We start from the raw sequence: 72089 nt of genomic DNA, 5'->3' as shown, positions 1-72089 counted from the left end.
CCTGTACATGACTCCTCCCCCTCCCTGTACATGTCTCCTCCTCACCCCTCCCTGGACATGTCTCCTCCCCCTCCCTGTACATGTCTCCTCCCCCTCTGTCACCTATCACTCTCCCTGATCTGTATATCTTCTCCTCTGTCACATAATAATCTCCATCCCAGTGCCTGTGCTTTATAAACAACAATCAGACATTTCTCCTTGTATTACAATGTATCCATCTTGGTCTCTGTTTAATCTCCAACTGTCATAATGCTGCCCATGTGATCCGTAATGACAGTTGGGTTGAGAGCACAGCCAGTGTGACAGTTGGCTCTCCCAGCATGCCGGGAATAGAAATGATTTTTGTTCAATCGATGGATTTCCTTCCTCTTTATTCCGCTAGAAACCGTTTCTTTATAAATAACCCACAGACAGTGGGAGGAGCTTTGTATGTGACAGAGGGGAGGGTATAAAGATCACATAGAGGCTTAACTCCTCCCCCTCCCTGTACATGTCTCCTACTCCCTGTACATGACTCCTCCCCCTCCCTGTACATGACTCCTCCCCCTCCTCCTCCCTGTACATGTCTCCTCCCCCTCCCTGTACATGTCTCCTCCCCCTCCCTGTACATGTCTCCTCCTCCCTGTACATGACCCCTCCCCCTCCCTGTACATGTCTCCTCCCCCTCCTCCTCCTCCTCCTTGTACATGTCTCCTCCCCCTCCTCTTCCCTGTACATGTCTCCTCCCCCTCCCTGTACATGATTCATCCCCCTCCCCTCCCTGTACATGACTCCTCCCCCTCCCTGTACATGACTCCTCCCCCTCCTTGTACATGTCTCCTCCTCCCTGTACATGACTCCTCCCCCTCCCTGTACATGACTCCTCCTCCCTGTACATGACTCCTCCCCCTCCCTGTACATGACTCCTCCCCTCCTTGTACATGACTCCTCCCCCTCCTTGTATATGACTCCTCCCCCTCCCCGTACATGACCCCTCCTCCTCCCTGTACATGACTCCTCCCCCTCCCCCTCCCTGTACATGTCTCCTCCCTGTACAGTACATTTTGTATCGATCACTATCCATAGTACTTACCAATCTCGGTGTCGGTATCCCGGTGATGTCTTTTGGCTTTACAGCCGAGACCGAGACATCCAACGACGGCTCTGATACAGCCGCGTACAAGCGCCCGGCTCCTCTTCATTTTGGGGGGCTTTTTGGGGGTATCTGCAGGCTGGTCACTGATACCTCCTCCTTCCACAGCCGCCCTTCCTTCGCTGGGCTTCTCTTTGGTGTTTTTCAGAGAAAAAATCTTTTTACATTTAAATTGTCTCATTATTAAGAATAAAGAAACGCGCTTTAAATGTATAAGAACTAGAAATCGCAATGAAATCGAATCGAATGAAATCGCAAGAAAAATCTCAGGAGAGATTAGAAACACGTCTTCACTGGTCAGTGATCAGTCGGCTTCTGCCGCCTCCCCTCCGCACCACCTTAATATTGGCTCAGCTGATGACATCAATGGTAACCATGGCAACAGACGCACTCTCTGCACCGCATTATATGACATCACAGCACAGAGTCATGTGACCTCCTTCTTTTTTTTTTATCTCATGATGAAAATAACTGCCGATATTTCTTAAAGGGGCCACGTCCTTATTTGTGAACTTTGTGAATTCAGGCTGTAGGATCAGTATACGGATCTAATAGGGACGCGGCTCCTTTAAGAAGCGGTTCTTGTGGATGAGATTTAACCCTTACAGTCCCAGATCTCTATTCTTTTGAGAAATCCTCCCGGGACATCAAATCTTTTCATTATTATTATTATTACACCCCAATTATTTCTACATTTATAACCCTTTCACCGCCAAATCACAATGTTTTTCTTTTCGTTTTTAACACTTTCAGCGCCAAACCAAATTTTTTAACCCTCCTCGTTTTTTTTAAACCTTTCATTGCCAGGTGGAATGTTTTCCCTTTCATATATGAACCCTTTCTTTGCCAAACCAAGATTTATTTTTATCCGTTCATTTCTTTTAACCCTTTCATTGCCAAAACCAATTTTTTTTTATAACCCCTCCCCCATTTTTAACCCTTTAACTGCCAAACCAGTCATTTCCATCTTTCATCTTTTTTAACCCTTTCAGCAACAAACCATTTTTTTTAACCCTTTCACTGCCAAATCCTATTCCACCCACACACTTTTAACCCTTTAATTTCCAGGTGGAATGTTTTCCCTTTCATTTATGAACCCTTTCTTTGCCAAACCAAGATTTATTTTTAATCCTTTCATTTTTTTAACCTTTTCATTACCAAAGCCAAATTATTATTATTTTTTATAACCCTCCACCTCCCCGTTTTTAACCCTTTCACTGCCAAACCAATAATTTGTATTTTATTTTAATCCTTTCATCTTTTTTTATGTAAATTTCGAGCAAGATAAAAAGATTTTAACTTGTAAACAGCAAATCTCAGGAAGAGGCTCGGGGGGGGGGGGGGTGAGGGGGTTAGAGGAGCCGCGTCCTTCTGTGTGAACTTTGTGAATTCAGGCTGTAGGATCAGAATACGGATCTAATAGGGGTACGGCTCCAGGAAGAACATGTTATTGTCAATGAGATTTAACCCTTTCACTACCAAACTATATTCTTCATTTATTCCAAATGGAAAGTGTAGCAAACCCTGCGCTGCCAATGTAGAATGCAGCTGCTAACACGGCTGTTTTGAAAAAAGCAAAGTGGAAAATATGTGTAGCGCTTGTGCAATGTACATATAACAATAAACACTGAATATATAATGTGATAATTAAATATAACATATGGTTGTGAAAAATTTAATGTGCAACAACTAGAAATGAAATGGCAAGAAATGCAAATAACGTCCATAGAAATTGAAATTCCACCAAGTGAATGAGGGAAGAATTGTCAAAACATATCGCTGACTTCTTCCGTGTATGGTGATCACCCGCCAACAGGAGAAATGAAGACTTACCGGAGCAAATAGACTTAGGGGGACATATGCCACCAAAAGTCAAAACGAGCTTGTAAAATATGATTCCCAACCGTGGATGGAAGGATCATACTAATATATACATCGCCTTGAGGCGATTAAGTTCGCATTTGTTTGCGCTATATAAGTTTCTCACTCACTCACATCGTGACCTCTGATGAATGATGGTTCAAAAGCAACAAGGCAGTGGAGTCGACCCTACGCGTTTTGTGTCACAACACCTTGTCTGGGATGACACGAAACGCGTCGGGTCGACTCCACTGCCTCCTCACTTGTATATACAAACACATGTGATACTTCAGCCTACATGTAAGTGTAATAGCTGTAATAAATCTTTTTATTGGTTTAAACAAGATTACGCTATGTGGCCACTCTTCTCTCCCATCTCTTTACATTATTGACACCATTTGAGAGACAAGTTCCGGGATTCCATCTTTCATCTCATGCCTTGTTGCTTTTGAACCATCACGAGGTCACGATGTGTATATTAGATGTAACGGAATGGCCCGTGACACCCAGAGACTTTTGAAGGATGTGGGGTACTCCTGTTCCAGCTTCACCAATGACTCTTGGGTCTAGGGTCATCCTATGTCCGATAGGGGCATAGGATGACTGAGAACTGATATCTCGGATTACATGAGATGGGACATTAATGATAATTCATGTATTGCAGGAGATCTTGGAATATTACAGGTTGTTTATTCTGACCTCAACAGGTCAATAGAGTGTCTACTTCAATGTGTAACATAGACTGTTGAGATGCTAATTAAGTCCACCTGGCTGTAGTGATGGGGCTTGCTGTGATTGCATTCTGTTGTCCATTGTGCTAATTATGTCTGCTCCTAAGATCTTTCATTGTGTGATGCTAATGACACTGTTTTGTGTGAAAATACTATTGATAATAGATGTGGAATGTGACTTGTCAGCTGTAGTAATTAACTCCTCTAGATTCGGTGCCAGGATGTCTGTCTAAGATGCGGATTGAGGAAAACTCGTTAAGCACGCATTGTGTGATGTTTTGGGTGGAGTATTTAATTGTCCCTGTGGTTACTGCAGCATGCTTTGTAACTGTATACAAATCTGAGAGTTTGCCATTAAAGCATTCTTTCGTTTGACTCAGAGAACAGAGCTGTGTGTCTCGTTTATTCTGGGGAATGGAATGGGTCCTGTCTGCTGGATTGTCGGAGAAGCTGTCTGGGGTTGGTGGAATGGGAATATCGTAAACGGTGTTAACCCCTGACCGTTACAGTATGATCCTTCCATCCACGGTTGGGAATCATATTTTACAAGCTCGTTTTGACTTTTGGTGGCATATGTCCCCCTAAGTCTATTTGCTCCGGTAAGTCTTAATTTCTACTGTTGGCGGGTGATCACCATACACGGAAGAAGTCAGCGATATGTTTTGACAATCCTTCACTCATTCACTTGGTGGAATTCCAATTTCTATGGACTCTATTTGCATTTCTTGCCATTTAATTTCTAGTTGTTGCACATTTAATTTTTCACAACCATATGTTATATTTAATTATCACATTATATAGTCAGTGTCAGGGATGGACTGGCCATTGGGACTACAGGAAGTTTCCCGGTGGGCCGATGGCTCAGTGGGCCGACTTCTGTGACAGCGGCCTGGGAGTTTCTCACTTCTGCCTAATCTTGTCCCATAAGGGGGGGCACCAAACTGATTCTTTGCCCCGGGTGAAATAATGTCTAGCTTCCCCACTGGTACTGCCTATAAGAGTACCAGTACCAGCCGTTCTACTCTAATAAAGAGTGGCTAGTGAAGGGGGAGAGGGGGCTTGGGTGGCCGGGGGGGGGAGTTGTCCGGCCGCCATAGGAGAGACATGTGAAAGTGGGCCAGTCTGAATGAAGTCCAGGGCCAGATTTTTGTCCCAGTCCAGCCCTGGTCAGTGTTTATTGTTATGATATACATTGCACAAATGCTACACATATTTTTCCACTTCATTTATTCCAACCCTTTACCTGACAAACCAAGTAAAACCCCTCCCCTTCCCCGCCCCCTCCCCCACACATATTAACCCTTTCACAGCAAATCATTTTCTCCCCACTTCTCCCCCAAATGTTACATTATAAATAAAGGTAAATGTTTTTATTGTTAGTGTTGGATGTAGTGTAGAGGGATTAGAACCCCGGTCAGGTTTTTATTGCTGTCTCCGCCCCCGTTAGGGAAATTTATTCTCTCTATTTACCAGCAAAAGTGAAAGAATATCCCAGATTTTGTGTTGTCACCAGAACAGGAATTAGAGGGGAAATCTTCCAATGGGGACACTAATTCTGGTGACACCCAGGGATGATGTCACTTTGGGAGGATTTCTCTCACTTCCTGTTTTGTCTATGGGACAGGAAGTGAAGGGAAATCCCCCCAATGGGGACACAGATGACAAATAAAACCTGACAGGGGTTATAGTCCCCCCCCTTACTCTATTGTAAATGAAAATAAATGTTTGTCTTTAATTTTCTTGTATCTGGTATGCGGGGGATGGGGGGACCCTGTATAAAAGAGGGTGCAGCACATTACACAAGGGGCTGTGGGGGAGGGGTGATTTCTGATCTCCCAGCATTCCATAGTTTGTGAAATGATGAAGGCCCCAGTCACTCCTCTGACATCCACCTGGATGGGAAATACCCGACAAGCACAGCGCCCCCCCCCCCCCAATGATTTCAGTGCGGTGCCCCACAAGTGTGACAAAGTAGCTCATGACGCGTTTCGCTTTGTTTTATTTCCACACATTGGTGTCTCTACAAGCCCAGAGGACCGCCACCAACAACCTGTCCAGGGGATTGTCAGAAAACCTGCAGGTATCGGGGGAGGGGAGGAGTCTTCAAAGCCAATCCAACAGGTAGGCCATGTGATAATGATCTATGTGTAATCTATGCGCAAGTAGAGCCCCTTTTAATGCACACCTTGATATTTACCAAGGACATGTGCAAGCAACTTACCTTATGGAATAACAATATATATAAATTCTTTTCTTTGTTTTTTTCTACCTTCTTTTCTGTTCCCCAGAATAGATAGATCTGAATATGGCTTAAGCCAGAGAGGTAGCGCCCCCTATGCGCTTGAACACAATCTATGCTATCAAAATAAGGCAGCAGAGACAAATACATCAAAGTGAACATCATTTAAAAATAAACAAAAAAACATTGGCAAAATAAACATGCTCCAACCCACATTTCTGTTTAGCAACAGCATTCCTGCCTGCCCCTATGAGGGCAGCTGAGGACTGATCGATCCACGCTTTTTATAACATGTGCTAGTGATGAAGCAATTGAAATCACATGAACAAATTTCAGTCTTTAGTTTGGGTGAGCTTGTAAGTGCTTACACCTGGTAATAACCCAACCAAGCTCTATGAGCATCCAAGTGATTTTCACCTTTTAAAAAGAAATGACATTTTTTTCTAAGTGTCTGAGCAGACTCAGTTCATCACACATGTAGGAACAAAGCTGCAATGGCATGAGAGCTTTTTTTTTTTCCCCTGAACTCATGCTTTCCAGCCTGAAGGGGAGGTCTTAGTGAATTATTACGTAACAAAACAAAATAATAATAATTAAAATGCCCCTGTACTCCCAGTCAGAAGTGAACACGCACATTTAATAATCTATTTGTGGGAAAAAAAAGGACAACAATTTTGATTGGGAACCACGTCGCACGACCACGCAATTGTCAGTTAAAACGACGCAGTGCCGAATCACAAAAACTGGCCCGGTCATTGACCAGTAATATGGTCTGGGGCTCAAGTGGTTAAAAATTAACAAAACACTAAAGTTAGCCTAATTTTTGGTGATAATGTGAAAGATGATGTTACACATCACACACGAGTAAATAGATACCTAACATGTCACGCTTTAATATTGCAAACACTCATGGAATGGCGCCAAACTTCAGTACTTTAAAATCCCCATAGGCGACCTTTTTTTTTTTTCCAAACCACACATGTGAGGTATTGACGCGTGCGTTAGAGCGACCTTCTCTGTAGCTATAAACTGGTAACCTGAAAAAAAAAAAAAGGTTGCCTATGGGGATTTTAAAGTACTGTCATTTTTAACACTTTTGACATTTTTCTTTTGGTGAAATGGTAGAGGTACAATGTACCCCATTACCATTTCACATAGGGGGGGGGGCAGGATCTGGGGGTCCCCTTTGTTAAAGGGGTCTTCCAGATTCTGATAAGCCCCCCGCCCGCAGACCCCCACAACCACCGGGCAAGGGTTGTGGGTATGAGGCCCTTGTCCCCATCAACATGGGGACATCCTCCCCATGTTGAGGGCATGTGGCCTGGTGCGGTTCAGGAGAGGGGGGGCCGCACTCTGTCCCCCCCTCTTTTCTGCGGCCGGCCAGGTTAACGTGCTCGGATAAGGGTCTGGTGTGGATTTTTAGGGGTACTCCACGCCATTTTTTTTTAAATTAGGGGTGGAGTTCCCCTTAAAATCCACACCAGACCTGAAGGGCCTGGTATGGATATTTGCGGGGAACCCACGCCATTTTTTTTTTTTTACGGCGGGGTTCCCCTTAATATCCATTCCAGACCTGAAGGGCCTGGTAATTTAATTTGGGGGAACCCCTACACATTTTTTGTTTTTGTAAATGAATCATCTCTGTAATTGCCAGAGCCGACAATTCATTATTGCCGCGTGTGAATTTCAAATGACTTTTTTCCTTCAGAATGTCATTTTGTGCAGGGACAGTTCTAAGTGCGGGAAAAATGCGCTATTTCACATGCTGACATTACACCCCCCCAGGTACGAAATTTAAAGGAATATTTCACTTTTATTGTTTCACTTTAAGCATTATTAATTTCACTGCTCCCGAAAAACGGCCGTTTTAAAAAATAAAAAAGCATTGATACATGTCCCCTGGGGCAGGACTGAGGTCCCCAAACACTTTTTAGGACAAAACTTGCAGATTAGCCTTTAAAATGAACACTTTTGATTTCTCCCATAGACTTCTATAGGGAGTTTGGCGCTGCTTTACATATCACTTGCAATGCGCCGGCTGCTACGCTGGTTCATGCGCCTAATTAAGGCTTCACCCGGAGTACTAATTAAGGCATGAACCAGCGCAGCGCACAGAGGATAGTAAATCAGCCCCTTTGTGTCTCTCACATAAAATCCCAATAAAATACATTTATGTTTTTGGGTGTAACATGAGAAGATGTGGGGAATTTCAAGGGGTATGAATACTTTTTCCAGGCACTGTAGTTTATTTAGAAACATTACACAAAGTAACAAGATTATAGAAGAAAAACAATTGATACAATGTCAGGATCCCGAGTCTTCCCCTTAGAGGCACTGGGCCAATGACAGAATGATTTATTTATATAGCGCCGTAAATTTTCATCTAATATCATCTATACGGATGCACTTCATACGTGAGTACTACTTGTTTTTTTACAGCAGGTGAACTGGAGATCGGCTTCCAGTGCTTAAATACGGCGACCTTCGTATTTTCATCTTTCAGAAAGCGGGCAAGCTTTTCCCTGGAGGGCAAGCTCCACCCCCGGCTATAATCCAGCAATTTTCTCATCTTCTGCTGGGTGGTCGGTTGCGATAGTATATTGGAGTACTGCTCCATGGTCAGCATCCTCTTCTCCAGCAATATATCCAATGTTGATGCCACTTCACTGATGTCTCGTACTAAGGTGGCCCTCTGTGCGTCCAGAAAATGGGACTTTCCTGCTGTAAGATGATGTATGTCAGATGTGTGTTCTGTCTTGGTGGAATAAAGTTTATACAAAGAGCCCCCATCCCATGTAATGGACTCTTCAACCATTCCTTATACCTCTATATCCCTCAACCACCTTCTACATATCCCATCCCCATCCTCCTCACCCATACTACTCCCCATCCCCATCCTCTACACCCATACTACTTCCCATCCTCATCCTCTACACCCATAGTACTCCCCATCCCCAACTTCTACACCCATACTACTCCCCATCCCCAACTTCTACACCCATACTACTCCCCATCCCCATCTGCACCCATACTACTCCCCATCCCCATCCTCTACACCCATACTACTCCCCATCTACACTCATGCTACTCCCCATCCTCATCCTCTACACCCATACTACTCTCAATCCTCATCTTCTACACCCATACTACTCCCCATCCCCATCTACACCCATACTACTCCTCATCCACATCCTCTACACCCATACTACTTCCCATCCTCATCCTCTACACCCATAGTACTCCCCATCCCCAACTTCTACACCCATACTACTCCCTATCCCCAACTTCTACACCCATACTACTCCCCATCCCCATCTGCACCCATACTACTCCCCATCCCCATCCTCTACACCCATACTACTTCCCATCCTCTACACCCATACTACTTCCCATCCTCATCCTCTACACCCATACTTCTCCCCATCCTCATCCTCTACACCCATAGTTCTCCCCATCCTCTACACCCATACTACTCCCCACCCCCAACTTCTATACCCATACTACTCCCCATCTACACTCATACTACTCCCCATCCTCATCCTCTACACCCATACTACTCCCCATCTACACTCATACTACTCCCCATCCTCATCGTCTACACCCATAGTACTCCCCATCCCCAACTTCTACACCCATACTACTCCCCATCCCCAACTTCTACACCCATACTACTCCCCATTCCCATCTGCACCCATACTACTCCCCATCCCCATCCTCTACACCCATACTACTCCCCATCTACACTCATGCTACTCCCCATCCTCATCCTCTACACCCATACTACTCTCCATCCTCATCTTCTACACCCATACTACTCCCCATCCCCATCTACACCCATACTACTCCCCATCCCCATCCTCTACACCTATACTACTTTCCATCCTCTACACCCATACTACTTCCCATCCTCATCCTCTACACCCATACTTCTCCCCATCCTCATCCTCTACACCCATACTTCTCCTCTAGACCCATACTTCTCCCCATCCTCATCCTCTACACACATACTACTCCCCATCCTCTACACCCATACTACTCCCCATCCTCTACACCCATACTACTTCCCATCCTCATCCTCTACACCCATACTACTCCCCATCCCCATCTACACCCATACTACTCCCCATCCCCATCTTCTACACCCATACTACTCCCCATTCTCATCCTCTACACCCATACTACTTCCCATCCTCTACACCCAAACTACTCCCCATCCCCATCCTCTACACCCATACTTCTTCCCATCCTCATCCTCTACACCCATACTTCTTCCCATCCTCTACACCCATACTTCTTCCCATCCTCATCCTCTACACCCATACTTCTTCCCATCCTCATCCTCTACACCCATACTTCTCCCCATCCTCTACACCCATACTAAATCCCCATCCTCTACACCCATACTACTCCCCATCCTCTACACCCATACTTCTTCTCATCCTCATCCTCTACACCCATACTTCTTCCCATCCTCATCCTCTACACCCATACTTCTCCCCATCCTCATCCTCTACACCTATTCTATGCCCCATCCTCTACACCCATACTACTCCCCATCCTCTACAACCCTACTTCTCCCCATCCTCATCCTCTACACCCATACTACTTCTTATCCCCATCCTCTACACCCATACTTATCCCTATCCTCTACACCCATACTTATCCCCATCCTCACCTTCAGCCATCAGGAATCAGAGTCCCGCAATCCCTGGAAGAGAAGGAATAGAGATTACACACAATGTGAGTCACTCCAACATCTGCATTTCACATAATGTTTTCCCAAGTGATCCAACCATGGAGAGCCTTGTTCCGACACTTCCTGTTATAGAGTGACAACACTCCGCCCCCGTCTCTCAGCTGTGCTCCTGTGTTGTCACATTGCCTTCCCATGGAGACTACAAGAGGCCGTTCCATTCAGTGTCCTCCACCCCTCTCTGCCAATCCCTCCACTGGCCTCCATTCAGTGTCCTCCATCCCTCTCTGCCAATCCCTCTACTGGTCTTCATTCAGTGTTCTCCTCCCCTCTCTACCAATCCCTCCACTGTCCTCCATTCAGTGTCCTCCATCCCTCTCTGCCAATCCCACTACTGGTCTTCATTCAGTGTCCTCCACCCCTCTCTACCAATCCCTCCACTGTCCTCCATTCAGTGTCCTCCACCCCTCTCTACCAATCCATCCACTGGTCTCCATTCAGTGTCCTCCACTCCTCTCTACCAATCCCTCCACTGGTCTCCATTCAGTGTCCTCCACCCCTCTCTACCAATCCCTCCACTGACCTCCATTCAGTGTCCTTCACCCCTCTCTACCAATCCCTCCACTGGTTTTCATTCAGTATCCTCCACCCCGCTCTACCAATCCCTCCACTGGCCTCCATTCAGTGTCCTCCACCCCTCTCTGGGAGCAATGCCGGGACAAAGTCACCTAGAGCCCAGGGCGGACAAGCCAATCCCCCCCCCCCCAAGATGTATGAGCATTAAGTGTCAGCAAAAATCCCCCCCGAAAAAAATAGAAATTGGGCACTAATCTGGATGGTTACCTCCTAAGCATAAATTCCCCTCCCAGCACAAATGCCTCCCCCCAAAAAAATATCACTACTACCACAACCCCCCCTCCCACCCCACCAAAAAAACACAAAACCTCCTGAATCCCCACTCCCAGCACTTGCCCCCCCAACAAATTTTCCCTCCTAGAACAATTATTTTACCCCCACATTCCCCCTCCCAAAACAAATCCCCTCCCCCTTCAATCTCCTGGCGGTGCCCCCCAACTCACATGATACCACAGCACCCACAGCAGCTGCTTCTCCTACCCACCCCTTGTCCCGGCCTTGGTTGGGAAGTAGAGCACTGTACTAGGGGAGTTGGCATTTTGCACTCCTGAACTCTGCACTCTGTATTCAGCACACCCCTGAACAATTCACTCTGTATGCAGCGCACTCCTGAACTCTGCACTCTGTATTCAGCACACCCCTGAAAAATTCACTCTGTATGCAGCGCACTCCTGAACTCTGCACTCTGTATTCAGCACACCCCTGAACAATTCACTCTGTATGCAGCGCACCCTTGAACCCTGCATTCTGTACATAGTGCACCTTTGAACCCCACACTCTGTATGCAGAACACCTCTGAACACTGCACTCTGTACATAGCACACACCTGTTTTTTAACCACCTAATCACCCCCAATAGATGTCCTCCCAGAATCGCGCTCCCAGGGAGTGTCCGTGACCACCGGGTCCAGAGAACCCGGCGCGTCACGGATCGCGGTAAATTGCCGCTGATAGGGGCCGTTTACCACGTGATCGCTCCGTACAATGACGGAGCGATCACATGTAAACAAACCGGCGTTAACAAATAACGCCGGTTCCTCCCTCCCCTCTCTGTACCGATCGGTACAGTGTGAGAGGAGAGAGCAGGTGTCAGCAGCGCTGTGGGCTGGATCTGTAACTTCTGCAGTCACAAACCCAGCCATCCCTGCTCAGCCATCCCTGAAATACCCTGTGCAATACTCTGCAATACCCCTGTACAGTACTCTGCAATACCCCCTGCGCAATACTCTGCAATACCCCCTGCGCAGTTCTCTGCAATACCCCCTGCACAATACTCTGCAATACCCCTGCACAATACTCTGCAATACCCCCTGCACAATACTCTGCAATACCTCCTGCGCAGTACTCTGCAATACCCCCTGCACAATACTCTGCAATACCCCCTGCGCAGTTCTCTGCAATACCCCCTGCACAATACTCTGCAATACCCCCTGCGCAGTTCTCTGCAATATCGCCTGCACAATACTCTGCAATATCGCCTGCACAATACTCTGCAATACCCCTGCGCAATACTCTTCAATACCCCCTGCGCAGTACTATGCAATACCCCCTGCGCAGTACTCTGCAATACCCCCTGCACAATACTCTGCAATACCCCCTGCGCAGTTCTCTGCAATACCCCCTGCACAATACTCTGCAATACCCCCTGCGCAGTTCTCTGCAATACCGCCTGCACAATACTCTGCAATACCCCTGCTCAATACTCTGCAATACCCCCTGCGCAGTTCTCTGCAATACCCCCTGCACAATACTCTGCAATACCCCCTGCGCAGTTCTCTGCAATACCCCCTGCACAATACTCTGCAATACCCCCTGCACAATACTCTGCAATACCCCCTGCTCAATACTCTGCAATACCCCCTGCGCAGTACTCTGCAATACCCCCTGCACAATACTCTGCAATACCCCCTACGCAGTACTCTGCAATACCCCCTGCACAGTACTCTGCAATACCCCCTGCGCAATACTCTGCAATACCCCCTGCACAATACTCTGCAATACCCCCTGCGCAGTTCTCTGCAATACCCCCTGCACAATACTCTGCAATACCCCCTGCACAATACTCTGCAATACCCCCTGCGCAGTTCTCTGCAATACCCCCTGCACAATACTCTGCAATACCCCCTGCGCAGTACTCTGCAATACCCCCTGCGCAGTACTCTGCAATACCCCCTGCGCAGTACTCTGCAATACCCCCTGCGCAATACTCTGCAATACCCCTGAACAATTTTCAGATATTGGCTCCATAGCTTGTGGACGCTACACTTTCACAAAGACCAAATAATACCCACCAATTTGTACTTATTTTTACCAAAGATATGTAGCAGTATAAATTTTGGCCAAAATGTATGAAGAAAAATTACAAATTTGCTACATTTTATAACAGAAACAAAGAAAAACATATTTTTTTACAGAATTTTCAGTCTTTTTTCTTTTATAGCGCAAAAAATAAAAAACCCAACAGTGATTAAATACCACCGATAGAAAGCTCCATTTGTGGGAAAAAGAAGGACAAAAATTAAATTTGGGTACAGTGTTGTATGACTGAGTAATTGTCATTCAAAATGTGAGAGCACCGAAAGCTGAAAATCGGTCTGGTTATTAAGGGGGTTTAAGTGCCCAGTGGTCAAGTGGTTAATGCTCCTTTCTGATCCTCCCACTGTTAGTACAGGAGGTGATAATGCTTCCTCCTGAATGTTTTTTCCCAGCCGAATGGGAATTTTGCATTGAAATTCTGGGTCACAACTGCAAGCCAAAAAATTGTGGCAAAACTGACAAATCTGATAGAAGATGCCACCTGTGAAACTTGGCACGTCGAGGTAAAATTTCTGCACTATGAATCTAAGCATGGAGGCCATGCCAATGTGTACTCACCTGAGCAGATGCTATCTTCGTTTAGAGGTAGGTGGTCAGGGATCCGTTCTGTTTAAGTATCCTCTTTTAGGCCACTCCCACTATTAGATGCAATCTGGTCATGCCCATTGCTCTCTATGGCTAGTAATAGCAGAACTTGTTTTTCAACTCTATGCCAGGAAGGTGGCAGATAATTTCCCCGTGTGGTGACAGGCTGATTACCGGTTCTGGGTTTTGTCCGTGTTCACAGATTGTGCTTTATATGGTTTCTATTGATATTAAAGGCTTTCTTCTTCAAAAAAAAAAATTTTTTTTTTATACTTTTCTGCTCTGTAATGGGTTTGTACTGCAAAGTATATTCCCATGGGCAGCAAGTTAAAAAAGCTAAAAATAAAAACTACTGTATGTGGCTCCCAGCCACTGTTAAACAAAAGCTAGAAATAGAAAGAAAAGGCGCTTTTAAAACATATAAAAATGAAGGAACACTATCATCGTTTAAATGTTACAAAGAATATAACAGAATATGTAAAAAGGAAATCAAGGACGCAAAAACTCAAAACAAAGGACAAACCCAAAAAAATCTACCAATATATTAAGACCCCATTCACACCTGAGCATTTTGTAGCTTGAAGCTACAAAACACTGGAGGGGAAAAAATCAATTATTCTCTATGGAGACGGTTCACATCTCCACTCCAAAACGCCTGGAGCTCAAACAAGTTCTGGGACTTTTTTTTTAGGCAGATTTGGGTATTTTTCTGCTTTTTACATTAGTGACCCTTTGACCTGTACAAAATCGCGGTAAAATTGTGCGACTTTCTGCCTAAAAACGCCTATGCTCAGGTGTGAATGGGGCCTTATAGTAAAAAGTTGTGAGCATGTTTTCACAATAATCCGGGGGGGGGGGGGGTGACTGGGGACAAAGAGAAAGCAAAATATTAAATCCTTTCTTCAGCTCTGTGTATACAATGGAGCATTGAGGGGCTCATGTCCATAATGGGGGTGGGAGTGACACAGCCCCAAATGATACACAATGGCTCAAAAGTGATCTGGTCCAGAAATATTTAGACAGAATAAAGGTGGATAAAGCACCTTTACCAGATGGCTCCACCCACGGACCCTAAAAGAATTGAGCTCTAATTTCAAAGTCATTGGCCCGGATTCACATACCTTGGCGCATTGTTATGCCGGCGTAGCGTATCGAATATACGCTATGCCGGCGTAGCGGCGAGCACAGTATTCACAAAGCACTTGCCCCCAAATCTACGCTGGGTTCGTAACTCGTCGTAAGTGGCAGTGGGCGTGAGCCATGCTAATGAGGCGTGACCCCATGTAAATGATGGGCCGAGCGCCATCAAGATACGAATAACGAACAGCGCATGTGCCGGCCCATGGACGTATGCCAGTGCGCATGCTCAGAATCACGTCGGATCGAACGCCTAAGATACGTCGAATCACTGCCTACGACGTGAACGTAACCTATGCCCAACCCTATTCACGTACTACGTAAACAACGTAAATAACGACGGCTGTGTTCCCTGGTGCAGCCATTTGCATTGATGCTGCTGACTTACACATGCTTTATGAGACATAACTTTACCCTGGACGTACGACTTACGTAAACCGCGTATATTAATGCGCCGGGCGCAAGTACGTTCGTGAATCGGCGTATCTCCCTCATTTGCATATTTGAATCGAAAATCAACAGGAGCGCCCCTTGCGGCCAGCGTAAATATGCACCCACGATACAACGGCGTAGGAAACTTACATCGGTCGGATGAAGCCTATTTTCAGGCGTATCTTGCTATCAGAGTCAATCGCACAGATACGACAGCGCATATGTGCACTTACGCGGCGTATCTCGAGATACGTCAATGTAAGTGCTACGTGAATCCGGGCCATTGTATCTAATTTTTAGGGACTCATTAATGACAGGAATAGTACCACTGGATTGGCGCAGGGCCAATATGGTGCCCATATTTAAAAAGATAACAAAGTCTTTACCAAGTAACTATAGACCTGTTAGTTTTACCACTTCCCACCCGGCAGATTGACGTCCGGGAAGTGGTTCTGTTACCCTGACTGGATGTCTATTGACATCCTGCAGGATAACAGTCGCCGCGTGCCCATCAGTCTGACACACCGCTACACTGATCTCAGTAAAGAGCCTCCGGCGGAGGCTCTTTACCACTTGATCAGCCGTGTTCAATCACGGCTGATCACGATGTAAACAGGAAGATCGGCGGCTCTCCTCACAGGGGGTATACACTGATTGTTTATCAGCGCAGCCCCCCACGGATGCCCTCACCGGACCACCAGGGAAGGGGGCAACATGTGGATGGCCAGGTATGTACCCCATGGCCATCCACATATAAAACAATATTCACAATAGATGGCAATCAGTGCCCACAAATGGGCACTGACTGGTAACATGGGCACTGACTGTCAACAATATAAAACAAGTGATGCCCAGGAATGCCACCATCAGTATCATCAGTGTCACCCCTCAGTGCCCATCCATGCCACCCATAAGTGCCCATCAGTGCCACCCATAAGTGCCACCTATAAGTGCACATCAGTGCTGCCTATCAGTGCCGCATACCAGCACCGCCTATCAGTGCCACCTCATCTGTGCCCATCAGTGTTGCCTTATCAGTGCAGCCATATCAGCGCCCGTAATTGAAGAAGAAAACTTATTTATTTACAAAAAAAAATACAGAAAAAGAGAAAAACTTTATTTTTTTCGAAATTTTCTGCCTTTTTAATTTGTTGAGCAAAAAATAAAAATCGCAGAGGTGATCAAATACCACCAAAATAAATCTCTATTTGTGGGAACAAAATGATAAAAAAAATAGTTTGGGTACAATGTAGCACGACCGCGCAATTGTCATTCAAATTGCGACAGCGCTGAAAATTGGCCTGGGCAAGAAGGTGCGTAAGTGCCCCCCGGTATTGAAAGGGTTAACTTCTATAGTTGGGAAGATACTGGAACGTTTAATAAAAGACACATAGACGAGTTCTTGCTGGAAAAAAATATTTTAAGCAACAGACAGCATGGATTCCTGAAAGACAGAAGTTGTCAGACAAACCCATGTAGCAGAGCATTTTTGTTTTTTTTCTATTTTTCGGGTCCGGCGGGCATTGTTAAAGCGGGAGTTCAACCAATTCCTTTTTTTTTTTTTTTTCCCCTTAGCTTCCTGCTCGTTTTGTCTAGGGGAATCGGCTATTTGTTTTAAAATATGAGCAGTACTTACCCGTTTTCGAGATGCATCTTCTCCGTCGCTTCCGGGTATGGGTCTTCGGGAGCGGGCGTTCCTTCTTGATTGACAGTCTTCCGAGAGGCTTCCGATCGCGTCACTCGTAGCCGAAAGAAGCCGAACGTCGGTGCGGCTCTATACTGCGCCTGCGCACCGACGTTCGGCTTCTTTCGGAAAATCGTGACGCGATGGATGCGACCGTCGGAAGCCTCTCGGAAGACTGTCAATCAAGAAGGAACGCCCATTCCCGCAGCCCATACCCGGAAGCGACGGAAGAAGATGCATCTCGTAAACGGGTAAGTACGGCTCATATTTTAAAACAAATAGCCGATTCCCCTAGACACAACGAGCCGATTCCCCTAGACAAAACGAGCCGATTCCCCTAGACAAAACGAGCATGAAGCGAAGGGGAAAATGTGTAAGGTATGGGTGAACCTCCGCTTTAAGGACCATGGATGTACATCGAGGGACACAATTTTTTTATAAAGGATTTGTCAAAAACTGTTTTTTTTTGCTTCTTCCTTTTTGACACTTTTTTGGTGAATGGGATTCACATTGGGGGGGGGGGGGCAGGATTTAGGGACAAGGGGCCAGATTCACGTAGCTGCGGCGCAGCGTAACGTAACCCGTTTACGTTACACCGCCGCAAGTTTTCAGATTTAGTGCCCGATCCACAAAGCACTTACCTGGAAACTTGCGGCGGTTTGTTTGTAAAGACGTCCGGCGCAAGGCGGGCCAATTCAAATGGGCGTGTGCCATTTAAATTAGGCGCGCTCCCGCGCTGGACCTACTGCGCATGCTCCGTTTCGCAATTCCCGTCGTGCTTTGCGCACAGTGACGAAATTTTTTCGAACGGCGACGCGCGTAGCGTAATTCCGTATTCCCGGACGGCTTATGCAAACGACGTTCATTTTTAAATTTCGACGCGGGAACGACGGCCATACTTTAGACAGCAATACGTTTGCTGACTAAAGTTAGGGCACCAAAAACGACGACTAACTAGACTAGCGGCGACGTAGCGAACGCGAAAATCCGTCGTGGATCGCCGTAACTCAGAATTTGCATACCCGACGCTGGTTTACGACGCAAACTCCCCCCAGCGGCGGCCGCGGTACTGTATCCTAAGATCCGACAGTGTAAAACAATTACACCTGTCGGATCTTATGGATATCTATGCGGAACTGGTTCTATGAATCAGCCGCATAGACTGAGATACACCGTCGTATCTCTTTTGTGAATCTGGCCCAAGGTGCTTTGGTGTGGGGAGGCATGTGGCTTTTGCCCATTTTGAGGGCCTGTGGCCTTATTATGGTTCAGGGAGGGGCGCTCCCTTGTCCCCTCCCCTTTTTTTGACCTGCATGCCCGGATAAGGGTCTGGTATGTATTTTGAGAGGGACCCTACGCTGTTTGTTTTTTACATTTTGGCGTCGGGTTCCTCTTAAAATCTACGCCAGACCCAAAGGGACCGGGAGGGACCCTACATCGTTATATTTTTTATTTTATTTCTATTGTTGGGCAATTTCTGGCATTCTTTATCTTTACCTTCCCCCCACTGACAGATGGTGACTCATGATTGGTAAGAAGGTGGGTGGCCGGCTTCCCGGCCTGCTGCTTAACAAGCAGCTATTTCTTCACACAGAATTTGAATCGGTCGATCGTTTTTTGACTGATCCGAATTCGAATCGTTCTGAAATGTTGGAATTCGTTAGAAAATTTATAATAGCGCCTTTAGCGATATTACCGCGTTTTTAGGGCACTAGCAGTAAAATTAATGCAACACTGCGGGCGTTTTAACAGAGTTTTTCAAGCGTTATTGAAGCGTGGGCAATTTCAGTTCTGCTGTTGTAGATGCTCTTTTTTTTTTTTTTTTGCTTGCATGTTTACATTTTTGGGGGATAATGTGACTTTTCTACAGCTCGGAGCGGATAATTGGCGCTATTTGGGTATTTTTACAGCGCTTTCAATTCATTTCAATGGAGAGGGCCGTTTTTGGAACATTTTTTTTTAGTGCCCAAAAGCTGCTCCAAAGATGATGTTTGCAGGACTTTTCTCAATGCCCCGCCAGCGCATCGCCTCGGCGTGAAAGGGTCCATTGAGATGCATGGAGAGCGTTTTATGAGCGCTATTTTTAACGCTAAAATGCTGGAGAAAGGCTCCAGTGTGAAAGGGGTCTAAATCAAACATATTTTTAACCAAAACAAAATTTAACGAAAATGAGATGAAACGAAACGAACTCCGAAAGAAAAACATATCAAATGAAATTCGTAATGAAATGATATTAGTAACATAATGAATTTCTCCGAAATGAAACAAATGTTTCCGCTCTGCAGATGTCTAATAAACATAATAATTTGCATCCTTATCCACCTATAATAATGATAGAGAATTCAACCCACTGGATCTCTAATGGGATGATCACTTCCCTATGTGACACACATATATGTATGACAATGGTGATTACACATAAATAACTCGTATTCATTCTTAGAACTCCTTATTCGGGAAATGGGAGGTGTGTCAGGATAAATAGATACATTGCAACACCTCCAGATTATGGATGTTATGTGTGTACTTGCCACTTTTTCTCCTTTTTACATATCTGTCCCCGAAATGTCGAGGGGACTTTGTATGCCTTGTACCTCTGCAAACTAAATAACATTTTGTTGGATTAAAAAAAAAAAGATACATTGCAACTTTGTGATATCATTCAAAATCATATATTTATAGAGATGTATATAATAATTATAGAATTGGTTGATTGCTGGGTAACCCGGGGTGTTCATCTGTTGTGCCCACAAGTCCACCTGATCACATAGAGGTGTCCCCACCCCCCACATTTCGGGGTCCTTGAGATTTTTGTGCGCTGCGCTGCAATAAAATTCAACATGTCTGCTCACTGCACCCAGGGCCGGATTAATGTAAGGGGCTATTGGAGCTGCAGCTCCAGACACCTACTTTAATATAAGCCCAGCAGGGGCGGACTGACCATGTGACTTTTTACAGTTACATTTTTAAATATTTGTTTCAATACTTTTTTCTGGGGGGGGGGGGGGGGGTCAGTAGAGCAGTCCTACTGACACCATCCATTGCACCCCCCAAAAAGGGTATTGTAAAAAAAATGACTACTACTAAATAAACTACTAATAATAATAAACTACTGACACCATCCACTGCTCCTCTCCCAATAAGCATTGGGGGGAATAAATGTGTAGAAAATAATAAAAAATGTAATTGTAAAAAAATAAAGAAAAATAAAAATAAAATAATACTGCCATCCACTGCCCCCACCCCTCCCCTCCTCTCCAAAGCATTGTGAAAAAATGAAAATAATAAAAAAAAATGCAACAAATAAAAAAAAAAGTAGAAATAAATTGCAAATTTACATTTTATTTAAACCAGTAAGGGCTTATTCAAATGTGTCTCTTGTGCATACAGTTGTGAATGAGGGGTTTATTTAAAATATTGAATTTGTTTAAAAAAAAAAAATGTTGTGTTTCCATTTTATTTATTTTCATAAAAGGGCCCACCAAAATGTTCAGCTTCGGGGCCTATGATGCCCTAAATTCGGCCGTGACTCCACCCCCCCCCCCCCCCCTCAGGGCGGCACCTCAGTATGAATGGGGTACGTAGAAACAGTTTTCTATGTGCCGTAGTGGTGACTGGTGTTTTTCCCAGTGCAGGGAAATGGCGACTACCACACCATGTGAGAACAGGACCCTCATGAAATCTTTTTTTTTAAATACTTGCCTGCCGGGCACTCCCCCTCCCCCCTTCCTGCCCAAACCAATTCTCAGATTTTAGAGCTGTCGCACTTTGAATGACAATTACGTGGTCATGTAACGTTGTACACATGTGACATTTTTATCATTTTTTTACACACAAATAGAGATTTTTTTTGGTGGTATTTAAAGGGGTTGTAAACCCTTGTGGTTTTCATTCTATACATTAAGGTGAAAAACCTCCTGTCATGCAGCAGCCCCCCCCCCCCAGCCCCCCTTTTACTTACCTGAGCCCCGTAATTCCCATGTGGGGAACGAGCGCACCAGCTCCGGCCGGTGTCTCGGGTCCTGATTGGATGGATTGATAGCAGTGCAGCCATTGGCTCCCGCTGCTGTCAATCAAATCCAATGATGTGGGCCCCGGGGGGGCGGGGCCATGTCCTGCTGTCTGTGTCAATAGATGCAGCGGCAGGACTCGGAAAAGCTGCCCGCACCGGTGTCCCGCAAAAGGGATCTCTTCTCTGACGGGGCACTCGAGAAGAGGAGGAGTCACCAGCGGCGCTGAGGGACCCCAGAACAGGAGGATCGGGGCCACACTGTGCAAAACCACAACTGCACAGAGGAGGTAAGTATGACATGTTTGTTATTTAAAAAAATAAACGATGGTTTAGTAACCCTTTGATCAACACTGGGGGCTTTATTTTTGTCTAAGCAAACAAAAAAAGAGAGATTTATTTGAAAAAAAATAATTTATCATAGTTTGCGATAACATTTTGCAAACAAATTGTTTTTCTCTGGCACTGATGAGGCTGCACTGATGGACACTTATGAGGCTGCACTGATCGGCACTTATGAGGCTGCACTGATGGGCTCTGATGAGGCTTTACTGATGGGCACTGATGAGGCTGCACTGGTGGGCACTGATGAGGCTGCACTGGTGGGCACTGATGAGGATGCACTGGTGGGCACTGATGAGGAGGCACTGGTGGGCACTGATGAGGCTGCACTGATAGGCACTAATGAGGCTGCACTGATGGGCACTGATGAGGCTGCACTGATGAGGTGGCACTAATTGGCAGCAGTGGTGGGCGCTGATGAGGAAGCACTGATAGGTGGCACTAATTGGCAGCACTGGTGGGCAGTGGTACTGTTGGAACTGCAATGATAATTAGGACACTGATCATCGGTGCCCATGTTCCTTTAACACAAGCTGATTATTGGCTCTCCTCTCCCCTCTTCATGCTGTCAGAGTGAGAAAAGAAAAACTGATAACCGGCTTGTGCTTACATCTGTGATCAGGGACGTGGTAAAGGGCCGCTGTGATTGGACCTTTACCCCGATCTGTAATCACCAGAGTCCGAATGTACGCCCTCCTGGCAAAGTAAGCCCACGCTGTAGCCATCTTTCAGCTATAGCGTGGGTAAGAAGGGCTTCAGGTAGGCTGAGACTTATGCCGCGTACACACGACCGTTTTTCATGACAAGAAAACTGCGATTTCTTATATTGATCGTGAAAAACGGTCGTGTGTAGGCTCCATAGCCTACATCTATTTTTTCTTGACGTTTTTCCTGTCGTTCTTTTTCTCGTTGCGAAAACCGATCGTGTGTATGCTTTTCCGAGGGGAAAAAAACACGGATGCTCAGAAATTAGCAAAAGCGTCCCAAAGTGTGGCACCATTCGAATGGAACTTCCCCTTTATAGTGCTGTCGTACGTGTTGTACGTCACCGCGCTTTGCTTGAGCGTTTTTTTCATGATCGTGTGTATGCAAGGCAAGCTTGAGAGGAATCACAACGACTCACGTCGAGAAAAACGTTGTTTTTTTTGCATGACAGGAAAAACGGTCGTGTGAACGCGGCATTAGTGTTTGCGTTCTGTCTATATTCTATGCGCAGGAAACCACGTGCAATGGTAGAATGTAATTCTTACAGCATGGTCCTTTGTGCTGAGGTTTATGCCAGTCTGTGGTATTTTGTAGGTAGATGGACTGTGGTCCTATGAGTGTAATGTGTACAGCTAATAGACTCAGGCTCTATTTATCCATATAAATAATAATGTGTGCCGGTACCTTAGAATGTCACCCCTCCCCCCCCCCCCCCCCATCCCTTATTTCTATATACAAGGAACTAAAAACATTTTCCATTGGAGGTTAAATGAGGCAGAACATTTACATAAAAAGATTTATGAAGCAATAAATGAAAAGCCGCGTACACACGACCGTTTTACGGCATAAAAAAAAACCTTGTTTTTAAAAACGTAATTTAAAATGATGGTGTGTGGGCTGCACATCGTTTTTCAGTTTCTGAAAAACGACCAAAATTATTTTTTTCGAACATGCTTCAATTTTTAACGTCGTTTTAAAAAATTTCGTTTTTCGGGTAGTAAAAAATGATGGTGTGTGGGCTAAAACAACGTTTTAAACCACGCACATGCTCAGAAGCAAGTTATGAGACGGGAGCGCTCGTTCAGGTAAAACTGCCATTCATAATGGAATAAGCGCATTCATCACGCTGTAACAGACATACAAGCGCGAATCGTCTTTTACTAACACGGAATCAGCTAAAGCAGCCCAAAGGCGCATGGAACTTCCCCTTTTTAGTGCCGTCGTACGTGTTGTGCGTCACCGCGCTTTGCTAGAGCATTTTTTTAAAACGATGGTGTGTGGGCAACGTCGTTTTTAATGATGAAGTTGGGAAAACTTTGTTTTTTTGGACATGCCGAAAAATGATCGTGTGTACGCGGCATCAAATTGGAATTTGTATCATCTTATGAATATTCTGGTGATTGGACGCCGATACTCGGTAACGGTTACAAATCGGTTTCCTGTTCTTATTCTTGTAAAAGATTTTCATTTATTGCTTCATAAATCTTTTTACGTAAATGTTCTGCCTCATTTAAAATGTTTTTAGTTCCTTGTATAGACTCTATTTAACCACGCCCACTTTTCAGCGCAACATAGCCACGCCCATGTCGGTGTTTTCCAAATTGCAGTTGGGAGTCACTTTGGTATTCTGCCCACACACATACAGATATCACTTGTAACACATAGGAATACTTCCTGTAGTTCAGTCTCCGCCCACAGAGCTCCTCATAACCAATCACACGCCTGGACTGTGCGCCTCCAATAATGAACGCATTCCCTGCTCAGAACGACACGTTGTCACCAGCTGGGGGCGGTTGTCACCGCCATTGAATGACATGGACGGTGTAGAAATGAGTCGGGGGGGGGGGGGTGATGAGGGACTAATGTCCCTGAGCTCATTCCGGAGGGGGCGGAGCTCTCCCTTTGTGTCATCATGGCTGCATTGTTCATCCTGGCCTTTTATTGGCTGACAGAGAAGCAGATATAATCTTATGATAGGCCGGCCATTGATCAGCCAGACCTCCGCACCCATCGGGAGCCGCTCCATTCACTCTCCAATAATTAAAGATTTAACCACTTGACGCCCGCCCACTGTGCATATATACGGCGGCACTTTAAAGATGAATATCTCGGTAACGGCAGCAGCTTCTGCCACAACTGTGGTATCCATCTTTTCAGTGGGCGGTCCTGTTTACGCTAATGGTGATTCGCCGCGAGATCTCCGTTATCAGTGGCGGGAGAGGGCCCCCCCCCCGCCACTCTCCCGTGCCCTCTGCCGCTCAACCACTTAAGCCCCGGACCTTTAGGCAGCTAAATGCCCAGGCCAGGTTTTGCGATTCGGCACTGCGTCGCTTTAACATACAATTGCGCTGTCGTGCGACGTGGCTCCCAAACAAAATTGGCGTCCTTTTTTCCCCACAAATAGAGCTTTCTTTTGGTGGTATTTGATCACCTCTGCGGTTTTTATTTTCTGCGCTATAAACAAAAATAGAGCGACAATTTTGAAAAAAATGCAATATTTTTTACTTTTTTCTATAATAAATATCCCCCAAAAACATATATAAAAAAAAAATTTCCTCAGTTTAGGCCGATACGTATTCTTCTACATATTTTTGGTAAAAAAAATCGCAATAAGCGTTTATCGATTGGTTTGCGCAAAATTTATAGCGTTTACAAAATAGGGGATATTTTTATTCTTTTTTATTTTTTTACTACTAATGGCAGCGATCAGCGATTTTTTCCGTGACTGCGACATTATGGCGGACACTTCGGACAATTTTGACACATTTTTGGGACCAGTCATTTTCACAACAAAAAATGCATTTAAATTGCATTGTTTATTGTGAAAATGACAGTTGCAGTTTGGGAGTTAACCACAGGGGGCGCTGTAGGAGTTAGGGTGCACCTAGTGTGTGTTTACAACTGTAGGGGGGTGTGGCTGTAGGAGTGACGTCATCGATCGAGTCTCCCTATAAAAGGGATCACTCGATCGATACGCCGCCACAGTGAAGCACGGGGAAGGTGAGTTTACATACGGCTCTCCCCGTTCTTCAGCTCCGGGGAGCGATTGCGACGGAGCGGCTATAAACGAATAGCCGCGCCGTCGTCCCGGATCGCTCCCCGCGGGTTACTGACCACCGCATGTACTGGGGGGGGGGGGGACGTACATGTTTGCCCATATGCCTGTACGTGCCATTCTGTGGACGTACATATACATGCGGCGGGCGTTAACCGGTTAACGGAGCCGTCGGTAGCAGCGGAGGCGATCGCGTCCTCTCCCTGCCTGGGTATGAAGACGAGTGAGGGGGAAAGATGGCCCCACCCGTCTCCATATCACTGCAGGGCGAAAGCGACATCAAAACTTCACTTTCGCCCATAGCTCTTAAAGGGACATTTATTTTTGTCATTTTTTCAAATGACAATTTTTATTTATTTTATTGCATGTGACGTCTTTTTGACCTCAAATCTCATATATAAGAGGACCTGTCATGCTTTTTTCTATTACAAGTTTACAATCCTTCTAATAGGAATAAAAGTGACCCAATTTTGATTTTTCCAAAAAAAGTGCGTTTGTAAGACCGCTGCGCAAATACGGTGTGACAGAAAGTATTGCCACGACCGCCATTTTATTCTCTAGGGTGTTAAAAAAAATTATAATGTTTGGGGGTCCTAAGTAATTTTCCTTAAAGCGGAGGTCCACCTAAAAAAAAAAAAAAATTTAAATACTGCAGCCAAGCAATCCCTTGTCTCTCGGCTGCCCCCACCGCCATCCTCGGTGATGGAATCAGAAAGTCAAGCATTGCGGCTTCCCTGTCTGGTTCACTACTGCGCATGCGCGAGTCGTGCAGCGCGTCCTCAGTGTTCCTCGCTGTGTTCTGGGACCAGTGTGTTTCCCAGAACACAGCGCGCGGGGGGGGGGGGCGTGACTATTCCCGGAAGTGGGTGCAAATGCCTGTATTATACACGTATATGCACCCCCTCCCCCCTGAAAAGTGCCAATTGTGACACTGGAGGGGGGGGGGGTTCCGAAAAGCGGAGGTTGACTTTTTGTGTGGATCTCCACTTTAAGTGGTTAATAAAGCCCGGCTCTAGGTGGAGGAGGTCATATCAGAGTCTTGTGTAGTGGGGTCATACTATCATGGACTATTTGATAGCTATGCATACCTGGATTCCCGGGAGTTCCAGTCACGTTGTACATATGTGTTTATTTTTTCCTAAAGCAATGCATTGTGGGTTTTGAAGTATTAGGAGAGAAGGACTCCATTGACATTAGTAGAAATAGACTATGGTTCCCATAATGCATTGGCTTCCCAGAGAACATTGCACCCCCGCACAGCTTTATGGGGGAGGTTACTTAAAGGCGGGGAGGAGCTGAATTTGCTCTCTTGGGATCGGCATTCTTCCCTCTGCGGAACGAGGGAGAGCACTCCAGCCAAGCAGCTAGGCCTGAAGCCTGAGCCGGGATCCACCGGAAGGCCAGCCATCCGGAGAGGGACAACATCAAGTGCGTCCAGCTCGTGCTTCCAAGAGACCGGAGATACTCACCAGCTGACGATTGTAACAGTGGAGAGCGGGATACCGGAGACTGTGCGTTGCAGAGTGGCCACTGATCAGCGTAACTTTCGTGAGGAGCTCAGGCGGACTAGGCCTGCTCGGGTGAGAGGGCACTTGCCCAAGTTTTCAATACTACCTCAGCCTTGTGACTCGTAGCGCTCCACATATCGGAGCAGCGTACTGTCTACTGATCTAACCCAGAGGCCTAACATCTGAGAGTCACGCTAGCCAAGTTGACCGATGCTAACTTTGTGATCGGTCCACAAACACCTATACTTCTCATACCCCTTTAACTGAGCCTGAATACCCTTTGGATTACAAATAAGTTGACGTGCACCAACGAATTTACAAATAGACTTCACCACTGAGGAACCTTCTGGAGTTATCCAAGCCAGGCCTAGTCAAGATTACTAGCGGTTGCACTTAAAGGGATTGCCCACTAAGGGAAGCTCGCGAGCATAGACTATTCATAGCCACTTTCAGACTTCAGAACGTTAACATTTGTGTTTTGCTCTTATTGACTCTTGCAAAGGGCCCTTGCAGAGTCAGCTATGTATACATTTGTATAGTTAATCTGTTGTTTGATCTTTTATCTTTCTTATTATGCTTGGTTTACTATATTGATTGTGTGAGGTGTGATTGCTCCTGAGGATACCATTCAGAAGAAGGTAATAACAGGATCACATGTCATTGTATATTTCACATGTGTTATTGGGGTCTTAGCCCAGCCGGGGACTCGCAATACATTTGCATCTGTCTGGTGTGCCAAGGGAGGGTTCGAGCCTATTAGAGGGGTGGATAGGTAAGAGAGTAGACCCAAAACGAATCAGCAGCTCCTTCAGGGGTAGTGCTACACTTATTGCGGTGTCCCCAATGGGAGATTTCCCCTCATTTCCTGTCCATTATCACCAACAGAGGAAATATGGAGAAATCTGCCCAGACACCAATACAAAATGACCCGGATGTCCTCCTTCCCTCCCCCGCAGTTCTTTTAGTTTTTGGTTAGAGTTCTCCTTTAATCTATGACTTCATCCAATCAATGAGCTGCTTTTCTGTAAATGGCGGATTATTATCGGTGGAATAATCGATCTGGGAGAACGCACATTCACAGGACAATAGAAGACAAATCCATCAGACGGTGTCGGTAAACGCAGATAATTTATTGGGTGATCGATATACAGAGCAGACAGATTCATATATCACATGACCTGCAGGAAATCTACCAATCACGTGTCTACATTGTAACCATTTCCCTTCCTAGATCCATGAAGTGCTGCCCCGCCCTCTGCTGGCTGTAATGGGTACTGCATGTAATTCTGGCTCATCTCACCGTCTATGGGGCAGAGGTTACAGATAAAGATATTTTATTATATTTTCTGGAATGTCATTAATCTCTGGAAATATTATCTCTCCCCTCCCCCCTTATCTCTGCCAAGTTCCCCATATCTTATCTCTCTCCCTACCCTTATCTCTCCCCTCCCCCCCCCCCATACCTTCTGCCAGTCTCTCCCTACCCTTATCTCTCCCCCTGTATACCTCCTGATGCTCTAATAGGGCATGGATCAACCCATATAAATGCATAATAGCACGTTGGCATATACAATACAAAATAACAACATAGATATCGTGAATTATAACCAACATGACCCAGAGAATAAATATTGTACATCACAGTCCCCCGAGTGGAGAGGAAACATTGACATCACATCAGGGCTGGGAAAGCAATAGAACCGTCTAGAATCATAGATATGAAATGGAAGCATCAAAATAAACTCTACAACGTTTCATGGACTTCTATCCACTCATCAGGAGCAAATACATCAATATAATAGAAGGAGGGAAAAAATCCCCCATGTACCTCCTGACACTCTCTCCCTACCCTTACCCCTGAAACACATCCTTGTACCCCTCTCCCCTCCTCTCCATCTCCCCCCAATACCTCCTGCCACTCTCTCTCTCTCCCTACCCTTATCCCTGAAACACATCCTTGTACCCCTCTCCCCTCCTCTCCATCTCCCCCCAATACCTCCTGCCACTCTCTCTCTCTCCCTACCCTTATCCCTGAAACCCATCCTCGTACCCCTCTCCCCTCCTCTCCATCCCCCCCCCCCCTATACCTCCTGACACTCTCTCTCCCTACCCTTACCCCTGAAACCCATCCTCGTACCCCTCTCCCCTCCTCTCCATCCCCCCCCCCCCTATACCTCCTGACACTCTCTCTCTCTACCCTTATCCCTGAAACACATCCTTGTACCCCTCTCCCCTCCTCTCCATCTCCCCCCAATACCTCCTGCCACTCTCTCTCTCCATACCCTTACCCCTGATACCCATCCTCTTACCCCTCTCCCCTCCTCTCCATCTCCCCCCAATACCTCCTGCCACTCTCCCTCCCTACCCTTACCCCTGAAACCCATCCTCGTACCCCTCTCCCCTCCTCTCCATCTCCCCCCCCCCCCTATACCTCCTGACACTCTCTCTCCCTACCCTTACCCCTGAAACCCATCCTCGTACCCCTCTCCCCTCCTCTCCATCTCCCCCCCCTATACCTCCTGACACTCTCTCTCTCTACCCTTATCCCTGAAACACATCCTTGTACCCCTCTCCCCTCCTCTCCATCTCCCCCCAATACCTCCTGCCACTCTCTCTCTCCATACCCTTACCCCTGATACCCATCCTCTTACCCCTCTCCCCTCCTCTCCATCTCCCCCCAATACCTCCTGCCACTCTCCCTCCCTACCCTTACCCCTGAAACCCATCCTTGTACCCCTCTCCCCTCCTCTCCATCTCTCCCCAATACCTCCTGCCACTCTCTCTCCCTACCCTTATCCCTGAAACACATCCTCTTACCCCTCTCCCCTCCTCTCCATCTCCCCCCAATACCTCCTGCCACTCTCTCTCTCTCTCCCTACCCTTATCCCTGAAACACATCCTCGTACCCCTCTCCCCTCCTCTCCCCCCCCCAATACCTCCTGCCACTCTCTCTCACTTCCCTTACCCCTGAAACACATCCTCGTACCCCTCTCCCCTCCCCTCCACCCCCCCCCCCCCCTGTATACCTTCTGCCACTCTCTCTCCCTTCCCTTACCCCTGATACCCATCCTCTTACCCCTCTCCCCTCCCCTCCAACCCCCCCCCCCTGTATACCTTCTGCCACTCTCTCTCCCTTCCCTTACCCCTGATACCCATCCTCTTACCCCTTTCCCCTCCTCTCCGTCTCCCCCCCCCCCCACTATACCTCCTGCCTCTCTCTCTCTCTCTCTCCCCTTACCCCTAAAACCCATCCTCTTACCCCTCTACCCTCCTCTCCACCTCACCTCCTGTTTTACTAGCAACACAATATTTAATTGGTTCCTGCCACTATATAATACAATAGAAGAATCACTGAGAACATCAGAGCATTTCACAGTTGGAAAATGGAGAAGTTACATTTGTGAATATCATTTTGGAGGAAATAAAAACTAAAGCCAGTGCGTATCAACCCCCAACCGCCCCCCCCTTCCGAAGATGTATAGCAGACCATTATTAGCCCCGGAAGATATATCAGGCACCGTCAGTCCATGTCTACCCCCCAGAAGATATATCAGACACCCCTAAGAACATGCTGGAGAGATTGACCCTTTCTGATCTTCCAGGCCATCATTGTCACCAAGACTAAAAATGATATGAAATATTAAAGATGCAAATTATGCAACGGACACAATTTTCAGGTGACAACCGATTGAGATGGGATCTGCCCTGATTTTAGGTTCCCTCACATCTCCATTATAGGAAGTGAAGGGAGATCTCCATTTTATAGGGGTGATGTGAGGGGAGGGGGGATTAAGATGATGAATCTTTGAAAACAATGTGAACCATTAAACCTGCCAAGTTCTACCTGCTGAAGAACCACAAAGCCCAGCATGTCTTATATGTGGGATTGTTGGTGATCTCTGGAAGGGGATTGGGTTATTCCTAAAGGGCCATTCCCGAGGAACTGTCTGGAAGGGGCTTGGGTTATCCTTTTAGGGCCATTCCCAAGGAACTGTCTGGAAGGGGATTGGGTTATTCTTATAGGACCATTCCCGAGGAACTGTCTGGAAGGTGATTGGGTTATTCCTATAGGGCCATTCCTGAGGAACTGTCTGGAAGGGGATTGGGTTATTCCTATAGGGCCATTCCCGAGGAACTGTCTGCAAAGGGATTGGGTTATTCCTATAGGGCCATTCCCGAGGAACTGTCTGGAGGGGGGTTGGGTTATTCCTATAGGGCCATTCCCGAGGAACTGTCTGGAAGGGGATTGGGTTATTCTTATAGGACCATTCCCGAGGAACTGTCTGGAAGGTGATTGGGTTATTCCTAAAGGACCATTCCCGAGGAACTGTCTGGAAGGTGATTGGGTTATTCCTATAGGACCATTCCCGAGGAACTGTCTGGAAGGTGATTGGGTTATTCCTATAAGGCTATTCCCGAGGAACTGTCTGGAAGGGGATTGGGTTATTCCTATAGGGCCATTCCTGAGGAACTGTCTGGAAAGTGATTGGGTTATTCCTATAGGGCCATTCCCAAGGAACTGTCTGGAAGGGGATTGGGTTATTCCTATAGGGCCATTCCCAAGGAACTGTCTGGAGGGTTATTGGGTTATTCCTATAGGGCCATTCCTGAGGAACTGTCTGGAAGGGGATTGGGTTATTCCTATAGGGCCATTCCCAAGGAACTGTCTGGAAGGTGATTGGGTTATTCTTATAGGGCCATTCCTAAGGAACTGTCTGGAAGGGGGTTGGGTTATTCCTATAGGGCCATTCCCGAGGAACTGTCTGGAAGGTGATTGGGTTATTCTTATAGGGCCATTCCTAAGGAACTGTCTGGAAGGGGGTTGGGTTATTCCTATAGGGCCATTCCCGAGGAACTGTCTGGAAGGGGATTGGGTTATTCCTTTAGGGCCATTCCCGAGGAACTGTCTGGAAGGGGGTTGGGTTATTCCTATAGGGCCATTCCCAAGGAACTGTCTGGAAGGGGATTGGGTTATTCCTATAGGGCCATTCCCGAGGAACTGTCTGGAAGGTGATTGGGTTATTCTTATAGGGCCATTCCTAAGGAACTGTCTGGAAGGGGGTTGGGTTATTCCTATAGGGCCATTCCTGAGGAACTGTCTGGAAGGGGGTTGGGTTATTCCTATAGGGCCATTCCCAAGGAACTGTCTGGAAGGGGGTTGGGTTATTCCTATAGGGCCATTCCTAGCTTCTGATCCGTACCCAGGACTTGTAGACACTGAATGCAGCATGGAGGGGCTCGATGAAGGTGGCGGAGAAGGTGTGGAGGTGTCGGATCGGGTCGCAGAGCTCGTAGAAGGACAGTTGCCCGGCCTCATAATCCATGTAGATCCCCAGCAACTGGCAGGACACAGTGTGGGGTAACTGGATCCACTTGCCGTCGTGTATGACGGAATATTGGACGTTATCGTACCTGCGCAGACACCAAGACTTGTCATTGTCCCCGATCCATGACTGGTGCCCCTTCCTGTTGATAGTAGGGTAACTCACCCCTAAGAACCACACCCCAGAATCGCTGGTCTCCACCTCCCAGTAATGTCGCCCGGAGGAGAAGTTTTTGGTGCTCAGGACTTGATCGTACTGGAACCTCCCCGCCAGATCGGCGCGGTCCTGGTTGATGTGTGACCAGGTGGCAGTTTTCAGGTCCCCGGAAACGTGGACGTCGTTCCCGGCACTGTTCATGTCCAGTAATATGTCGGTGGCCCCCTGTAGATTGAGCCTCTTCCTGACGTTGGTGACTATACCGGACAGGCCCGTGTGTACGCTGACCGAGATCAAACCCTCATCTAGGCCTCTCTTCCAGATCTCTTTATAATATCTCTCTCTGCTGTCATTCTCTCCTTCCTCCGAGTTCTGGAAGGCCTCGCTCTCCGATTCCTCTTCTTGGATGACCATGAAGGAGTCCGCCATGTCACACAGCTCTTCCAGGTGTTGGATCTTCCTGGACAGCTCCTGGTTCTTCACTTCCATCTGTTGGACCAGACTGGAGACGGAGAGAGACACTTGATCCTCCTGCCTGGAAATCTCGGCATGGACTCTCTTCTCTAGGGTGTCCAGCTGTCTGCGGATGTCTCTGAAGAGGGAGCTGACCCTGTCCGTCATGGAGGCCGCTTTCTCCTGGGACTCTTTCTTGCGCTCCTGCCCGCTCTTCACTCTTTTCTCCGTCTCCTCTCTCTTGGAGGTCAAGCTTTTCAGAGAATATCTCAGCCGCTCCTTCTTCTTGTCGGAGACCATGTCCAGGGTTTCCACGCGGTGCCCCTGGTGGGGCCCGAACAGCAGGCAGGACACGCAGATACAAGTTTCGTCCTCTGTGCAGTAATACTCCAGGATCTTCTTGTGGGTGGAGCATTTCCGGTTGGCTAGGTGAGTGGTGGGCTCAAGAAGGACGTGTTCGGCTGACTTGCTGTGGACTTGTAAGTGGACGTCACACAGAGACGCTTCGCACATCAGACAAGACTTCACCGCCGGGACCTGACTGGTGACGCAGTAAGTGCAGAAGATCCCGCTCCGCTCGGTGGGGGAACTCTGGAGGAACTCGGACCTGCTCAGGAGGCTCACAGCCCTTTGCATTAATGGGTGCTGATGACTCTCCCCCTGGCACTCCAGGCACTTGAACCCTCCGGAGCCTTTCTGGGTGTCCACCACGCAGTCAATGCAGACCCAGCAGAAGTTGTGTTCACATTTCACCTTCAGCGGATCCTCGCTGGCGTTGTGGCAGTTGGAGCAGACGAGTTTCTCCTCGGTGGACGCCATGGTGGAGGAGAGATTGGGAGCAGAAGAGGAGGAAGAGCCGGCAGGGAGCTTTTATCGGGTTGTAGAGTTTCGATCAGCTGGACTTTAGCTTGTTTGGATAACGAGAAGTGAGCTGCACCTTTAGTCAAGTTGAAGTTCAGGGCGATATTTGTTTGCGTTTGGTTTGTCGTCACGGGATACAGAGAGGGAGATAAGATCACCGCATCATAAACATCAAAAATCGAGACGTCACTGCCAACCTGCTGCTGAATACATGTGAGGGACACGAGAAAACCTCAAAATGGAGGCTCCTCAGAGAGGGAGAACCTGCCCGGAGGTGCCTTTCTCAGGGGTCCTCGTCCTTCAGGCTCGGGCACACTTCAGCTTCTTCAAGTGTTTTGGGTGGTTTTTGTGCGTTTTTTTTAGGTTCTCCCATTCAGGGCTGTTGCATCCACATTTTGCCGCCCCACCCCTGACTCCACCCCATTTGCCCTGCCCATGTATACAAATGCAGCTCACCAGTGCCCATCAATGCCAGCGCCCATCTTCACTTTGCTCGTCTCTGTCCCCCCTTTCCCCTTCTCAGCAATCGGAAGAAGAGAGGAGGACAGAACTCCAAGCACCAACTATTGTACTGCTATATTGTGATATGGCAGCCACATGAGTGAGTATGCCGAGAGGGGATGTGGACGATGTATGAGATCCAGGGATGGAGATGACTTGTTGGTCTGGTAGGACCTGACGGTACGGTCACCCAGAAACAGTCCTTTCAATTCAAAGTTCCATCAAATGTCAGCAGATTGTTCCAAAATAAAGAATCCTCATCAATGCACCCCGTTGTGCCCCCGTGCCCCCCTGCACTCCCTTGTGCCCCCTGCACTCCCTTGATCCTCATCAATGCACCCCGTTGTGCCCCCCTGTACCCCCGTGCCCCCCTGCACTCCCTTGTGCCCCCTGCACTCCCTTGATCCTCATCAATGCACCCCATTGTGCCCCCCTGTACCCCCCTGCACTCCCTTGTGCCCCCTGCACTCCCTTGTGCCCCCCTGTACTCCCTTGTGCCCCCCTGCACTCCCTTGTGCCCTCCTGTACTCCCTTGTGCCCCCCTGTACCCCCCTGTACTCCCTTGTGCCCCCCTGTACTCCCTTGTGCCCCCCTGTACCCCCTTGTGCCCCCCTGTACTCCCCTTGTCCCCCTGTAGCTCAGTGAGCCCTGAGTGTCACCAGAGGACGTCTAAAGCAATCCTCCACCCTGCACTGCGGGTTTCTGTCCACTAGAGGTCAGCACAGATCTGCCCCTCACTGTCTTATTGGGTGCTGCAGACTGGATCTTGTCGGCTGAGCTGTCTGGGTTGGATGGAGGAGATCAATGCAGGTGTGTCCCCTCCTCATTGTTATAATGTTAGTGTGGGGACCCAGCACACGGGGGGGTGAGTGGTGTTGTTTGGCAGGGGAGGGACGGTGGATCCTTCATAGAGTGCTGAGCAGCACCATACACAGGCAGACGAGGATCGTTGTTCCGATCTGGAGAGGGACGGGATCGTTGTCAGGTGAGTGGAGATCTGTGGGGGATCCCCTGTGGATTGGGGGGGGGGGCGAGGGGTGGAGGAAGGGCGCGGTCACACTGATTGGTTTTTATTCAGTAAAAAAAAAAAAGCTTGGAAGTCGTCCCTCGGATCTGTCTGCCGCGTGTTTTGTCAGGTAAGGAAGAAAAAAACAACCAGAAACGCAGAAAAACGCAGAGAAACACAGAGAAACGCAGAGAAGCGCAGAGAAACGCGGAGAAACGCAGAGAAGCGCAGAGAAACGCGGAGAAACGCAGAAAAAAGCAGAGAAACGCAGAGAAACGCAGAGAAGCGCAGAGAAACGCAGAGAAACGCAGAGAAGCACGGAGAAACGCAGAGAAACGCAGAGAAACGTGGAGAAACGCGGAGAAACGCAGAGAAACGTGGAGAAATGCAGAGAAAAGCAGAGAAACGCAGAGAAACGTGGAGAAACGCAGAAAAAAGCAGAGAAACGCAGAGAAACGCAGAGAAGCGCAGAGAAACGCAGAGAAACGCAGAGAAACGTGGAGAAACGCGGAGAAACGCAGAGAAACGCGGAGAAACGCAGAGAAACGTGGAGAAACGCGGAGAAACGCAGAGAAACGCGGAGAAACGCAGAGAAACGTGGAGAAATGCAGAGAAAAGCATAGGCAGAGAAACGCAGAGAAGCGCAGAGAAACGCAGAGAAGCACGGAGAAACGCAGAGAAACGCAGCTCCCCAGTGAAATGAATGGGAAGTAGTGGAATTGATGTTCGGAGAGAGAAATGGACACTTTGTATTTTTTTTACATGAAGATTTTTGCAGGAGGGGGGAGGGGGAGGGGCGGTGGCCTCACACAGGATTGGGCGCAGCTCGGCATGGCAGCCAATCAGCCTTTAACTTCAGTTTGTTCAGTGAAGCTTTGACAATAAAACCTGAAAGCTGATTGGCTCCCGTGCACGGCTGCACCGGATTTTAGTGAATTGTTGGGGGATGGGGAGTTAACCCTTTCAGTGCTGAGCTCTATGAGGCGTCCATTTTATAATACGTTTATTATCTGCACCCGGCTCCACACCGCCACCCTGTGGCCACAGGTTCAAAGTGCAGCTAAATGTCTTATTAACCCCTTCAGCCCCGGAGGAGGAATTTCCTGCCCAATGACCGGGGCCAATTTAACTGACAATTGCGCGGTCGTGCGACGTGGCTCCCAGACAAAATTTATGTCCTTTTCCCCACAAATAGAGCTTTCTTCTGGTGATATTTGATCACCTCGGCGACAATTTTGAAAAAAAAAAAAGCAATATTTTTGCTGTAAATAAATATCCCCAAAAATATATAAAAAACATTTTTCCCCCTCAGTTCGGGACGAATTCTTCTTCTTCTGCTACATATTATTTAAATAAACAAAAACACATTTCTCTTCATTTCTGTTTATAAAACTTTTCAGCCAGATAATTGTTCATGTGAGACGCCGCCGATCATCGATCCTCTTCTCCCTTTCACACAAGTCACTTATCGGCTCTCTTTTCTCTCTCTCTCTTCTCTCCTCTCTCTTCTCTCCTCTCTTCTCTCTCTCTTCTCTCTCTCCCTCTTCTCTCCTCTCTTCTCTCTCTCTCTCTCTTCTCTCCTCTCTTCTCTCTCTCTCCCTCTTCTCTCCTCTCTTCTCTCCTCTCTTCTCTCTCTCTCTCTCTTCTCTCCTCTCTTCTCTCTCTCTCCCTCTTCTCTCCTCTCTTCTCTCCTCTCTTCTCTCTCTCTCTCTCTTCTCTCCTCTCTTCTCTCCTCTCTTCTCTCTCTCTCTCTCTCTCTCTCTCTCTTCTCTCTCTTCTCTCTCTCTCTTCTCTCCTCTCTTCTCTCTCTCTCTCTCTTCTCTCCTCTCTTCTCTCTCTCTCCCTCTTCTCTCCTCTCTTCTCTCCTCTCTCCTCTCTTCTCTCTCTCTCTCTCTTCTCTCCTCTCTTCTCTCTCTCTCTCTCTTCTCTCCTCTCCTCTCTTCTCTCTCTCTCTTCTCTCCTCTCTTCTCTCTCTCTTCTCTCTCTTCTCTCCTCTCCTCTCTTCTCTCTCTCTCTTCTCTCCTCTCTTCTCTCCTCTCTTCTCTCCTCTCTTCTCTCTCTCTTCTCTCTCTTCTCTCCTCTCCTCTCTTCTCTCTCTCTCTTCTCTCCTCTCTTCTCTCTCTCTTCTCTCTCTTCTCTCTCTCTTCTCTCTCTTCTCTCTCTCTTCTCTCCTCTCTTCTCTCTCTCTTCTCTCTCTCTTCTCTCCTCTCTTCTCTCTCTTCTCTCTCTCTTCTCTCCTCTCTTCTCTCCTCTCTTCTCTCTCTTTTCTCTCTCTTCTCTCTCTCTTCTCTCCTCTCTTCTCTCCTCTCTTCTCTCTCTCTTCTCTCTCTTCTCTCCTCTCTTCTCTCCTCTCTCTCTCTCTCTCTCTCTTCTCTCCTCTCTTCTCTCTCTCTCTTCTCTCCTCTCTTCTCTCTCTCTTCTCTCCTCTCTTCTCTCTCCTCTCTTCTCTCTCTCTCTCTTCTCTCCTCTCTTCTCTCTCTCTCTCTTCTCTCCTCTCTTCTCTCTCTCTCTCTCTTCTCTCCTCTCTTCTCTCTCTTCTCTTCTCTCTCTCTCTCTCTCTCTCTCTCTCTTCTCTCCTCTCTCTCTCTCTTCTCTCCTCTCTTCTCTCTCTCTTCTCTCTCTCTTCTCTCCTCTCTTCTCTCTTCTCTCCTCTCTCCTCTCTTCTCTCTCTCTTCTCTCCTCTCTTCTCTCTCTCTCTCTCTCTGTTCTCTCTCTCCTCTCTCTTTCTCTCCTCTCTCTCTCTCTCTCTTCTCTCCTCTCCTCTTTTCTCTCTTCTCCTCCTCTTCTCTTCTCCTCTTCTTCTCCTCTACTCTCCTCCTCTTCTTCTCTCCTCCTCCTCCTCTTCTCTTCTCTCCTCCTCCTCTTCTCCTCTCCTCTTCTCCTCCTCTCTTCTCTTCTCCTCCTCTTCTCTTCTCCTCCTCTCTTTTCTCTTCTCCTCTCCTTCTATTCTCCTCCTCCTCTTCTCCTTCTATTCTCCTCCTCCTCTCTCCTCTTCTCTCCTCCTCCTCCTCTTCTCTTCTCCTCCTCCTCCTCTCTTCTCTTCTCCCCTCTCTCTCCTCTCCGCAGGCTTCTGTGTTTACATTGTGATCGGCTGTGATTGGACACACCTCATCACATGGTAAAGATCCGCTGTGATTGGCCCTTCCCCCCAATCTGTGATTAGCTGTATGTGAAGGACGCGGCGATCACCTCGCTGTGCTCCTCATTGGGCTGTAGAATGGTCAATAAATGGTTAATGGCTCAGTAATCTATTCCTCATGATGCCTCCAGTCCTCTATGAGCTCCCACTCCTCTCCTTTCCCCCCTCACTTCCTTTGTCTGGAGCAAGCAGTGTGTGTGTTAGTTGTGGTCATTTACACCGCTGTACATTCCCCTCCCCCACCCCATAGTCCATCTCCGGACCGGGCGTTCCTGCATACAGGGGGACCACAGAGAATAAACATGGCCGCCCTCCAACAGGAAGTGACATCACACCAATTGGAGGCTGAGAGCCATACAAAGGAATTTTCTGAGATTAGTGTCACTTTAATATTATTACTACCCGGCTCCACACTGCCCTCCTGTGGCCAAAGGAGAAACTGCAGGTCATTTCTTATTTGTATTACTATCTGGCTCCACACTGCCCTCCTGTGGCCAAAGATGAAACTGCAGGTAATTTCTTATTTTTATTACTATCTGGCTCCACACTGCCCCCCTGTGGCCAAAGGAGAAACTGCAGGTAATTTCTTTTTTTTTTACTATCTGGCTCCACACTGCCCTCCTGTGGCCAAAGGTGAAACTGCAGGTCATTTCTTATTTTTACTATCTGGCTCCACACTGCCCTCCTGTGGCCAAAGATGAAACTGCAGGTCATTTCTTATTTTTACTATCTGGCTCCACACTGCCCCCCTGTGGCCAAAGGTGAAACTGCAGGTCATTTCTTATTTTTATTACTATCTGGCTCCACACTGCCCCCCTGTGGCCAAAGGTGAAACTGCAGGTCATTTCTTATTTTTATTACTATCTGGCTCCACACTGCCCCCCTGTGGCCAAAGGTGAAACTGCAGGTAATTTCTTTTTTTTTTACTATCTGGCTCCACACTGCCCTCCTGTGGCCAAAGATGAAACGGCAGGTCATTTCTTATTTTTACTATCTGGCTCCACACTGCCCTCCTGTGGCCAAAGATGAAACTGCAGGTCATTTCTTATTTTTATTATCTGGCTCCACACTGCCCTCCTGTGGCCAAAGATGAAACTGCAGGTAATTTCTTTTTTTTTTACTATCTGGCTCCACACTGCCCCCCTGTGGCCAAAGGTGAAACTGCAGGTAATTTCTTATTTTTATTATCTGGCTCCACACTGCCCTCCTGTGGCCAAAGATGAAACGGCAGGTCATTTCTTATTTTTACTATCTGGCTCCACACTGCCCCCCTGTGGCCAAAGGTGAAACTGCAGGTCATTTCTTATTTTTATTACTATCTGGCTCCACACTGCCCCCCTGTGGCCAAAGGAGAAACTGCAGGTAATTTCTTATTTTTATTACTGCCCGGCTCCACACTGCCCTCCTGTGGCCAAATGAGAAACTGCAGGTCATTTCTTATTTTTTTACTATCTGGCTCCACACTGCCCTCCTGTGGCCAAAGGTGGAACTGCAGGTCATTTCTTATTTTTATTACTGCCCGGCTCCACACTGCCCTCCTGTGGCCAAAGGAGAAACTGCAGGTCATTTCTTATTTGTATTACTATCTGGCTCCACACTGCCCTCCTGTGGCCAAAGCTGAAACTGCAGGTCATTTACACTGATCCATTACAAGTCTTCTCCATATGGGGGCGCTCTTCAATCAGTTTTTTGAAACAGAGAAAATAATCTGGTGCTGGAAATTATGGTTGAAATGTATTATTTGCTGTCATTTAAAATGTCTATTTCAGATCAATGTTCCCAACGAGTGAAAATCTTCTACATGAACTTCAGTGGAAATGATTGTCCCGTCTTCCCGTCCACAGCCTGGAAATGGACTGCGGTAATGTATCGCCAGCACTGGCTGGGGAGATGTACAAACTCTACAGAGTGCCATATTAAAAAATAAAGACGATGTATTACACAACGATACACGGTGTGTGGACTCTTCTTCTTCTTCTTTCTTCCCCGGAAGGGGAACATCTCATAGAGAAACACACGTAATCACCCGCCCACGAGGATCCTCAGATATCATCCAAAGGTTTTTATTTCTTTATCACATCACAAGGGCAACGTTTCTGAGCCGCACAGGACCCCTTTGTCGTCACATGCCTGATGAAGGGTCCTCTGCGGGGCTCAGAAACGTTGCACTTGCCCTTGTGATGTGATAAAGAAAGAAATAAAAACCTTTGGATGATATTTAAGGATCCTCGTGGGCGGGTGATTATGTTCATTATCTACATGTTTCCAGTAACCAGCTGGTGGTCACCAATTACCCGATACCGAGGAGCCTTGTTTTCAGGAATGTGTGCGATGGGAATATAGACATTCTCATATCCGGGACCTAACCTCCTAATCCCACCTGGCACACAAGGAATACATTACCACCAGCCCCACCATTCAAATGTCAATCTACTAATCTAGACCCGATCTCCAGATACTCCTGACACGGGTCCCGGGTATCACACATATGTCAGGCTAATGAACACCGGGCTGACTTCTTCTGAGGTGTGGGGAACCAGGACCTCTTCTATATTTCTCTCTATTCTGGATGGTGGGACTTAGAATATTTCTCTCTATTCTGGATGGTGGGGCTTAGAATATTTCTCTCTATTCTGGATGGTGGGGTTTAGAATATTTCTCTCTATTCTGGATGGTGGGGTTTAGAATATTTCTCTCTATTCTGGATGGTGGGGTTTAGAATATCTCTCTCTATTCTGGATGATGGGGTTTAGAATATTTCTCTCTATTCTGGATGGTGGGGTTTAGAATATTTCTCTCTATTCTGGATGGTGGGGTTTAGAATATTCCTCTCTATTCTGGATGATGGGGTTTAGAATATTTCTCTCTATTCTGGATGGTGGGGTTTAGAATATTTCTCTCTATTCTGGAGGGTGGGGTTTAGAATATTTTTCTCTATTCTGGATGGTGGGACTTAGAATATTCCCCTCTATTCTGGATGGTGGGGTTTAGAATATTCCTCTCTATTCTGGATAGTGGGGTTTAGAATATTTCTCTCTATTCTGGATGGTGGGGTTTAGAATATTCTCCATTATTCTGGATGGTGGGGTTTGGAATATTTCTCTCTATTCTGGATGGTGGGGTTTAGAATATTTCTCTCTATTCTGGATGGTGGGGCTTAGAATATTTCTCTCTATTCTGGATGGCGGGGTTTAGAATATTTCTCTCTATTCTGGATGGTGGGGTTTAGAATATTCTCCATTATTCTGGATGGTGGGGTTTGGAATATTTCTCTCTATTCTGGATGGTGGGGTTTAGAATATTCTCCTTTATTCTGGATGGTGGGGTTTAGAATATTTCTCTCTATTCTGGATGGTGGGGTTTAGAATATTTCTCTCTATTCTGGATGGTGGGGTTTAGAATATTTCTCTCTATTCTGGATGGTGGGGCTTAGAATATTTCTCTCTATTCTGGATGGTGGGGCTTAGAATATTTCTCTCTATTCTGGATGGTGGGGTTTAGAATATTTCTCTCTATTCTGGATGGCGGGACTTAGAATATTTCTCTCTATTCTGGATGGCGGGGTTTAGAATATTTCTCTCTATTCTGGATGGTGGGACTTAGAATATTTCTCTCTATTCTGGATGGTGGGACTTAGAATATTTCTCTCTATTCTGGATGGTGGGGTTTAGAATATTTCTCTCTATTCTGGATGACGGGGCTTAGAATATTTCTCTCTATTCTGGATGGTGGGGTTTAGAATATTTCTCTCTATTCTGGATGGTGGGGCTTAGAATATTTCTCTCTATTCTGGATGGTGGGGCTTAGAATATTCCTCTATATTCTGGATGGTGGGACTTAGAATATTTCTCTCTATTCTGGATGGTGGGGTTTAGAATATTTCTCCTCTATTCTGGATGGTGGGGTTTAGAATATTTCTCTCTATTCTGGATGGTGGGGCTTAGAATATTTCTCTCTATTCTGGATGGTGGGGCTTAGAATATTTCTCTCTATTCTGGATGGTGGGGCTTAGAATATTTCTCTCTATTCTGGATGGTGGGGCTTAGAATATTTCTCTCTATTCTGGATGGTGGGGCTTAGAATATTTCTCTCTATTCTGGATGGTGGGGTTTAGAATATTCTCCATTATTCTGGATGGTGGGGTTTGGAATATTTCTCTCTATTCTGGATGGTGGGGTTTAGAATATTTCTCTCTATTCTGGATGGTGGGGCTTAGAATATTTCTCTCTATTCTGGATGGCGGGGTTTAGAATATTTCTCTCTATTCTGGATGGTGGGGTTTAGAATATTCTCCATTATTCTGGATGGTGGGGTTTGGAATATTTCTCTCTATTCTGGATGGTGGGGTTTAGAATATTTCTCTCTATTCTGGATGGTGGGGTTTAGAATATTTCTCTCTATTCTGGATGGTGGGGTTTAGAATATTTCTCTCTATTCTGGAGGGTGGGGTTTAGAATATTTCTCTCTATTCTGGATGGTGGGGCTTAGAATATTTCTCTCTATTCTGGATAGTGGGGTTTAGAATATTTCTCTCTATTCTGGATGGTGGGGCTTAGAATACTTCTCTCTATTCTGGATGGTGGGGTTTAGAATATTTCTCTCTATTCTGGATGGTGGGGGTTAGAATATTCCTCTCTATTTTGGATGGTGGGACTTAGAATATTCCCCTCTATTCTGGATGGTGGGGCTTAGAATATTTCTCTCTATTCTGGATGGTGGGGTTTAGAATATTTCTCTCTATTCTGGAGGGTGGGGTTTAGAATATTCCTCTCTATTCTGGATGGTGGGGTTTAGAATATTCTCCTTTATTCTGGATGGTGGGGTTTAGAATATTTCTCTCTATTCTGGATGGTGGGGTTTAGAATATTTCTCTCTATTCTGGATAGCGGGGTTTAGAATATTTCTCTCTATTCTGGATGGTGGGACTTAGAATATTTCTCTCTATTCTGGATGGTGGGGCTTAGAATATTTCTCTCTATTCTGGATGGTGGGGTTTAGAATATTTCTCTCTATTCTGGATGGTGGGACTTAGAATATTTCTCTCTATTCTGGATGGCGGGGTTTAGAATATTTCTCTCTATTCTGGATGATGGGGCTTAGAATATTTCTCTCTATTCTGGATGGTGGGGTTTAGAATATTCCTCTCTATTCTGGATGGTGGGACTTAGAATATTTCTCTCTATTCTGGATGGTGGGACTTAGAATATTTCTCTCTATTCTGGATGGTGGGGCTTAGAATATTTCTCTCTATTCTGGATGGTGGGGCTTAGAATATTTCTCTCTATTCTGGATGGTGGGGCTTAGAATATTCCCCTCTATTCTGGATGGTGGGGCTTAGAATATTTCTCTCTATTCTGGATGGTGGGGTTTAGAATATTTCTCTCTATTCTGGATGGTGGGGCTTAGAATATTTCTCTCTCTATTCTGGATGGTGGGGTTTAGAATATTTCTCTCTATTCTGGATGGTGGGGCTTAGAATATTCCTCTCTCTATTCTGGATGGCGGGGCTTAGAATATTTCTCTCTATTCTGGATGGTGGGGCTTAGAATATTTCTCTCTCTATTCTGGATGGCGGGGCTTAGAATATTTCTCTCTATTCTGGATGGTGGGGCTTAGAATATTTCTCTCTATTCTGGATGGTGGGGTTTAGAATATTTCTCTCTATTCTGGATGGTGGGGCTTAGAATATTTCTCTCTATTCTGGATGGTGGGGCTTAGAATATTTCTCTCTCTATTCTGGATGGTGAGGTTTAGAATATTTCTCTCTATTCTGGATGGTGGGGTTTAGAATATTCTCCTCTATTCTGGATGGTGGGGTTTAGAATATTTCTCTCTATTCTGGATGGTGGGGTTTAGAATATTCTCCTCTATTCTGGATGGTGGGGTTTAGAATATTTCTCTCTATTCTGGATGGTGGGACTTAGAATATTCCTCTCTATTCTGGATGGTGGGGTTTAGAATATTTCTCTCTATTCTGGATGGTGGGGCTTAGAATATTTCTCTCTATTCTGGATGGTGGGGTTTAGAATATTCCTCTCTATTCTGGATGGTGGGGTTTAGAATATTTATCTCTATTCTGGATGGTGGGGCTTAGAATACTTCTCTCTATTCTGGATGGTGGGGTTTAGAATATTTCTCTCTATTCTGGATAGCGGGGTTTAGAATATTTCTCTCTATTCTGGATGGTGGGGTTTAGAATATTCCTCTCTATTCTGGATGGTGGGGCTTAGAATATTTCTCTCTATTCTGGATGGTGGGGTTTAGAATATTTCTCTCTATTCTGGATGGTGCGGTTTAGAATATTCTCCTTTATTCTGGATGGTGGGGTTTAGAATATTTCTCTCTATTCTGGATGGTGGGGTTTAGAATATTCCTCTCTATTCTGGATGGTGGGGCTTAGAATATTTCTCTCTATTCTGGATGGTGGGGTTTAGAATATTTCTCTCTATTCTGGATGGTGCGGTTTAGAATATTCTCCTTTATTCTGGATGGTGGGGTTTAGAATATTTCTCTCTATTCTGGATGGTGAGGTTTAGAATATTCCTCTCTATTCTGGATGGTGGGACTTAGAATATTTCTCTCTATTCTGGATGGTGGGGCTTAGAATATTTCTCTCTATTCTGGATGGTGGGGCTTAGAATATTTCTCTCTATTCTGGATGGTGGGGCTTAGAATATTTCTCTCTATTCTGGATGGTGGGGCTTAGAATATTCCCCTCTATTCTGGATGGTGGGGCTTAGAATATTTCTCTCTATTCTGGATGGTGGGGTTTAGAATATTTCTCTCTATTCTGGATGGTGGGGCTTAGAATATTTCTCTCTCTATTCTGGATGGTGGGGTTTAGAATATTTCTCTCTATTCTGGATGGTGGGGCTTAGAATATTCCTCTCTCTATTCTGGATGGCGGGGCTTAGAATATTTCTCTCTATTCTGGATGGTGGGGCTTAGAATATTTCTCTCTCTATTCTGGATGGCGGGGCTTAGAATATTTCTCTCTATTCTGGATGGTGGGGCTTAGAATATTTCTCTCTATTCTGGATGGTGGGGTTTAGAATATTTCTCTCTATTCTGGATGGTGGGGCTTAGAATATTTCTCTCTATTCTGGATGGTGGGGCTTAGAATATTTCTCTCTCTATTCTGGATGGTGAGGTTTAGAATATTTCTCTCTATTCTGGATGGTGGGGTTTAGAATATTCTCCTCTATTCTGGATGGTGGGGTTTAGAATATTTCTCTCTATTCTGGATGGTGGGGTTTAGAATATTCTCCTCTATTCTGGATGGTGGGGTTTAGAATATTTCTCTCTATTCTGGATGGTGGGACTTAGAATATTCCTCTCTATTCTGGATGGTGGGGTTTAGAATATTTATCTCTATTCTGGATGGTGGGGCTTAGAATACTTCTCTCTATTCTGGATGGTGGGGTTTAGAATATTTCTCTCTATTCTGGATAGCGGGGTTTAGAATATTTCTCTCTATTCTGGATGGTGGGGTTTAGAATATTTCTCTCTATTCTGGATGGTGGGGCTTAGAATATTTCTCTCTATTCTGGATGGTGGGGTTTAGAATATTTCTCTCTATTCTGGATGGTGCGGTTTAGAATATTCTCCTTTATTCTGGATGGTGGGGTTTAGAATATTTCTCTCTATTCTGGATGGTGGGGTTTAGAATATTCCTCTCTATTCTGGATGGTGGGGCTTAGAATATTTCTCTCTATTCTGGATGGTGGGGTTTAGAATATTTCTCTCTATTCTGGATGGTGCGGTTTAGAATATTCTCCTTTATTCTGGATGGTGGGGTTTAGAATATTTCTCTCTATTCTGGATGGTGAGGTTTAGAATATTCCTCTCTATTCTGGATGGTGGGACTTAGAATATTTCTCTCTATTCTGGATGGTGGGGCTTAGAATATTCCCCTCTATTCTGGATGGTGGGGTTTAGAATATTTCTCTCTATTCTGGATGGTGGGGCTTAGAATATTTCTCTCTATTCTGGATGGTGGGACTTAGAATATTTCTCTCTATTCTGGATGGCGGGGTTTAGAATATTTCTCTCTATTCTGGATGGCGGGACTTAGAATATTTTTCTCTATTCTGGATGGTGGGGTTTAGAATATTCCTCTCTATTCTGGATGGTGGGGTTTAGAATATTTCTCTCTATTCTGGATGGTGGGGTTTAGAATATTCCTCTCTATTCTGGATGGTGGGATTTAGAATGTTTCTCTCTATTCTGGATGGTGGGGTTTAGAATATTTGTCACTATTATGGATGGTGGGACTTAGAATATTTCTCTCTATTCTGGATGGTGGGGTTTAGAATATTTCTCTCTATTCTGGATGGTGGGGCTTAGAATATTCCTCTCTATTCTGGATGGTGGGGTTTAGAATATTTCTCTCTATTCTGGATGGCGGGACTTAGAATATTTCTCTCTATTCTGGATGGCGGGGTTTAGAATATTTCTCTCTATTCTGGATGGTGGGGTTTAGAATATTTCTCTCTATTCTGGATGGCGGGACTTAGAATATTTTTCTCTATTCTGGATGGTGGGGTTTAGAATATTCCTCTCTATTCTGGATGGTGGGGTTTAGAATATTTCTCTCTATTTTGGATGGTGGGACTTAGAATATTTCTCTCTATTCTGGATGGCGGGGTTTAGAATATTTCTCTCTATTCTGGATGGTGAGGTTTAGAATATTCCTCTCTATTCTGGATGGTGGGGTTTAGAATATTTCTCTCTATTCTGGATGGTGGGGTTTAGAATATTTCTCTCTATTCTGGATGGTGGGGCTTAGAATATTTCTCTCTATTCTGGATGGTGAGGTTTAGAATATTTCTCTCTCATCAGGTTGGTGGGACTTAGAATATTTCTCTCTATTTTGGATGGTGGGACTTAGAATATTTCTCTCTATTCTGGATGGTGGGGTTTAGAATATTTCTCTCTATTCTGGATGGTGGGGTTTAGAATATTCCTCTCTATTCTGGATGGTGGGATTTAGAATGTTTCTCTCTATTCTGGATGGTGGGACTTAGAATATTTCTCTCTATTCTGGATGGTGGGGTTTAGAATATTTCTCTCTATTCTGGATGACGGGGCTTAGAATATTTCTCTCTATTCTGGATGGTGGGGTTTAGAATATTTCTCTCTATTCTGGATGGTGGGGCTTAGAATATTTGTCACTATTATGGATGGTGGGACTTAGAATATTTCTCTCTATTCTGGATGGTGGGGCTTAGAATATTCCTCTCTATTCTGGATGGTGGGGTTTAGAATATTTCTCTCTATTCTGGATGGCGGGACTTAGAATATTTCTCTCTATTCTGGATGGCGGGGTTTAGAATATTTCTCTCTATTCTGGATGGTGGGACTTAGAATATTTCTCTCTATTCTGGATGGTGGGACTTAGAATATTTCTCTCTATTCTGGATGGTGGGGTTTAGAATATTTCTCTCTATTCTGGATGACGGGGCTTAGAATATTTCTCTCTATTCTGGATGGTGGGGTTTAGAATATTTCTCTCTATTCTGGATGGTGGGGCTTAGAATATTTCTCTCTATTCTGGATGGTGGGGCTTAGAATATTCCTCTATATTCTGGATGGTGGGACTTAGAATATTTCTCTCTATTCTGGATGGTGGGGTTTAGAATATTTCTCCTCTATTCTGGATGGTGGGGTTTAGAATATTTCTCTCTATTCTGGATGGTGGGGCTTAGAATATTTCTCTCTATTCTGGATGGTGGGGCTTAGAATATTTCTCTCTATTCTGGATGGTGGGGCTTAGAATATTTCTCTCTATTCTGGATGGTGGGGCTTAGAATATTTCTCTCTATTCTGGATGGTGGGGCTTAGAATATTTCTCTCTATTCTGGATGGTGGGGTTTAGAATATTCTCCATTATTCTGGATGGTGGGGTTTGGAATATTTCTCTCTATTCTGGATGGTGGGGTTTAGAATATTTCTCTCTATTCTGGATGGTGGGGCTTAGAATATTTCTCTCTATTCTGGATGGCGGGGTTTAGAATATTTCTCTCTATTCTGGATGGTGGGGTTTAGAATATTCTCCATTATTCTGGATGGTGGGGTTTGGAATATTTCTCTCTATTCTGGATGGTGGGGTTTAGAATATTCTCCTTTATTCTGGATGGTGGGGTTTAGAATATTTCTCTCTATTCTGGATGGTGGGGTTTAGAATATTTCTCTCTATTCTGGATGGTGGGGTTTAGAATATTTCTCTCTATTCTGGATGGTGGGGCTTAGAATATTTCTCTCTATTCTGGATGGTGGGGCTTAGAATATTTCTCTCTATTCTGGATGGTGGGGTTTAGAATATTTCTCTCTATTCTGGATGGCGGGACTTAGAATATTTCTCTCTATTCTGGATGGCGGGGTTTAGAATATTTCTCTCTATTCTGGATGGTGGGACTTAGAATATTTCTCTCTATTCTGGATGGTGGGACTTAGAATATTTCTCTCTATTCTGGATGGTGGGGTTTAGAATATTTCTCTCTATTCTGGATGACGGGGCTTAGAATATTTCTCTCTATTCTGGATGGTGGGGTTTAGAATATTTCTCTCTATTCTGGATGGTGGGGCTTAGAATATTTCTCTCTATTCTGGATGGTGGGGCTTAGAATATTCCTCTATATTCTGGATGGTGGGACTTAGAATATTTCTCTCTATTCTGGATGGTGGGGTTTAGAATATTTCTCCTCTATTCTGGATGGTGGGGTTTAGAATATTTCTCTCTATTCTGGATGGTGGGGCTTAGAATATTTCTCTCTATTCTGGATGGTGGGGCTTAGAATATTTCTCTCTATTCTGGATGGTGGGGCTTAGAATATTTCTCTCTATTCTGGATGGTGGGGCTTAGAATATTTCTCTCTATTCTGGATGGTGGGGCTTAGAATATTTCTCTCTATTCTGGATGGTGGGGTTTAGAATATTCTCCATTATTCTGGATGGTGGGGTTTGGAATATTTCTCTCTATTCTGGATGGTGGGGTTTAGAATATTTCTCTCTATTCTGGATGGTGGGGCTTAGAATATTTCTCTCTATTCTGGATGGCGGGGTTTAGAATATTTCTCTCTATTCTGGATGGTGGGGTTTAGAATATTCTCCATTATTCTGGATGGTGGGGTTTGGAATATTTCTCTCTATTCTGGATGGTGGGGTTTAGAATATTCTCCTTTATTCTGGATGGTGGGGTTTAGAATATTTCTCTCTATTCTGGATGGTGGGGTTTAGAATATTCCTCTCTATTCTGGATGGTGGGGTTTAGAATATTTCTCTCTATTCTGGAGGGTGGGGTTTAGAATATTTCTCTCTATTCTGGATGGTGGGGCTTAGAATATTTCTCTATATTCTGGATGGTGGGGCTTAGAATATTCCTCTCTATTCTGGATGGTGGGACTTAGAATATTTCTCTCTATTCTGGATGGTGGGGCTTAGAATATTCCTCTCTATTCTGGATGGTGGGGCTTAGAATATTTCTCTCTATTCTGGATGGTGGGGTTTAGAATATTTCTCTCTATTCTGGATGGTGGGACTTAGAATAATCTCCTCTAATACAGATGGTGAGGTTTAGAATATTTCTCTCTCATCAGGTTGGTGGGAATGTTTCCACTTTCAATGGTTGGACTTTACCTAACAGGACAGCAGACTAAGACTTCTGCCCCCCAGTGGAGGGCTCAGGAATGGATGTGGGGCAACGAGAGGCGAAGTGGATGGCTTTGGTATTTGAATTTGTGTTGATTTTGTTTTACATGGCGCCTATCCACTGATCCACCGCCACCTCTCGGTCCTGGAACTTATTCTCCTTCTCCTAATTCAGAAGTTTTCTATTTGGACCATTTTAATGAAAGGTTTTTCATCTATTTTCCCCAGTGGGACTTAGAATATCTCTCTATCCTATTATCTGTAGTTTGGATGGTGGGACTTGTCATGTTTCGGCTTGTACCCGATGTATAGGAAATAGAAGGATGGGAACATTGGAGGGCAGATCCTCATGGCTCAGGTAGTCGGGTCGCCTATATTCTGTGGAAAGTTCTGGAGACGTGAGATGGAATCCCGGGGCCGGCAGCTCATTATCTCCTTTGTATTGTACAATGTGGGTGATGACACTGAGACCCATCTGAATCAGACGTCTCCTCCAGCCAGGTAGGTGGCTCTGAGGGTTGGTAGTCAGACAGTGACCCCCCACAGAGGTGTTGGAGTTGCAGGTTCAAGGCTTGGTGTCTCTATTTATTTGCAGCAGATTAATACCTGAACTATGAGAAGGAACACCTTGGTGTCTGAGTGCAGGTGATGGCTCAGAGAGTAAGGACTCAGCCTGGTGTGATGAAGGCTGTGGGTTCAAACCCCTCTGGTGGAGGTTGGTGAGTTCTGCGTGGTGCCTCATCCCTCTGTTGGTGGAGGAGGGTAGTGGGGAATGTTTCTAACCCTCTACTATATCCTACCAGTAAAGTCCTTCCACTTTGTTATAATAATGGGTGAACGTGGAAAATTTAGTAACAAGAGAATTTCACAGATGGATTTATTGCCCAGGTGACCACCAATCCCGGTACCACGCTTGTATTCACTGAGCTCCAGAGAGCGACCCAAATGTTTGAAGAATTCGTCTGCATGCCGAGGTGCTGATGTTATACACCTGAGACCATGGAGGGGATTGGGACACCTGAATCCAATGACAACATAGAATATTCTCCTCTATTCTGGATGGTGGGACTTGGAATGTTTTTGGTATTTCGGCTTGTACCCGATGTATAGGAAATAGAAGGCTGAGGACATTTCCTGGTAGCTCCTCATGGCTCAGGTAGTTGGGTCGCCTATATTCTGGGGAAAGTTCTGGAGACGTGAGATGGAATCCCGGGGCCGGCAGCTCATTATTTCCTTTGTATTGTACGATGGGGGTGATGACACTAAGAGCCATCTGAATCAGACTTCTCCTCCAGTCAGGTAGGTGGCTCTGAGGGTTGGTAGTCAGACAGTGACCCCCACAGAGATGTTGGAGTCACAGGTTCAAGGCTTGGTGTCTCTTTATATATTTAGCAGATTAATACCTGAACTATGAGAAGGAACACCTTGGTGTCTGAGTGCAGGTGATGGCTCAGAGAGTAAGGACTCAGACTGGTGTGGTGAAGGATGTGGGTTCAAATCCCTCTGGAGGAGGTTGGTGAGTTCCAGGGCCTGTGTGGTGCCTGAGCCCCCCTGGTGGTGGAGGAGGGTAGTGTGGAATGTTTCAAACCCACTACTATGTCCTGCCAGTAAAGTCCTTCCACTTTGTTATAATAATGGGTGACCGTGGAAAATTTAGTAACAAGAGAATTTCACAGATGGATTTATTGCACAGGTGACCACCAATCCCGGTACCACGCTTGTATTCACTGAGCTCCAGAGAGCGACCCAAATGTTTGAAGAATTCGTCTGCATGCCGAGTTGCTGATGTTATACACCTGAGACCATGGAGGGGATTGGGACACCTGAATGAACCTCCAATGACAACATAGAATATTCTCCTCTATTCTGGATGGTGGGGCTTGGAATATTTTTGGTATTTCGGCTTGTACCCGATGTATAGGAAATAGAAGGATGAGAACGTTGTCCGGTAGGTCCTCCTCCATCATGGCTCAGGTAGTTGGGTCGCCTATGTTCTGTGGAAAGTTCTGGAGATGTGAGATGGAATCCCGGGGCCGGCAGCTCATTATTTCCTTTGTATTGTACAATGGGGATGATGACACTGAGACCCATCTGAATCAGACCTCTCCTCCAGCCAGGTAGGTGGCTCTGAGGGTTGGTATTCAGTCAGTGACCCCACAGAGATTTTGGAGTCGCAGGTTCAAGGCTCGGTGTCTCTTTATTTATTTTCAGCAGATTAATACCTGAACTATTAGAACGAGCATATTGGTGTCTGAGTGCAGGTGATGGCTCAGAGAGTAAGGACTCAGACTGGTGTGATGAAGGCTGTGGGTTCAAATCCCTCTGGTGGAGGTTGGTGAGTTCCAGGTGTTGTGCATTGCCTGAGTTCCCCTGTTGGTGATGGAGGGTAATGTTTCAATTCACCAGTAGGGGGCTCAGGTACTGTGTTGTACCTGAGGGGCCCCTATATATTGGGGAATGGGTGTAAGACAAAATTGAAATGTTTTGCCAAGTATAAGAGTTTGGAATGGGCTGCCCCGGTAAGACAGCCCATTCTATTTATATATGTTGCAGTGATGTCACAGACCATGGACGGAAGAAGCGTGATGTCCACAACCTAAGGTGATGCCACACATGTTACAGGCCGGTGGGGACCTGGGACTGGAGCAGACTGGTGGGGTGTCCATGGCCTCCAAGCTTTCCCTCAGGGATTTGAGCATGGGGGGGTCTGCAGGATATGAATGGGGGGTCTGCAGGATATGAATGCGGGTCTACGGTCCTTCCATCACTGAGTGATTCTCACCCGCCCAACTCACTCAGAGATATGAACTCGAGTTAATGCTGCCTCTGTCAGTGATTCCTTCCACCCAATCCACTCAGAGACGTGACCTGGGGACTACGGGGTTTGATCTCACGTCCATGGCGCCCTGCTTGCTGCTCTTATCCACTGAGCTACTCGCCTCTGCTCAGTGACTTGTGTGTTGGTTCTACTATTTCAAGAATAAAAGTCATGAAGGAGTAAAAAATTCAAGAAGTAGCTGAGATTTGATCCTGAACCTCTGAGGTCATTGCCGGGCCTCCAGCTAGGTGCTAAACCCCAACACCAGAGCAGAGCTTGGACTTCGATGTCTAGCAGCCCGTCCCTTCACATCAACACTTAGTAAATCAAACCTTAATAAAACGTGATCCTGACTTCTCCCAATGAAAATGGTCTGCGATATACACGCCAATATTTTTACCAGCCGACTACCCCAGGTGACCGAACAGCAGGACAAGATTAGGTTCTGGCCCTGAGGTCATCAGTCAGCTTTACATCAATTGATTGCTGATTCCTTATAGTCAATGCTGATGGAGTGCGAAGTCATGGAGTGGCCTTCAATAGCGGCCTTGGGTCCATGGTGGGACATCATACCAGGATTGAGGGGAATGGATGAGACTCATCGTTCTCAGACTATGAGGAATCAACGATCAAATGAGTCGATGGGGATTCATGGTGCGCTAACTCATGGAGTGGGCTTGGATTCATGGAAAGCCATTATATTTGATACCGGGACTGAGGGGATTAAGGAGACATCGTTCTCAGACTCATCGGGTTTAGATGTCAGGCAGTGCATTGCTGGGGCTTTTGGGGTGCCCGGGTTCAAATCACAAGGCCAGATATAATTTATGACTCTTATGGTCAGTAGAGTGAATGATGACTTCCTATGCAGCGCTCTTGTTTCTTATATGGAGTGAAGGATCTTTTCCGATGTTAGATGGTCTGTAGAGCTCCAGTTTTTGCACATGAGTTCAGGAAAACCTGTCTTTATACACTGGAAGAGAAACACGGAGGGTTGTTTTCTTCTTATGCATTGAGGCGGATTTGCTGAAGAAGTTAAAAACGTTCAATTATCCGATCCCACGTACAACAAATTCCTGATAAATTAGTATTCAGAGTGAAGAGACGTCTGAAGTGTAAAGACTCGGCTCAGTGAACTCTCCTTGGTGTGTTTTTAGGAATTGTGGACTTTATTATCTAGAGCAGGGGGTCCTCAAACTACGGCCTGCCAAGGTCTTTTGCCTGGCCTTTCGGGCACAGGAGACCACACAACATGCGGTCCACCCAGAGAGATCCATTCCCCGCAGACCCCACCTCATAGAGGGAAACTGAACCAATCTTGGGCACTGTCCAGAGAGTCTGTTCCAACACTGGAAAGCTTCACAAGGATTCTTCTCGTGGATGCCTGTTGATAGCGGTAAGTCCAGCGGCGCTCCTCTCTCTATCCCTGTGCACTGGACAGGCTGGCTGCATTACTGGGCACAGGTCAGGCTGTATAGATGGGCACTTGTCAGGCTGCATTTATCCAGCCCCCCAACAATCTGAGTGACAGTGAACTGGCCCCCTGTTTAAAAAGTTTAAAGACCCCTGATCTAGAGGGTCTGAAAACTGCAGCCCTTTGCTGGGCTTTATCCAGCCCTTGGGACACTGCTCCTCCCACTGACACCAATGATGGGACACTGCTCCTCCCACTGACACCAATGATGGGACACTATTCCTCCCACTGACACCAATGATGGGACACTATTCCTCCCACTGACACCAATGATGGGACACTGCTCCTCCCACTGACACCAATGATGGGACACTGCTCCTCCCACTGACACCAATGATGGGACACTATTCCTCCCACTGACACCAATGATGGGACACTATTCCTCCCACTGACACCAATGATGGGACACTATTCCCCCCACTGACACCAATGATGGGACACTATTCCTCCCACTGACACCAATGATGAGACACTATTCCTCCCACTGATACCAACGATGGGACACTATTCCTCCCACTGATACCAATGATGGGGCACTATTCACCCCACTGACACCAATGATGGGACACTATTCCTCCCACTGACACCAATGATGAGACACTATTCCTCCCACTGATACCAACGATGGGGCACTATTCACCCCACTGACACCAATGATGGGACACTATTCCTCCCACTGACACCAATGATGGGACACTATTCCCCCCACTGACACCAATGATGGGACACTATTCCTCCCACTGATACCAATGATGGGACACTATTCCTCCCACTGACACCAATGATGGGACACTATTCCCCCCACTGACACCAATGATGGGACACTATTCCTCCCACTGATACCAATGATGAGACACTATTCCTCCCACTGATACCAATGATGGGACACTATTCCTCCCACTGATGCCAGAATTTTTTTTTCTTTCCACCCCCCTAAATTCTGAGGGTCAGTAAACTGGATCTTTATTTAGAACATTTGGAGGCCCCGGTGTTGTTGGGCAGAACAGATTTGCTCGGTTTGATGTTGAGGTCTCGTCTCCGCCCGGCGGTCACGGGTCTCGTCCGGGGAGATATGATGGGATTACAGATACTGAATGAGAAATAAATTCACCAATTATCTGCACCTCCCCCCATCACTGTGGGGCCCCAATTACAGTACATTGAAAGAAGACTCATCAAGGAAATACTTTGATCGGGGTTTGATCGGGTGGCCTGGGACTATATGTCTGCAACATTGAGGGCTCTAGGATTTCCTACTCATTTTCTACATTTGATTCTCAATTTATATTCTTTCCCTACAGCCAGAATTAGAGTCAATGGCCACCTGTCAGACGCCTTCCACATCTCAAATGGCACGCGCCGGGGTTGCCCCTTGTCCCCACTTATTTTCATACTCACCTTAGAACCCCTACTACGAAAACTCAGGGACAACCAGGACATATCTGGCATTACTATCCGAGACAGACAATTCAAAATCGCTGCATACGCGGATGACATCCTGCGTTTTCTTTCTAAACCCCTAATCACTATTCCAAACCTACTTCGTGATGTCACCTTGTTTCATAAACTTTCTAATTTACAAATTAATTTTACTAAATGTAAAGCCCTCAATGTCTCTCTTCCACCCACTTTAGTGAATCAATGCAAAGCTAACTTTCCCTTCGGTTGGGAACCCCATTCCCTTACATATTTGGGTATCCAAAGCCCCTCTAAGTTGGCTGACCTCTATGAGAAAAATGTTACCCCTATTCTCAATAACATTAAAAATGATCTCCACAAATGGTCCCTGGGTAAATTTTCTTGGTTTTGCCGAATTGCCATTTTGAAAATGAACATTTTACCACGCCTCTTATACGTTATGCAAGCTATCGCGATCAAACTCCCGCCATCTTTTTTTACAACTTATAAGAGACTCTGTAGGAACTTTATTTGGGCTTCCAAACCTCCTAGAACAGGTTGGGATAGAATGATTCTTCCAAAATTGAAGGGAGGACTCAGTCTCCCGGATATTCGTAAATACCACTCAGCATGCCATATCACCAGGGTCGTTGACTGGCATCTACACACTCACACCAAAGACTGGATTGCCATTGAAGATCTCTCCACACAATTTCCCCTTTCCCACTTGCCATGGATTTCTATCAAATCTATTCCTAAAAATTGCCTGTCCCATCCGCTGATAGGACCTACGCTCCATTATTTTAAAAAGTCTACTGAATCGCTCTCCATGTCTCCTTGCCCTGGCCCCTTAACACCTTTAGATGGTAACCCTGACTCCCAGTTCGGATTTATGGGCACTAAAACGAACCCACTGGACCCTAAGCGAACGCTAAGGCCTGGTACACATGAGAGGATTTATCCGCGGAAACGGTCCGGAGGTCCGTTTCCGCGGATAAATCCTCTGGCGGATTTTGATCTCATGGTTGTACTAACCATGAGATCAAAATCCCCGCGGAATTCTGTCCGCGGTGACGCGGCGACGTGTGCGACACTGTGATATAAGGACTTCCACGCATGCGTCGAATCATTACGACGCATGCGGGGGATGGATTCGGACGGATTGATCCGGTGAGTCTGTACAGACCAGGACTGGATTCCAGCGGATCGATTTCTTACATTGTCAAGAAATTTTGATCCGCTGGAAATCCATCCCCGGGGAAAAAAATCAGCGGAAAAATATCCGCTGGATCGTACACACCAGGGGATCTATCCGCTCGTGTGTACGGGGCCTAAGGCTCCATTCACACCTAGGCAGACAAATTCGCGGCGTTTTGTCGCCGCAAATCGCGGTACAAATAGCGGCGTTTTGTACCGCGATTTGCGGCGACAAAACGCCGGTATTGTCCGCCTAGATGTGCCCCAGATTGACCCCCTCTATGGAGATGGTTCCCATCTCCTAGCCGAATGCCGCCTGAAAAAAAGGTCCGGGACCTTTTTTCAGGCGTCCGGCGTTCAGCGTGGAGATGTGAACCATCTCCATAGAGGGACATGTGTTTTCATCCCTCTGGCGGCAGCGGCGTAGCACTACAGGCGTTATAACGCCTAGATGTGAATGGGGGCTAAGAGCACATCATTTTTTCAAAGATAATTCCATTGTTTCTTGTGACATGTTGTCGTCCCTATTTCCTAATAATAACAACATTCCCTTTTACAAATTCTTACAAATACGACATTTGTACCCCATTCGAAAAATTGTGTACTGCCACAACCCCTCAGGCCTTGTACTCACGACCGGATCTGTGCGCTGGAAACTGTCTGCCCGACAGTTTCCGGCGTACAAGGCTGATTTGTGTTTTGTTCCGCTGGCGTGTACACACCAGCGGACCAAATTCCCGTCGTACCGGAACGCGTGCACGTAAACTACGTACGACGTCACTATAAAGGGGAAGACCAAAGTTAATGGCGCCGCCCTCTGTTCCTCTTTTGCTAGTTACGTGTTTGCTCGTGTTAGTGAAGGTTTGGTTAGAGCTGATTCGCGCTTCTCGGTCTCCAGGCTTTGACAGCGTGTATTCACGGGTTCAGTGCGTGTGCTTGCGGTAACGTAGTTGTCATTCGGCTATAGGCAAGCAGGTTGTTTCTGCTTTAGCAGTTGCATCCTGTGCGCTCGTATCTGTTTGTCGCGCGTTTGTCGCAGGTAGTGCTGGATTTGCGAGTGCTTTCTGTTTCAGTGTGTTCTTGACTGACCAGCCGGCCGGTTTGAAGCCATGATGGAGCAGCAGCGTCAATTTTCGCGAGTTGGTGCTGTTTATGGGATGGCTGCTGGATATGTTCATTTGTCCAGTACTTTGGCCAGAAACAGGGGGCGGAGGCGTTTCTGGACCAAGAATTGGTTGCGCCAGCGTGACCAGTTCTCACATATGCCTCTGCTTAGGGAACTCCAGGAGAATAATCCTAATGACTTTAGGAATTTTCTCCGCATGACGGACCCCGTATTCAACCGTCTGCTGGATCTTCTGTCCCCCTATATCACGAGGCAGGACACTGTGATGCGCCAAGCCATCACGGCCGAGCAGAGGCTTATTGCCACGTTGCGGTACCTGGCGACTGGGAGGAGCCTGCAGGACCTCAAGTTCTCGACAGGCATCTCTCCGCAGGCGCTTGGGGTCATCATACCGGACACGTGTGCTGCCATCATCAAAGTTATGCATGAGGAGTATATTAAGGTAAGTTTCCTGGCTCTAATAATGTGGCCAACTAACTTTATTTTTATTTTCCCAGATATGCTGTGTGTTTAACTAACGTTAGCTTTTCTCCCTATGCATGTTGATATCAGCTTTACATGTTTTATTCTTGGCCTACCTGCATATTTGTCCCTTACCCAATATTAACCTGTCCAGCATGCTATCCTAGGGACAAACCCACCTTGCCATTTTTTCAAACAGGACTTTTTGGGGTTTTTCCCCCCCCCCCCCCCCCCTTCAAACTTTTATTGTCCCCATCAGAGGGCTGTGGAGTCTCTTAATGAAGTGGCCCTATATATTTCATTTTCCAAATTCTCCATGCACATTTTTCTAATGCAATTTTAATACTGTGAACTGTCACAAGGATGCTTGTAGGATGTATTTGTTACAAAGTACTAAATCTCTAATTTTGTTTGTCCCCACAGCTACCCTCCACACCACAGGAATGGCAGTCTGTGGCTTCCCAATTTGCCCAGCGGTGTGATTTTCCAAACTGCGGTGGAGCAATAGATGGGAAACACGTCCGCATTGTGCCCCCACCCCGCTCGGGGTCCTACTATTATAATTACAAGGGTTATCATAGTATTGTGTTGATGGCGGTGGTGTCGGCACAGTATGAGTTTCTATATGTGGACGTGGGGAAGAATGGCCGGATGTCTGATGGGGGAGTGTTCGCACGGACTGATTTCTATGATCGTCTCCAAGCTGGTGGTCTGGCATTGCCACCAGATGAAGATAATGTGGAAGGACTTCCGTTTGTGTTCCTAGCGGACGAGGCTTTCGGGCTTGGTCCTCACCTCATGCGGCCTTTTCCCCAGAGGACCCTCACCTCAGAGAGGAGTGTGTTTAATTTTCGGTTGGCCAGGGCTCGGAGGGTAGTCGAGAATGCCTTTGGGATACTCACCAACCGGTTCCGCCTGTTCAGGACATCGATACATCTGGCGGAATATAAATTGGACACCGTTGTATTTGCCTGCTGCATTTTGCACAACTTTTTACGCAGGCACTCCCAGACGTACCTACCCGACATCGGTTCTGAGGCAAGACTACCCTCAGATCCCCTTCCCGGGCTGGACACTGGTCGCGCTGGCTTGGCCCCCCAATCAGCTCGTGAGGTACGCGACAAATATGTTGAGTACTTCATGGGTCGGGGGGCCATTGCTATGCCAGATCATATTTCTTTCTAATTCGGCCCCCAAAGAAAGGAATATTCTAAAAAATAATAAATAATTAGACCATTGGACTTTATACAGTTGTTTGTCATTAATGCTTTTTCTCTTTTTCTGTCTTCCTGGTTCTCTAACTAACTTCTTCAATTGTAATGCATAATTGATTTCTCCACTTTTAGTAACTAACCACATTTTGCACAGTATTCACTCATCTACAAACAGGGTATTGAGTCTAGAAATAAGAAGCAACTCCATTTGTAAATGTTGAGGTCAATTTTTTTTTATTTTTGCTTGTTCATGACCCCAAAAAAATTTTTTGATTTTTTTCATTACTCCCTGCTTTTGTACTTAGGAGTCTTCAAAATTTTTTAAAAAAATTTTTTTTTTTTCAGGTAATTCAACCAAAAATATTATGCAGATTATACATTTATTAACAAGTTCACTTTTTTTTTCCTCAAATATAGTTAGATTTATTGTTTACATATATATATATATATATAGATTATATTTGGTGGGGTGTTTACCGCCTTAAATTTATTTTTGGCCATATTTTTTAGGCACAAAAAACAATAATTTTGTAACCATTTTTCTTGTTTTTGGTGTGTTTTTCTAAAACAAAATTTTTGGGTGAGAATTTGGAGTCAAATCTCTACTTCACTAAATTCAGTGATTAGAGAGATTTATAATTCTATATATATATTGAAAATAATTTTTGGCGTTGTTTATTCTTTATGGTCTAAACTTTATAGTATCCCAAAATGTTCAACATGGTCAAAAAGTAACAAAATCAAATTCAAAAAATATAAAAACTCACAACAGCAGTCAGTCATGGTGTGCTTTCACACTGGAACACGCCAAAATTGGAAGATACACACATTCAGTGCAAACTCGCCAAATGTCATTGGTTCAACAGACAAATGGCCACATGTGCTATCTGACATCATGGGTGATCAATGTCTGTGTTTTGTGGGAGCAAACCCTTCCTCTCAACTACTTGAGGATGGAGGAGGGGGTTGGACCCACAAAGCACAGACATTAGATATTCTGTGATGGCAGATAGCACATGTTGGCACACTGTGTGTGTATCTTCAAATTTTGGCGTATTCATTATTCAAACTGTTAAAATGTTTGTGGGGGCGGGGGATGGGCGGGGGGTGTTTCAGTCTTTGACACGGCCCATCATGTCAATAATGTTCTTAAAATTTGCTTCGATTACCATCATTCTTTGCCGCATATTGTCCATTTCCGTGCTGCATTCCAAAAGGACATTTGTTACATTCTGTTCCATGAGAAACATCCTTTCACGCATATTGTGCATTTCAGTGCTGCACTCCATTACCTGCTGAATAATTATAGCAGCACTTGCACGTGAAAATCTTGGCACACCATCCTCCTCCCCTAAACCAACAAAAAAAAAATGGCATTTACAATATTATTTTTCAATGAGGCCTATCTACATATGTTTTTTGGAATCAAGCTAGGGTGACACTGACCTGATGGGCTTCTCCTTTCCACCTCTTCGACATCTTCTATCACTCCTCCTTCTTCCACCACCTCCCCATCATCTTCAATCACTCCTCCTTCTTCCACCACTTCCCCATCATCTTGGACTCCTCCTTCATCCATCAATCCACCTTCTTTCAATTCGCCAAATTGTTCTTCCGCCACTTGCCCTTCATCTGCTATGACTTCTAAGTCCAAAATTACTTCTTCCTCCTCTCTTCCTTCCTCCTTTCTTCCTTCCTCCTCTCCTTCCACATCCTCCTCTCCTTCCACATCCTCCTCTCCTTCCACATCCTCTTCTCCTTCCACATCCTCCTCCTCCTCCACATGTTGAGATGGCAGATTTTGGCCTTGTCTGGCCCTCTCTGCCTCCTCCAAATGCTGGCGACTTCTTTCCCCTGAAATAAACCAAAAAAAATGTAGACTCATCAGCACACAGATATTGGAGAGCATAAATCGCACACATTGCTTAGAAGATGCTTTCATTTAGTTACTTTTATCTTTCACCAAACCTACATTTTGCAATTACTTCTATATGGCAAGCTCTGATCCTGCCCCTTTTTAGCAAAGTGACACACATGGATGTCCCCCCTAAACTGTATTTCTGGGATACCCTACCAAAACCCATTTTTGATTTGGGGAGACACAGGTGCTCTGCATTGCAGATGTGAAAACATCTGCTTTATTACCACTGTTTTTAGAATGAATCCTGTTTGCCTTTCCCATTCTCCTTCTTTTTTTTTATAGAACTAGCTTTTACACAATGTTTACAAACAAAGTTTTTGGCCAGTGAGCCATGTCCAGGTGTGTTGTTCCTGGAATAACCGAGCCTTTCTGATAAACTATGTGATGTTACGTTGTTTACTAAGAACACTGTTTGTAAATATGTAGTTATTTATGTTCTAAAAAATAAATAACAACATGTCTTTAAAATTACAAGCAGGCCAAGGAGGCAGATGGTGAAATATACATGGCAACACATTATTGCAGACAATCACCACCCCCCCCCCCCCAAACCCAATATATATTTACTTACTTTTACGCAGAATTTTAAGTATTTTCTTCATCTGATGTGGCTCCCTCAATTTTAAGTCTGACCATCGTTTCCTCAGCTGTTCCTTGGACCTGGTGATCCCAAACATCCTCTGCATTCTCCTCGCCACCTTGTCCATAATATGTGCCTTTCGGCGGTTAGGGGTCTTGTATGGCCCTAATTCACCATCATAGTCCTTTTTTCGCATGATGTAAACTAACTCCACCATTTCCTGGAACCGCATATTAGTGGCTTTATATCTTCTTTTCCTTGATCGGGACGTCCCTGCCTCTGTCCCTTCACTTGTGGCATGAGAGCATCGTGCCCGCTCGTGTGACATCGCCATCTTTCCTTTCCCACAGAGATTATGGGCGTGGAAAAGATGAATTCTTACGCCATGGGCGGAGAAGAGGGCGGCGTTTAATACATACGCGGAGTGTAGAGAATGCAAACAACGTGTTTACGTCCGTTACGCGGAGAATCTTCGAGCGCATCCAGAACATACACAGTTAACGCCATATTTCCTAAAATCATTGATTAGGGGCCTCGCAAAGGTGACGAGGGCGGGGTTTCATAAATACGCGGAGTGTTAAAAAGGTTTACGCCGTGATTACGCATCTTACGCGGTAATTAGGCGAGCGTGAGAAACGAGGAGCGAGAGACAGGAAGGTAAGGAATTTAAAAATGTGATCAGCAGAGGCCTTGAAAATGTAGACACATGGGATGGGGGTTTGGGCTGTTGGTTGCACCCTTTTTAAGCTATTCTGTCTATGGGGTACCACAATGTTATTTTGGTATCCAAATGCTTTTGGACACCTCACAAAATAGAGATGTGAACAATGCTGTACCTCATTGACAAGTTTTTGAATGGTGTATTCAGATCAGGCAAAGTATTGTTCAAGTGTTGGTTGTACAGAGGTCATTAGGAAGTGTCTTTTATGTCATCCATTGTCAGGGGTATGAGATTTACACATGAAAGAGTGCCTAGATGAAAACTGACATTTGTAAGCATTGTTTAATTTAATATATTTAAAATATTTACTGCAATGTGAACAATGGCTCTGCATCTAGCAAATCAATGTTTGGTACAAGCAATGCGGCCGAGCTGCCAATCATTGTTTAAACAAGAGAGACTGTGTTTGGAATTAGATATAGGTAATAAATTTGAAGACACATATTAGATCAAGGTCAACGCTGATCCTTTTGAATATTTATTTTTCTGTGGTTTATGTTTTTGTAATCTAGACTCAAAAAGAAATATAATTTTTCAAAAATTGCAATGGACCTCCTACAAAGCAAGGAATCTATAGAGGCCTTACTTCAAAAATACCAGGACACGCCCATCCTGTGGAATTCAAAACACTCGTTATATTGCAATAAAGAGGTACGAGCGGCAGCACTAGAAGAGCTAGCAAATTATATGCAAACTTGGGTGCCAGGATGCACTGCCAACATGGTGAAGGATAAACTTGCCAACCTCAGAAGCACATACAGGAGAGCATACAAAGCTAATAAAATCAAAAAATCGGGAGCAGCAGCAAGACAAGCAAAGGAACCCAAACTGTGGTATTATAAACAGATGGCTTTTTTGCGGGACGAAATGGAAGGCAGGAAAACGATGTCCAGTCTTTCTTCCAACCTTTCCTCCATGCTACCTTCCAGCGGACATTCCCCAGATGACCACAGCCCTGCAGAGTCGGAGGAAGAGGGCCTGGCTGACAGAGATGCAGATCTGCCACCCTTCGATGAGGAGGTATAGTAGTTTCCTCTATATTTATGGCCTAAATAATTCTTGGTGGATTAATGATTAGATATTGAAAAAAAAAAACCAAGCTGGAAAAAAACAAACAAAAAGGTGTACAGACAAATAGGTGTCAGGGATGACAACTGCAGGGGTCAGAAGTAGAGTGTATTCAAGTAATAATGAACAGAAAATACTGAACGAAAAACATGAAAATGAGTGTGGTTTTATTTAGCGAAATTGTAAAAAAATTCCTTTTTTTTACACACAGGAAGAAGAGATCAGCCAGGAGGTGGCAGATCCTCAGGTGTCTGTCAGCCAGGAGGAGGCCGGGGTCAGTGGCAGCCAGGAGGAGGCCGGGGTCAGTGGCAGCCAGGAGGAGGCCGGGGTCAGTGGCAGCCAGGAGGAGGCCGGGGTCAGTGGCAGCCAGGAGGAGGCTGGGCCCAGTGGCCTGCAGCAGGTCCACCCGGCCAGGAGAACCACCACCAGCCAGTCTTCTCCCCCCCAGGTGAGGCCATCAGGCCGAAGGAGGCAGTTGAGGCCTGTGGAGGAGGCAAGCCTCCGCATGATCCAGGAGGCAAGCGCCATCATGAGGGCCCCCCTCAACCCCACAGAGGCCTTCAGTGCCTCATTGGCCCATGATTTAAATGAAGGGGAGGAGGACCAGAGAAGACTGGCAAAGGCCCTGATGAACCAGGTACTTTGGTGGATGCAGAGGGGCCTGCTGACCCCAGACACTGGGCTATGTGACCCGGCCCGGCTTGCGGAACACCATCCTCCTGCTGCCACATCAACCCCACCTGCAAGACCCCGTGTTCGATCCGCTGGAAGGCTGCCTGGAGGGAAGGCTGGAAAGAGGAGGAAACGTTGATTTTCTGCCTTCCATTTCCTTCCACATAAAGGACATCTTGTTTGTACTACCACAGTTTGGGTTCCTTTGTTTGTGTGCTGCTGCTTCATATTTTTGTGTTTGGCTCCTGAGGCTTGGAAGTTTATCCTTCACCATGTTGGAAATGCAAGTTTGCATATAGTTTGCTATCTATTCTAGTGCTGCCGTTCTTTTTATTTTTTTGTGATGACATTTGCCAGAATAAAAGGCCTTTTGCTTTCATTTGAAAACATGTCTATTGTTTGATATACTGTGGGGATTATTAGGCAGCAAACCTTTAATAAATATACAATGGGTAATTTACAAAGGACACACTCCTTGGGGGGGGGGGGGGGACATTTGGTGTGCCAACATGGTTTAATATTCTCTAATGAAACACCAAAAAAAAAAAAAAAAAATTAAAAATACATGTAAAAAAAAAATAGTTTAAATGGTGACATAACTAGAAACAAAAAAAGAAATTAAAAAAATGCACATTCCTTTACAAAAATGAATACTCTAAATTATGGAGGACCACCAACCAAAACACACGTCTGGCATAGAAAACATTATTAAAGGATTACATCACAAGCAAGAAATGTGACATTTCAGTATGGGACAACTCTATTGAAATTGCATCAGCAAGAGAACGGGGTTATTCTAGCAAGAGAAGAATTAATCAAACGAGGCTTTAAAATGTGGTTTAGTGCGCCTTTTTAAGACATTGTTCTCTTGCTAGAATAAAAGGTTTCTAATGACGAATGTGCCATATCCCAAAGAAACGCGAGTTTTACCTGAACGAGCGCTCCCGTCTCCTCATTTGGACTGAGCATGCGCGGGGTTTTTGTACGCTGCTTTTGTGTACAGACGACCGAACATGTCTGACGGACACGATTCCAGCAGACTGTTTTAAAGCAAGACCAGGAAACAGTTGTTCGTTGGAAAACGGTCTGGCCGACGATTGTTTGCTGGAATTCTGTACGTTACTGCCTACACACGAACGAACATGTCCGCTGAAACTGGTCCGCGGACCAGTTTCAGCAGACATGTTTGGTCGTGAGTACGAGGCCTCAGAGACACCTCATTTCATCTGTTTATACTCTCCTTTTCAGGACCATGTTACAAAGCTCCAACAAAATGAATACAGGTTGGGAAGATGAACTCCAAATACAACTTCTAGACTCTGACAATATTTTTACACATATTCATAAGGGATCTGTTAACATTTCGGCCCAAGAAAATAACTACAAATTATATTCGAGATGGTATCGTACCCCTGAACGCCTCCATGGATTTTATCCAACTGTCTCCCCAATGTGTTGGAGATGCAACAGCTCTCTAGGATCATTACGCCATATTTGGTGGAACTGTGACATCATTAAGCCTTTCTGGGAGAAGGTTGATGTGGCAATTGCCCAAATCACAACTTACACATTAGACTTTTCCCCTGCACAGTGGGGTAGATTCAGGTACATTTGCCCATTTCTTACGGAGGCACAGCGCACCGTTTTGCCGCTGCACCTCCGTAAATTTCCTGCGCTACGCTTGATTCACGGAGCAGTAGCTCCGTAAATTGCGTGGGCGCTCCTGAAAAATGCCCGGCGTAAAAGCACGCAATTTAAATGATCCCGTAGTGGGCGATGATCATTTAAATTAGGCGCGTTCCCGCGCCGAACGTAGTGCGCATGCTCCGTCAGGAAACTTTCCCGACGTGCATTGCGGTAAATGACGTCGCAAGGACGTCATTTGCTTCAAAGTGAACGTGAATGGCGTCCAGCGCCATTCACTATTCACTTACGCAAACGACGTAATTTTTCGAAAACGCGACGCGGGAACGACGGGTATACGTAGCAGGGGCAGCCTTACGCAAAAACCGACGCACGCAAACAACGTAAACTGCGTACTCAGGGCGCGCGTACGGTTGTGAATCGGCGTTAGTATGCAATTTGCATACTCTACGCTGACCACTACGGGAACGCCACCTAGCGGCCAGCGTCAGAATGCAGCCTAAGATATGACGGCATAAGAGCCTTATGCCGCGCATATCTTAGGCTGCAGTCGGCGTATCGAGGTTCCTGAATCAGGAGCATTCGATACGCCGGGGAAAGTAAGCAATTGCGCTGCGTAACTATGGTTACGCAGACGCAATTGCTTTTTGAATCCAGCCCACTATCTTTTACATCATGCTTTGTTGCCTCAATCCATTTATAGAAAATCCTTGATACTCCATCTCATAAATGCTGCAAAACAATGCATTCCTCTTTTTTTGGAAGAAAACGAACCCTCCTACACTGGCTGACTGGATTGACCGTGTACAGCGCATTTCTGAGATGGAAGACTTGATTCACCAAGCCAATGATAATCCGATGAAATATAGATCCGCCTGGTCCTGTTGGATTCACTTTAGGGATTCGTCGCGGTTTATAGACTTATTAGGCACGTAATTGTTCCTTGTATTTGCAATTGTTACGACTACTTACATTTTTTCTATTTTTCATTGACGTAGATCACCTCCAGGGATTAGAACCCCACATATTCCATTTACCGCTCAGTTTGAGCGCTTGCCTACGCATTTTTACGTTTTCCCTTTGAAATCTTTCCATACCTTTATTTTGATTCTCTGAACACTTTTGCTATGTGATATGTTCCACCCATGTTTTTGAGACTTCTCTATATGGGAGTCTCTATTATCATTTTTTGTTTTATCGCTTCATTCACATCAGGAAGCTCGGATTGAATTATCCTGTATTGTCGGATTTGTCTGTGCTTTATATCTTCAAGACACTAACGTAGTAATGTATGATTTTTCTGTGTGTGCTTTGTAATCTCATTCTATTTGATATTCTGATGCTTGAATATATAAATGACAATATATTGTCTTCCTCCATATTTCTGTTATTTTATGTTCATTAGGCTAGATTCAGGTACAATTGCGCTTTTTTTACGGAGGCGCAGGGCAACGTTTTTGCCCTGCACCCCCGCAAATTTACTGCGCTGCCCTTGATTCACGGAGCAGTAGCTCCGTAAATTGCGTGGGCGCGCAATTTAAATGATCCCGTAGAGGGCGGGAATCATTTAAAATTAGGCGCGTTCCCGCACCGATCGTAGAGCGCATGCTCCGTCGGGAAACTTCCAACACTGTATATGTTAAATGCAATGAATCCTGGGTATAGGTCAGGTGACTTGCCGGGTATATTGGTGTAGACCACACATAGAAGACCCTTTCCCTGCTGGCTCCTTATTGGTGTCTGAGGATCTTACCAATTTCTCCCCCAAGTTATATGGCCTTGTTCCCGTTCCCGTTCCCCCCCCTCTCCCAAAATTGCTTTAATCCACACAAAGCACACATTTATTTTGTCTCGTTTTTATTAGGTAGCACAGAATTACATACAATTATTTTATTATGATGAGGGTTATATAACATTCTGTTGTATGGTACACATGGTGTAACGGTGTCGCCAGCCAGAGGTGTGGACCCGAGGTGCAGAGTCCAAGTGACAGCTCTTGATGGTGGAGATGGACCAGGAACCCCAGTGGGCCCCAATTTTCTTCTGACCTAGCCGTCACCAGGTTGCAACCCTCTGGATTGACCCACCATGGAGGTGGCTGGAAGAGAATGGCTACGTTTTGGAGACTGTACATGAAATGTTGGGCAGAGGAGTAGTCAGGTCCATGCAGAGGTCATGGGCACGTGGCAGGCAAGAGAGTAGTCAGGATAATCCAGATCAGCAACAAGTAAAACAATCAGCAAGTATGTCATCTCTTATCCCGAAGGAGAGCTGGCGATAAGACTAGACCCTTCAAGGACTGGGGCTTAAATAATATTCTGGTTGGAGGACAGGCCCATCGTTGTTTCAGGAAATTCTTTACTTCTTGGGTTTTCGAGTGGCAGTGGAGGTCCTGCCAGGGGTTTTGTGGGCGCCACTGGCAGTCTTGGCATGGATTTTGACAGAAGGCGTTTTGGAAGTCTTGCCAGAAGATGTTCCGGAGGTCTTGGTAGAGGTTCTGACAGAAGGCGCTTTGGAAGTCTTGCCAGAAGGTGTTCCGGAGGTCTTGGTAGAGGTTTTGCCAGAAGGCGCTTTGGAAGTCTTGGTAGAGGTTCTGACAGAAGGAGTTCCGAAGGTCATGGTAGAGGTTCTGACAGAAGGAGTTCCGAAGGTCATGGTAGAGGTTCTGACAGAAGGAGTTCCGAAGGTCATGGTAGAGGTTCTGACAGAAGGAGTTCCGAAGGTCATGGTAGAGGTTCTGACAGAAGGAGTTCCGAAGGTCATGGTAGAGGTTCTGACAGAAGGAGTTCCGAAGGTCATGGCAGAGACTTTGAAGGAAGGAGGTCTGGACATCCTGGAAGGGGTTCTACGAGTACCATAACAAATGGTTTTATCAGCGGATATTCTGGGGACCTTCTAAAGACCATCAAGTTGGCATCATTCTTTGTAAAAACTTGTCTCTGCACTGAAGGGAAAAACAGTCTAGCCCTTCACAGCTGCTTTCTAAACTTGGATCCACTGAGTCAGAGTAATCCCCCTACCTGTCACATGACAAGGATATATTGGGGTGGCCCCCCTCCCCCCTGCCTGTCACATGACAATGGTATAGAGGGTGTGGTCTGCACTGATGACTTCTAATACAGTCATAGTCTGTCAGACATGATTTACTGGAATCCCATGAGTAGTAGGGAGCACCGGACCCCTACTGCTCCATACACCGAATAAAAGCTTTTCTGTCATCTAGCTGATATTTAACACCTTGTATTGTCCAACCTTGTCATCAATGGACAAGACGGCCAGAGGAGATAGAGAACTGCATTACAGAGGAGATAGAGAACTGCAATACAGCGGAGATAGAGAACTGCATTACAGAGGAGATAGAGATCTGCATTACAGAGGAGATAGAGAACTGCAGTACAGAGGAGATAGAGAACTGCAGTACAGAGGAGATAGAGAACTGCAGTACAGAGGAGATAGAGAACTGCAGTACAGAGGAGATAGAGAACTGCAGTACAGAGGAGATAGAAAACAGAGTAATCCCCCCCACCTGTCACACGACAATGGTATAGAGGGTGTGGTCTGCACTGATGACTTCTAATACAGTCATAGTCTGTCAGACATGATTCACTGGAATACAATGAGTAGTAGGGAGCACCGGACCCCTACTGCTCCATACACCGAAAAATAAAAGCTTTTTTTCTGTCATCTAGCTGATATTTAACACCTCGTATTGCCCAACCTTGTCATCAATGGACAAGATGGCCAGAGGAGATTGAGAACTGCAGTACAGAGGAGATTCTATAAAAACAGAGTAATCCCCCCCTTGCCTGTCACATGACAATGACATAACAGCGTAATCCCCACACCTGTCACATGACAATGGTATAGAGAATGTGGATGAGTAGTGGGGAGCACCGGACCCCTACTGCTCCATACACCAAAAAATAAAAGCTTTTCTGTCATCTAGCTGATATTTAACACTTCGTATTGTCCAACCTTATCATCAATGGACAAGATGGCCAGAGGAGATCGAGAACTGCAGTACAGAGGAGATGAAGAACTGCAGTACAGAGGAGATAGATAGAGAACTGCATTACAGAGAAATTGTATAAAACAGGGTAATCCCTCCTGCCTGTCACATGACATAACAGTGTAATCCCCTCTGCGTGTCACATGACAATGACATAATGGGGTAATTCCCCCTGCCTGTCACATGACATGACAGCGTAATCCCCCTGTCTGTCACATGACAACGACATAACAGCTTAATCGCCTCTGCCTGTCACATGACAATGACATAATGGGGTAATTCCCCCTGCCTGTCACATGACATGACAGCGTAATCCCCCCTGCCTGTCACATGACAACGACATAACAGCTTAATCGCCTCTGCCTGTCACATGACAATGACATAATGGGGTAAGCCCACTGCCTGTCACATGACAATGACATAATGGGGTAATCCCCCCTGCCTGTCACATGACAATGACATAACAGCGTAATCCCCCCTGCCTGTCACATGACAATGACATAATGGGGTAATCCCCCCTGCCTGTCACATGACATAACAGCGTAATCCCCCTGCCTGTCACATGACAATGACATAACAGCGTAATCCCCCACCTGTCACATGACAATGGTATAGAGGATGTGGATGAGTAGTGGGGAGGACCGGACCCCTACTGCTCCATACACCAAAAAATTAAAGCTTTTCTGTCATCTAGCTGATATTTAACACTTCGTATTGTCCAACCTTGTCATCAACTGACAAGACGGCCAGAGGAGATCGAGAACTGCAATACAGAGGAGATGAAGAACTGCATTACAGAGGAGATAGAGAACTGCAGTACAGAGGAGATAGAGAAGTACAGAGGAGATAGAGAAGTACAGAGGAGATAGAGAAGTACAGAGGAGATAGAGAACTGCAATACAGAGGAAATTGTATAAAACAGGGTAATCCCCCTGCCTGTCACATGACAATGACATAATGGGGTAATCCCCCTGCCTGTCACATGACAATGACATAACAGCGTAATCCCCACACCTGTCACATGACAATGGTATAGAGGATGTGGATGAGTAGTGGGGAGCACCGGACCCCTACTGCTCCATACACCAAAAAATTAAAGCTTTTCTGTCATCTAGCTGATATTTAACACTTCGTATTGTCCAACCTTGTCATCAACTGACAAGACGGCCACAGGAGATCAACAACTGCAATACAGAGGAGATGAAGAACTGCAGTACAGAGGAGATAGAGAACTGCAGTACAGAGGAGATAGAGAACTGCAGTACAGAGGAGATAGAGAACTGCAGTACAGAGGAGATCAAGAACTGCATTACAGAGGAAAAATTGTAAAAAACAGGGTAATCCCCCCTGCCTGTCACATGACATAACAGCATAATCCCCTCTCCGTGTCACATGACAATGACATAATGGGGTAATCCCCCTGTCTGTCACATGACGACATAACAGCGTAATCCCCCCTGCCTGTCACATGACAGCGTAATCCCCCTGCCTGTCACATGACATGACAGCGTAATCCCCCTGCCTGTCACATGACAATGACATAATGGGGTAATCCCCCCACCTGTCACATGACAATGGTATAGAGGATGTGGACGAGTAGTGGGGAGCACCGGACCCCTACTGCTCCATACAC

At 45.8% G+C, this 72089-nt stretch overlaps 2 protein-coding genes and 1 long non-coding RNA gene across 3 annotated transcripts; 1 reads left to right on the top strand and 2 right to left on the bottom strand.

Annotated features, from left to right (window-relative positions):
• Positions 1 to 8185: 8185 nt before the first annotated feature.
• Positions 8186 to 14235, bottom strand: LOC120919356. The gene is made up of 3 exons (XR_005744557.1): positions 14165 to 14235; positions 10638 to 10670; positions 8186 to 8683 (listed from the first exon to the last, which is right to left on the bottom strand). It is a non-coding gene; the product is annotated as an uncharacterized LOC120919356 (long non-coding RNA).
• Positions 14236 to 30841: 16606 nt separating this feature from the next.
• Positions 30842 to 34069, bottom strand: LOC120919354 (E3 ubiquitin/ISG15 ligase TRIM25-like). Its single transcript, XM_040331472.1, has one exon. The coding sequence runs from the start codon at positions 33813 to 33815 to the stop codon at positions 32247 to 32249; it is 1569 nt and encodes a 522-aa protein (XP_040187406.1). The 5' UTR covers positions 33816 to 34069; the 3' UTR covers positions 30842 to 32246.
• A 1080-nt stretch (positions 34070 to 35149) lies between these two features.
• LOC120919334 (vicilin-like seed storage protein At2g18540) lies at positions 35150 to 36078 on the top strand. The gene is made up of 2 exons (XM_040331447.1): positions 35150 to 35168; positions 35495 to 36078. The coding sequence occupies exons 1-2, from the start codon at positions 35150 to 35152 to the stop codon at positions 36076 to 36078; spliced, it is 603 nt and encodes a 200-aa protein (XP_040187381.1).
• The last annotated feature ends 36011 nt before the right edge of the window (positions 36079 to 72089 follow it).

This window comes from Rana temporaria, chromosome 12 (assembly GCF_905171775.1).
Source record: "Rana temporaria chromosome 12, aRanTem1.1, whole genome shotgun sequence".
NCBI lineage: Eukaryota > Metazoa > Chordata > Amphibia > Anura > Ranidae > Rana > Rana temporaria.
This window is presented reverse-complemented; position numbering and strand designations above follow the sequence as displayed.

Coding starts and splice junctions, on each gene's coding strand:
- LOC120919354 (XM_040331472.1), bottom strand. CDS start 33,815: ATGGCGTCCACCGAGGAGAAACTCGTCTGCTCCAACTGCCACAACGCC.